The sequence below is a fragment of the Miniopterus natalensis genome, chromosome 20, assembly GCF_054644295.1.
Source record: "Miniopterus natalensis isolate mMinNat1 chromosome 20, mMinNat1.hap1, whole genome shotgun sequence".
NCBI lineage: Eukaryota > Metazoa > Chordata > Mammalia > Chiroptera > Miniopteridae > Miniopterus > Miniopterus natalensis.
In genome coordinates this window covers 21311985-21384073 of record NC_142100.1, presented here as the reverse complement: position 1 = coordinate 21384073, position 72089 = coordinate 21311985, and the positions used below count along the sequence as shown (strand labels likewise).

At 41.0% G+C, this 72089-nt stretch overlaps 1 protein-coding gene across 1 annotated transcript; it reads left to right on the top strand.

Annotated features, from left to right (window-relative positions):
* Positions 1-20340: 20340 nt before the first annotated feature.
* SUDS3 (SIN3A corepressor complex component SDS3) lies at positions 20341-47483 on the top strand. The gene is made up of 12 exons (XM_016201611.2): positions 20341-20624; positions 22502-22571; positions 24717-24772; positions 26418-26489; positions 29161-29180; positions 30420-30576; positions 35413-35508; positions 36450-36511; positions 36673-36694; positions 38131-38236; positions 44141-44225; positions 45836-47483. The coding sequence occupies exons 1-12, from the start codon at positions 20483-20485 to the stop codon at positions 45932-45934; spliced, it is 987 nt and encodes a 328-aa protein (XP_016057097.1). The 5' UTR covers positions 20341-20482; the 3' UTR covers positions 45935-47483.
* The last annotated feature ends 24606 nt before the right edge of the window (positions 47484-72089 follow it).

The window sequence follows — 72089 nt, the reverse complement described above, 5'->3', positions numbered from 1 at the left end:
GATCACAAGGGATTTATTTAAGGTATGCAAGGGTGGTTCAATATTTGAATATAATCTACCTTACCAACAGGCTAAAGAAGAAAAATCAAATATAAGATCAAATTTTCAAATTTCACAGGTAACCTCATAAATTTTTCAAAATTCTATATGAGTCCAAATTAGGTCCAAATATTGTGGCTAGTTATCTGTCCAAATTTTACCTTAATGCAATAAATCAATGTTTAAAAATTAAACTTACAAGTTTTAATGAATTTAAATAACTAAATCTAATATAAAAGAAATGAATAACCAGATTAAGTCACCCTAGCAGGGCAATGTTGATATATGTTCAACAAATGTATGGGTACATATGGTCAAACTTAGGGGGAAAAAGTAGGGGACAAGGGTTGATTTCATTTTTGCCTGTTTTCAAAATACTTCCTTCTTTGCTCACAGTTTTAACTGCAAAACTGCCCATAATAATGGTCCTATAGTAAGACTGTATCAACGAAGTCCTCTAAACCATGCTAACAAAACTTTGGTAATCTCTCACTTGCTTGTTTTAACATTTTCACTGTTTTACTTTGGCCAAATACTTCCTCCTTCATTTGAAATTAGTTTGAAATCATAGGACTTCAGAGTTGGGAGTGATCATGTGGTTCTTGATCCCAGAAAGTAGGCAGCTTTGGCATTATTACAATGTTGGTGTTTCCAGCAAGAAAGCCAGCATGAGGAATCAATCTGCTGATAGTTACAGACTATGCTCTAATATGTTAACAGAGACTATAATGTAAATATGATCAGTAAAAGGTTTTTAGCACGACATAAAATGATTTAAAATTTTATCCTTTATAAAGCTTGGTAAAGTTAATACTTTCTCTGTGTTAAAAAAGATCTTGTTACACAAGTAAGAAAGAAGCACATTTAGTTCAAGATTTGAAATGGTAAAGGTTAGAAACTTATCACCCATAGATGTCTGTAGAAACAAAGTAAATGCCAGACTCCTTACTCAGATATTATAACAGAGAGTTATAAACTTGTGTACTATCAATAAATAAAACATACAATATGAAGTATCTGATGGTACTCTGTTGTGAGACATTATAAGTTAGAAATTATTAGGTCTTCTGAAATTTGCATATTAAGTTCTAATAATATTTCTCAGGCTTAAAAAAATTATTTAGTGGTTTCTTCCACAGTCATTGGTGAAGTCTAGATAGCCCTTAATGCGCAGTACATTCATTAATCAAAAGCACAAATTTGTTATGGAAACTCAGGAGTCTCCGTGCACTCCATATATGTGCACTCCACTTTACATTAAACCTAGGACTTAAACGGCCAGTAAAAGAATTAAAAATACTGAGTGTTTGATATTTTTAGGGAACTGCATTAGCAAAGAGTAGAATAAAGTGTCAGAATGATACCAAATGAAACCATGAATACATTTAGTTTAAGAGAAGTACTTAGAAACAACAATTTGAAGATGGGAATTTTTAAGATTTAATGTTTTCTTTTAAACTCAGAGCATCTTATAAAAATGTGCTAGAATTTAACTGTTCCAAGTTCTACAACATAAGAAATGCTGTATGGGCTTTTTAAATTCAGAGCATTGACAATGGACTGACTTCTAATCCTGTTTATTTTTATTATTTATATTGACTTCACTCATTTCCCCCAGAGTAATGTACCAATTGCCCTTTATCCTGTGTACATTCCAAAAAATTTTTTTCTCATTTAACAAAATACAAAAATTCAAGCCCTTGATTCTTTTAAAGCACAGTAAAAGCAAGTGTCATAGAAAATATAACCCACTAGATTCAGAGGAAATTATAGAGTTGATTTGTTCTGCTACACAGAAGTGCAGGTGTAAATCTCCATTAATGTACAGGACAGAAGGAATACCTCATTCTAACACAACTGCCCATCTTACCTGGCCCACAAGGGAGAAGCAGTGTTCACATCAACAAGACCTAGTCATACTTTGACAATGATGGAAATCCCATCTAAGATGTGTTGCACTTTGAACTTTTTGATCTCACAGTATCCTATTTTTTAAAATCATCTCTCTCTTCTCCTTTCTCAGTACACATTAGAAACTAATGGAAAGAATTCAGCTAAATAAATAAGTAAGTAAGTAAGTAAATAAATAAATAAATACGGCTCCTTTCTGAGAAATAAGCCATGATTAATTAATACTACTACTATTAATACTATTAATAGTATTATAGCTTTTAAAATAGTAATTTCCTTTCCCATACTTAATACTACTTATTTCTCTGTCATGCTTTTTTAAAGTCTGAAGCCCTGTTATATTTACATTTTATTTTTTCAGTCCTTTATTGAATCATTCCGTATACATACCCTAGTCAACTTCCTCTTGTTAGTACTCATCCACCCCTTCACCTTGTAAAGGATAATTAGAATTTTAATTTGTTTTTTAAAGATACTAGTCAGTTAAGGGTCAATTAGCAAATTTTATAAGCTTAGCCTACTCAATCACCTAGTCACTAAATAAAATGATTCAAGTCTACTGAATCATATCTGCATTTGGAAGCAGCTTCTAAACTTCTATTCATATTTACTGTAGTAATATAAATTTGAAGAAAAATCTTTGGTAAGATGAGAATGAAAATATGTATTTTTTAGGGTGAGATCAGAATTAAAAAATTTAAATAACACAAAACAGAATAAATTAAATTAATAAGGCTGAAATATAGCCTTTATAATAATGGATAAGAAATACTCATTAATTATTGTAGTAATTGATCACTTTGGACAGATCAAAGTCTTTCCCCTCTTTTTTCTTTTTCTTTTATATATCTTTATTGATTTCAGAGAGAGGAAGGAAACATCTATGACGAGAGAGTCATTGATTGGCTGCCTCCTGCATGCCCCCGACTGGGGATGAGCCCATAACTTGGCATGTGCCCTGACTGGGAATCAAGCTGTGATCTCCTGGATCCTAGGCCTATGCTCAGCCGCTGAGCCACACCCGGCAGGGCATCTCTCCTCTTAACGATGATTTTAAAAAGCTTATAACCAATAAGTTAAATGCAAAACTTGAACAAAAAAATCTTGAATAGGCAGGAATATAAGAGGAAAGAAGGCTGATGATAGTCTAAGGGAAGAAGAGGAGCTAGAGTTCCTCTGGAGCAGATGAAGGCCAAGGGAAACAGCCATGTGTTTAGGGAGATAAGTATGCATCCTTTTTAGCCCTTGTTGGTTGACAGAATTGTCAGACACTACTAACTTGTGTTTCTGGTTGATGGGGCAAAAGGGACATATTCTTAAGCAATGGGAGCCTTTGTTGGGACATACAGTATAATAATGCTATTCACCCACCCTATTTGGAAAAAAAAAATTTGAACCAAGTTCTTGGAAACCAAGTTCCTATGGCCTATCTTCTGTAGAATCTCCTGTGACTGGAAAGAAACCTAGAGTTGTACTGGAGATAGAGAGAATAAGGAGCCATTTAGAATAATTTGTAAGAATAAAAACTAAGAAAAAAAATCTACCTTGAATATAACAATGCTGGCTTGAAAATGATGTGGAAACAGTATATTTAGACATAGAAATATGAGCATTTGTTAATATGGTATAATAATACATTGTTAAAGTTAAGGAACACCTTATAAAACAATACTTGCACTATAACCTTCCTAGTTTCTATTTTTAAAAATATTTTTTTAAATGTCTGGGCGATTATATGTCAGAATATATTGAGTATAGAATGGTGATTTTCAACTGGTGTGCTGCAAGAATTTTTAAAACATGCAATACCTGACTATTTAATCAGGGGCACTGACCTCTTTTCCCTTAGATTGTCAAATTAAAAAAATGACAATAGCCAACACAACTATAGCCGTCTGGTATAAATGAATGAAAATTATACCCATTTTTTTTGTCAGATCAGCAAAAAATATATTTTTTGGAATGCCACAGAATTTTACTAGTAAGTTTATTTGTGCCATGAGATGAAAAAGGTTGAAAATCACTGGTATAAAAGATAACTTTTATTTTCTTCTAGTTACTCATATGTATTTTCTGTGTATTAAAACAAAAAGCACATATTACTTAATAGTTGTTAAAAATTATACTGTATAAGAACTATCTTGGGTCAAGTACTTCTTACCATTTTGTGGGGATTAAAATGTCTCCACAGTGCTTGCTACACTACAGAATGGATTACTAACAAATTTCTATCCTATAGAAAATATAATAATACTAGTTTGGGGCATCTTTTAGAGAGAATAAAATATTTACATCAAAAATTCAAACTGAGGATTATAGGCTAACTTTTAAAGAAAATACTGTACTTGAGTTCCTACTATAAGACATTCTGCATTTTTAAAGTTTTGACTTGGGTGTCCTATATGTTCTTTGGCATCAATACAAAGGTAAACATATATAAAAAAGGCGTGCATGTGTGTGCTTGTGTGTGTGTAAACTGGCGCAGCCACTATGGAAAACAGTATGGAGGTTTCTCAAAAAATTAAAACTGGAACTATCATACAATCCAGCAATTCCACTTCTAGGTATATACCCAAAGAAAATGAAATCACTATCTTGAAAAGATATCGGCACCTCCATGTTCACTGTAGCATTACTTACAATAGCCAAGACATGGCAACAATCTAAGTGCCTGTTGGATAAATGAATAAAGAAAATGCCATATATATATATATATATATATACACACACACACATATACATATATATATATGTAATTATCTAGCCATAAAAAGAAAATCCTGCCATTTGTGAAAACGTGGATGGGTCTTGTCAGCATTATGCTAAGTGAAATAAATCAGACAGAGAAAGACAAATACTGTAGGATCTTAACTTATATGTGTAATCTAAAAACCCAAACTCATAGATACAGAGAACAGATTAGTGGTTGCTAGAGACAGCAAGTGGGTCAAAAGTTAAAAACTTAAATAAGTTCTGGGGATGTAGTGTACAGCATGGTGATCATACTTAACATTACTCTACTGCATATTTGAAAGTTGCTAAGAGAGTAAATCTTAAAATTCTCATCACAAGGAAAAAATTTGTAATAATGTGTGGTGATTGGTGTTAACTCTAATGAGAAAATGAATTAAGAAATTAGCACTTTGCCATCTTGCTTTCCTGAGTTGTGCTATCAAATTGGGAGGAGGTTCTCTGAAATGAAAAACAAAGAGAAAAATATTACTAAAGCTAAATTTGGCAGATTAATTTTTTGGACTAATAATTATTTCAATCTATAGTCAATCTGTCCCCTGCTTCCTCCTTCCCTTTAGAATGGGTAGTAAATATGTAGTGTGGTAAGGGGAGTGCTCCCATGGTACTTTCTAAATACTTCTATTATTATAACACCTATTCTATTATTTACACATGAATTGCGTTATGGTTTTATATCTCTTCCCATGGTCATTTTCTGGTAGAGCTGTGAATAAGAACTGAAATGTCCCAAAATAGCAATAATAAACATATAAATCACTGAGCTCTTCCTTTACAATGTGTGACCAAACTTGTGCTTTTCTTACATAATCTCATTTAATTCTCACAATAATCTTGTGAGTTAGGTACTATAATTATGCTCATTTTACAGTTGAAGAAACTGAGGCTTTGGGAATTAAGGGATTTGTACAAGGTCACACGGCTAGTGAGCTAGTAAGTGGCAGACTTGTCCATCTAACATGCTCTTGTTAATCAATGGATTATACTGCCAACCCCAAACATAAGTGACTGAAATGAAAAGAGATATAAGGGACCTGGACATGCTACTCACTGTGTACAAGACTAAGGGGAAACATCAATTCTAAGAACTGTGTCAGTGATACAAAATGGGTAGATTCCTTGACTCACTTCTAACCTTTCCTCATAGTACTGAAAACACTGTGCTCTGTTGTTGAAGGAGAATGGGCCATTGCTATGAAATGAGAGTTAACTATCCCCTCAGACACTTAGATTACATTAACATTTGATGATATTGACAGGATCTCAATTTGGTCACATTTTAAAAAATGCTCCTGCTTAGATCAGCCAGGTCAAGACTAATTAGACTGGCTGTTGACATCAAAATGCTTAAAGAAGTAATTTTCTTAGTAGAATATCCAGTGATCTGAGCAACCTATACAACTCCTACCAGTGACCCTGCAATAGAAACTAACCTCTTAAAGATATTTCTCAGTACATAAAATACATTCAAAAGACATTTCTAAAAATAACTCTCCCCTGTAATTCCCTCCTTATGCATCTGGACAGAGACGTCATATTTCCTCCACAAAGCTTCCTTTTCTGTTGCAACAGTAAGAATTTCAATTTCAAACTGAACCAGAACAATTGAGAATTACAAACTCCTTCACAAGACATGATTATTTTTATTAGTAATTTATATAAACTTTCTAAATATGATGGGACACCTTTACATTTTAACTCTGCAATATTTTAAACTAGAAAATAAAGCAATTATAGTTTAAAGTTCTGTCTCTCCTCCCCCCTCTTTTTTCTGCTAACACATGGTCTTCCACAAAAGGGTCAGTGTGATCTTTGCAGACTACAGAGAAGGAATATGATCACAGGAAACTAAAGAATAGAACATTAAGCACATGTCAAGTAATTCAGAAGTTTATAATTTGTCATCTATGAAACAGTTGGTTATATAATTGGTTCAGTTATAGCTGGTTAAATAAACGTCCTATTAAGTAAATTAATAGGATGCAGTTGGTAACTTCCACTTTCCCTCCAACTAGTGTTTTGGCCAGTGGCCATATAATCTGCAATAATCTGTCACTACTCTGAAGCCCCACCCACTTCCTCTGCCCCACCCCCATTCAAACTATGACTGGAATACATCTGGCGTGCTAATATAACATTGAATCATAAAAGGCCTCCCTATCTATAAAAACTAAAATTTGCATAATTTGTACTTTTACTTATTTAACATTCATAAATTTTAAGGGAAAAAACATGATATGATGTCACATTTCAAAGATCAATATTTGAGCCTTTTAATTTCCTTTTTTATGTATTAGGAAGAATAGAGCCCCCAAATCAGTACTACCCACTGCAATTCTTCTTGAATAAAAATGTATCCTAGCCTAGGTACAATGATAAGACTTTTATTTATACATCTAATGTGTGAAGTATTAGAAGTTTGGAAGTCAGGATTACACACATTTCATTTAAACCTTGTTCCAAGAGCCTAGTGAAGCTGGAAAAGAAAAGATTAAGCTAGCTTTCCTGGTTTATAAAACATTTTTGCTTTAACTTTTTAACATCTAAACTATGAGATGTTAAATTAAAAAAACAACTATCTACTTTCCTACTTCATCTAATTCCATTTTATGGTCTAGAGTATTCCCATAAATTATTACCTTATGGCTAAGATATTTTATTTTTTTATATTTTAATAGGTAACTAACCTTATGTACTAATACAAAAAAATTACAAAACAAAGTAAATGTGGCCAAATCTGACTTTTCTGTCTCTAAATTTGGTATTACATACAAGAAATTACTCTGGTCTCTTTCCTATTTTCCCTTCTGCAAAAGGAGAAAAATAGGAGGTGACTTTGTTATTTTTTAAGATCTCTAGGATGAATAGTATGCCATTTGAGTAGCTTAATTTTGAAACAGTGTTTTACAGTAATAATATATTCATTAGATAGAGTAAAATGCATCCATTTAATAAACATGGCCTTTAGTATATTTAAAATTTAAAAGACTCCTGACAATATTTTGATTTTATTTGCAGCTGACTATTTACTTTACTTATCCAGGAGAAAGAAAGAAGAAAAAAAAATCAAACAACTTCTGAAAAAAATTCCTACTATTATTTATTTGTAGAATATCAAACTACAAATTAAAATAAATAGAGCATATGAATCCAGTGACTTTGAGGTTGATTACTCTCAGCTGGACTTTGAGCTAAGGCCATAAATATTCACATGAAGTTCTACAAAGAGTTTATGAGCAATATTTAGACATAAACTATATTTATAATAAAACACTAAATGTAAAACAAAACACCAGCTTACAGTAGATCTTCTCAAATGCATGTCCTATATTTCCAACCCAACACACAAAAGACTTTAAAAAATTCTTTATTTAGCTACAGCAATAATAAGATTGCCCCAGAGGTAGCTTTCTTTAAAAGGTGCCTCTTAATCACTTAGGAAAGATAAACCTGAACTCAAGTTGTAAGAACAGCACCACGCTATCAGCACCTTCATCCCGAGAAAGGAAGTTATTATAGACAGTTTTATAAATGAGACTTAAAGAGAGTACTTCCTGGTCAGACAGTTAACGGCAACAGTATTTTATACAGCTTTACGTTTCGACATTTTGAAAAGAACTTTCTAAAAACTTTTCCTGAATTTACCCCCCAAGTCCTTTGAAAGGGGAAAACTTGCTCAAGCTAAACAAATCTTATGTAAAAATCTATGAAATTCTACCTATGTTTACCATTCTGGAATCATGTAAGTATCAGAACTGATTGTTGTTATTGATAATAATATCAGCTTAAGTTTTAATTTTACATTTATCTTACATTTATGCACCCTCCACTTCCCCCCACCCTGTGTGCTAGAATGAGGTTTCCCAGGGCCCATTAAAAGGTAAAAGAAAGAACTTAGTTAAAAGAGGACAACTCACCAATTCCTTGATAATGAAGAAAATGCAAATAATTCACATTTTGATTTTCAAACTTAAAGTTAATTCTCTTTTAAACTTATATCTATATAAAAATGAAGAAACCTTGTACAATCCTAGTAAGGAACTGCAGATGAAAACAGCGTGACCTGGGTGCTGCACATTACTATGGGTATTGCAAGCTTAAGTACTTCCTGTTACAACTCCCATTGGTTCCCACAGGCACAAGTGTCTATGGGTGTTGCCAATTTACCCCTCCTTTCGTAAGTGAACCACTAAAGGAGATTTCAGGTTGGCACAATTAATTCTAAGAACTATTAGGGCAGATCTACCTTGGGTTAATACCAAGAGCCTCCCAAACTAGGTTAATTCAAAAGAGCTGTAGAAAATTTATTTCAATAGATTTTCATTATTTTTCTAAGATGCACTGTTATTAAGTATGTATGTGAATTCACTCAGAAAATATGTATTAATTGCTTTCTCTATGCAAAGCACTATTCTTGGCACTAGGAACAAAGTAATGAACAAAACAAAGTCCCTATGGTCATTCATATCCTATCCAGCGGACTTTTGACGATTTCATATTTGTACAATGAGAAAAATTCCATAAAGATAGATACTAAAGAAATTCGTATGGGAATTCGGAAGGTCAATTGTAGTGCTCACTACTAAAAAGCACTGTAATTAAGGCTGCCACCTTAAACCTAAAAGAACTTTTCCAGAACCTAGTGCATAAAAGTAGGAGTCTTTATGTTTTTAATGTTTCAGAAAGGCCATGTTGGAGGAATCGGCATATGTTCCAGCAGGGAAAAGGAAAAACTTCTCACCATGAGTCACCAGTGACTAAGTTCTTTTAATTCAGGCTTAAAACACATTTCAAACCCAATTACTTGTACATGCAGAAAACTGATAACCCCAAATTAACATCAGAAGCTTGATTTGACCAATTTTCAGGGTTAATATTAGCATATAAGAAAAACAAGTGAAAAACAAGTGAAGTGCTTTGAACGGGATAATGCCCCTCTACTGAATTTTATTATAATTTTGAATTTCTTAGTCTTTAATGCCTAAGGGTTAAGTCAGCAAGCTTCCATTTGATTTTGTTACAATGAACAGTTCTCTTGGATTTTAGCCAGAGTGAGGCACAATCATCTTTGGATATATGGTGTGGTAGGAGGAATGGCTTTCATTTGCATTCAATAAAACAAAAGTATAGTAATTTCAAGGATGCTCAAAGAAAAATGTAAAACCCAGAGAGTAAAATAAACAGATAAACTCTACTTTTCCAATTCTTCTATACTTTACCTTCTTAGGATTTTACTTCTTTATGTTTAAAATAAAACCTTTTTAGCCAACAAACTGGAGAAATTCCAAAAGCCAAATCTATCTAGTCATTCTACAAATATTTATTGAGCACCTACTACATGTTAGGCATTGTTCTGAGTTGGGGATATAGCAATGAGTAAAACAAAACAATCTCTGCTTTCGTAGACCCTAAACTCTAGCACAAGGACATAAGACAAACAAATAAATAAAATATAAAATATTTGTTATGTCAGAAGGTAATAAGAACTATGGAAAAGAATACAATATGAAAAGTAGGGACAACAATAAGTTCATTTGTTCACATTGCAAATCGCTTATATCACAAAGGAACTTTGCTTTGAAGACCAGAATGTTGGAGCTTTCCCAGACTCTACCTCTAACTCAAGCGAACAACCACCTTCTGTTGCAAATGACAGAGAATCTTATTTCATTTAATGCTAATACCTAGAGAAGGGAAAACAAACTTCCAAAGACCTGAAGTTAGAACTCATTCCTTATTGATAAAACCATCACATAAGGAAACAAAACTAACTAATCCCAAGCACTCAGAGTCAAAGGTCAGTTTAGGAAATACTATCATTCTGAATATGAACATACAAATGTCCGTATACTTGCTACCACTGGCAATAGAATTTACCAACTGTGAGGTTCGGAAGTGAATTCTTTACTCTAGAATTATCCCTGTATCTGACTAGCAGCAATAATTATACTGAAACATTGTCTTTGAACTTAAAATAAGTGTTTACATCTAACACAATTCAACAAGTATTTTATTGAGCAGATACTAGCTGCAAGATACTTGGTTAGATGCATAAGACATTGCCCTTTAAAACCAAGAAGATGGACATCTAGGAAGGATTAGACAAGTACAAACCCTATAATGTAATATCAGAGAGAATATTAGTGTAATAAGAAAAGGTGCAAAGCAAGTACTTAGGTAATTCAAAGGAGGGAGTGGCAAGGCGGATAATCATCTTAAGAGATGATATTGGAGGGTAGGTCTGAAAAACGAGGAACAGAAGGCATTCTAGGGGGAAAATACAGCAGGAACAAAGAAAGACCTGAAGGTAGCAAATAAGTGCTTGGCCAGTAAGCAGGCCAGTCTGGTTGGGGCACAGGAAATTTTTATATTTATATTTATATTTATATGTTTATATTTATATTTATATTTGACAACAGGAACCTAAAAACAGGTTGATAAATCTGGACTGAGGGAACTAGCAAAGGTTTTGAACATGTGAGTGGCAAATTCAGGGTTGTACTTTAGGAAGAAAAAGAGAGCAATGGCATACATAGGAAAGATGAAAAAGAAAAGGAGACTGAAAAATTGTCACAGTACTTCTTCCCTAGCACCTTATTAAGGCCCTCACTAGCTCTTTCTTGGACCATTGAGAGGTATAAAATAGAAAGTATACTTAGTTGAAAAACCAGATCTAGGTCACAGTGGTCAATGCCATTGTCTTCATGACCTTGCGAAGACACCCTCATTGTCTCAATTTTCCTCTGTGTGAATCTATTAATTACATTTTTTTTGGAGTCAGGAGCCATAAATTTCAGCAAATGATTAGATACTAGGAGTAGAACAAAAACAGCAATAAAAAATTGTTTCAAGTGATTAAAATAATAGGCAGCTACCATTTATTAAACACTTCCTATGTGTTTGTCACTATACTTGGCACTTTACATAAATCGCTTTATTTATTCCTTAGAAGAATCCCATGAGGTATGGTTTCTTATTTTACAGATGAGAGAATTGAGAACTTGAAGACTTAAGTAACTTACCCAGTGCCAGCCAGCTGGCATACAGACAAAGCCAAAATAGGTGCCTAGGTACCTCTGAGGCTAAGGCCCTTTCTCCTTCCAGTATAGCATTGTTTCTTATGTGGCAGATAAGTAAGACTAACATTTGTTCTTGTGTTCCAAACAAATCACTGTCTCTTTTACAACCCTTTTGACATACAAAAAGGTCTCAATGAGGGTAAGAATGTGTGGACATAAATATAACCTACTTATTTGTTGCTCATTAATTCATTCACTCATTCAATTCACATTTATTGAGCATCCTTTATATTTTGCGCCTGGTACTATACCTGGCATGCAAAGATAAATGAGACCCATCTCTGACCTCAAAGTGCTCACAAGCTAGTAAAAGGCAAACACATGTAAACAAGGAACTGATATACAATGACGGAAGAGGATTTTTTTGCGCAAGAGACAATGGAAGCATAAAGGTACATGAAGCAAAATATTATAATTTTGTATTTCAGCGATTAAATCTTGACCTAGATAATTTAAAAATTACATTTATTGTGGTTTTTAGAAATATTTGTGCATTTACACACACACACACCCTTGAAAAAGTAAAGGCTAATGTTCACAACAGGAGGAAAATTAGCCATGAACTATGATTGTTTTGTGTGTCGATTGCCAAGACTAGGTGATTAGTTTATTTAAGAAAGCATTCTGCCTTGATTAGTGTTATCTATTGTAATGGGTAAATAAAATGTATTTGAACTCTCATAGCCTTGATTGCTATGGACATAAGCCAGTGTCATTAGACAGAAAGTGAAACACACTCCATAAAAATAAATATATAGCACATGTTTGATCTGGAAATAAAAAGTTATCCCACTGTCCATCAAAAACAGTGGAAAAAAGTAAAATTGAACTTTTTCAATGAGTACTTTGATAATTGACTAATTAAATATTAGCAAAACAAAATGTACAATGTGGGGTTGACTTTGCTATCCATCACTTCACTGAGGCCAGAGGTGAAGTGAAAGGGCCCAAAACACTAAACTCCAGTTTGCAAATTCCATGCTGTGCGCTAAAGACACGTGGACCACATCTCATTGTTTAATGGGATTAGGTTTTGCTAGGTATAAAATGTTTATTCCAATCATCTTATTTCTCTCTCACTCTGGGGATGAAAAATGTGTATTTGTGACATAGTTGATAATTGTTGGGAGACTGTTCTGGTTAACAAATCAGGAAGCTGACCCTTCAATCTTTCTGTTGTAATACAGAAATAACTTAGAAAGACTTTAAATACATTTCAATGTCTCTAAGAAATCTTGAGTCAGAAAAAATACATCATGTTGATTTATAAAGTATTAGGTAACTTTAACAACATAGTAGAGCTGAAATTATAAAATTTATCAATTCCTACTGGTTATCATAAAAATTCTAAATAGTTGTTGTTTTCAATTTGGGGCCCATAGCTTAGAAATGAGTTAGATGACATTTTGGCCTATAAATAAACATATCTAATCTATAATTATAGTTAGATGGATATCACTTATTATTTTTTACTAAGCTGAGTCTAGGTTTAAGAAACAGTAACAAAATTTTAATATATCCTCATAAATAACAAAGCAACCAATTAAATGGCTAAATATAAGGCTAAATAATTACAAACTAAGCTCCGTATGGTGAAATGCAATTAATTGTACAATACCCCAAGACTCAAAACAACTACTTCAAAACTATTCTCTGACTGACAGGAATCTCTCATTGAAGAATGAAAAGAAATCTGAAAATGTCTTCTCTCAGGAGAGTCACACAACACTTTTAGGTGGAAACTTTCTTTCGGCCTGTTTTCTTTTTGGGGGAGGGAAGAAACAAAGAGTGGAGGAAAAGCTTATAAAGAAAAGCGGCGTTTTAACAAAGACTCTAAAATAAAAGTACCAATAGTTAGTTTTCATTCATTCTCCTGTACTACTTGAAACCAACAAATCTGAACACTGGCAAGCGATGAGAACTTTTATTCAAGTTGGCTTAAACATTAAACCAAATTAGATATCAAGGTAGCCTCTGAGGTTACAATGGTTTGACTGTATAGGACTTACGTGGTAAAGAAAGTGTAAAATGGGTTATTGTATTTACTGGGCAGTACTTGCATCCTGCTAAACTAATAGTTTAAGAACTACAAACCAAAAACAACCTGCATTCTGTGGTTGCTGTAACCATTCATATGGAAGTGTAAGGCTTCTTCTTAATCTCTACTTTTGATTATATATTTTTAATAGAAAAGAGTTTAAATTAGCATAGGTGTAATAACTTCACATATTTATAGTTCTCCTAGTGTTTTATTTTGTGAAACAAATGAAAATAAATACCCACAGAATTCCTACCCTCCTATAACCCTCCTCTCCTCCAGGAATAAACAATTATTGTAGGCCCCTCCTATCACTAAAAATTCTATTACAATGAGTCTCTCTTCAGCGTCTCTGGATCAATATCATAACGTAATGTGGTTGAAATGACTGCTTTGGTAATCACTCAGGGGAGTATCAGAACACTTTCTTTTCTTACAAGGAAATAAATTTAATGTTTTATTTTAAGGAACTACCATTTGTAGGAGTCAGAAATGAGCTAATAAGTATGATGAAAGGGCTTATCTGCTCAAACAGTTTTACTTTGTAGAATTATTGGTACTGAGATTCCCAATCTTTCTACAGACCATTTCATGTTACATGCACTACATAGTGAATATGTGCCCCTTATAAATAAATAACCTCTTGTATTAACTTTGTTTTTACTTGAATTCTACCTAGGGTTCCGGAAAAACAGATTTAATTTAAAAAACTTACACTTAATACATCTTAAATAAGTGACAGTTGCCTCATATTTAAAATTTGTATTTGCTGTTGTTGTTTCTCTTATTTCCATGACTTCTATTTCTCAGAGGAGGACTTTTAGTTGGTGGATTTTTCATAACCACATGAAGTTCCACACTTTCTGAGGCCAGATAAGAAGTGCTCTGTATCAGGTAATATCAGATAAAGTCTCCAAATGGCACATGTCCTCTAATATCACCCTGATGAAGATGACTTCTGAAATTTTTGTCTTGGATTTAAATAAGCAGTTCTACGTAAGCCTTCTACATTACATCTCTGGGAAACAACACAGTCTTTCTTCCTCTTAATTGAGCTGTCCATTACTAAACATGGGAAAAGGCTTCTAATAAGATGTATTCTAAACCTGACACACAAAAAAGATATCTAAATAACTATGAAATGATCTAGTAACTACATTCACCATTATTTCCCCAACACCATCATTTGCTACATCTGCTTCTATAAAAAAAGAAACCAGTTGCAAAGAGAAGGAGTGTGGAGAAGCAACACACAGAAAAAGAGGTGAAAAAAAATTCATCGGCAAAACTGCTGGGTACAACTGTAGCAAAGCATGTGCATTCAAGGGAACCTCTGAGAGGTAGTCAGGACAGTATCATCAACATATGCTAAGTCCTCTGAGCCACTAGTCTGGGCATTAGTTTAATTTTCACATCCCTCAAAGTAGGAATCTGCCCCCTAATTCCCACCCCCTATTGCTTCCCTCTATTTGTTTTAGCATTTTAATAGAAACACACTTGCCTCCCACCGGGGCATACAGTGTCAGGTTTAAATAGGCTTATCTCTCTCCTAGGCTCGTCCTGGAATTATGCCTAAAGCCCAGTCCTGGTAGCTTTTAGGATGAGAAATCTAACTGGAAAGCGCTGTTGGCGTAGCAACTCCGAGAGCTCTTTTCCATAATTTAGCCTGACCTTCCAACTACCTTCAACACGTCAAAGTTAAACAGTCAAACTGAGCACCTATCCCTTTAAATCTGCATTGTCGACATGGATCCTGAGGTGCTGCCAAATGTGAAAAAGTTTCTTAGGTCCTTGTGGAACCTGACATGAAAAATATAGGGTCTATCAAAATAAACATCCCCAACGGGGGGGTCTCCAAAAGGGTCCCGTTCCCTTTTCAACTTGTTTGGGGTGGGTGGAAGGAGCCCTCTCCCACCTGGCACGTCCTCGGGAAGCTATTAAGCGCGGGAAGCCCCTCCACTCTCAAGGCACCGGCGGCAAACTCGAGGAAACGGCGGACGGGAAGGGCAGCGAGCAGCGCCGCCGCCCTCCCAGCGTCTCGAGACCTCCGTGCTCCGGCCGGCCGGACCCTCCAGCCCGTGCGTTCTACTTAGAGGTTTCATTACATAATCCCTGCCTCACGGAGTCACCCACGGAGTCACGGGGGCTCGGGCTGTCCCCACGCCTCACACGCGACCCTCAGGAAGATCGGGTGACTGCAGACAGCAGCACGCCCCCCCCCCCCCCCCCCCCGCGCAGCCGGCTGCCCCAACTCGCCCCGCGCAGCGACCCCGACCCAGGCTCCCCCGCCTCTCCCCCCGCAGGGCCCGGGCGCGCTCAGAGCCCCTCGCGGCCCCCCACCCCTCAGGCCAGCTGGTTCCGTCCCTCTCGAGGACCTCTCCCCCCGCGATCTGCTGTCCCAGGCCCTCTCGAGGTCCCTTTCCCCCCTCAGACCCTCTATCCCAACCCCATCAGACCTGCTGTCCCAGCCGCTCTCGGGGACCCCCTCCCCTCAAACTTGCTCTCGAGGACCCTCCCTCCCACCTGTCCCGGCCCCTCTTGGGAACTCCCCTCAGACCCGCTCCCTCTCGGGGTCCCTTCTCTTCAGACCCGCCGTCCCGCTGCCTCTCGGGGTCCCCTCTCGTCAGACCTGCTGTCCCTGACCCCCTCAGCTCACGTCCCCTGCCCCTCTAGGGTCCCGACCCCTCAGACGCTCTGCCTCAGCTCCTCTTGGGGTCCGCTCTCCACAGTCCGGACTGTCAAACCCGCTCCCGGAACTCCCCTCACTCGGGTCCTCGCCCACCTCATCCCGCCCAGGGTCCCCTCGCCTAGGCTCGCGCTGTCACAGCCCCGCGCCCCGGTGCTCTCACCTCAGACCTGCTGTCACCACCCCGGCCCGGCGTCGCCGCCGCCGCCGCTTCCTCTCCCACACTTGTTCCCGAGTCGCTTTTCAGCCCTGGTCCCCTGGAAGATCCGTGAGTCCCGTCGCCGAGTGCACCGGCCGGCCGCGCGGCGCCTCTGTCCGCGGTCTCTGCGTCGCGTCCCACTCTCTCACGCAGGACCCCGCCGCCGCCGCCGCCGCCGCCGCCGGGCGCCTCACGGACCCTCCGGGGGCCGCCGCCGCTGCTGCTGTCCGAGGTGCGGCTCTTGCCAGGGGTGGCCAATCGCACCCGACTGCGCCGAGCGCGCTCCGCCCCACGGTCTCAGCCCGCCCACCCCGTACCCCCTCGGCCACGCCCCCAGCTCGACTCTGATAGGCTCTCTACTGACCTCCCTTGATCTCGAGGCACAGGCCTGGGGCCGGATATAGGCACTCGATTGAAGGTGCCTGCGAAGCCGAGCGGTCGATGGCGCCTGAGGATTGGCCGAGCTGACTGTGGGCGGGACGGGGCGGGGCGGGGCTTCCTCGGACGCGGAAGACCTGGCCACTTCAGTTACCCACGGGCCCGCCTGGGGTGCGGTCTTTTTTTTGTTTGTGCAGCGCGGCGGTCAAAGTTCATGGCACTCCTCCCCGCGCCTTTACTTTTCTTGGGAGACTCCCAGAGGCCGAGGCCCTCTGGGACTCCCCTGGACCACCATGTTAGAGCCTCCGAGGAGGACCCCATGCTTCCGCTAGACCTTCCACACCTTCTGAGTAATTCTGGCAGAAACTGATGTCGCCCGCCCCCCCCCCCCCCCCGCCACGACTTGTTAATATTTCTTGGATTTAAACTGTTTTTTTCCTATCTTTGTCAAGGGGCTTGCCCTGCCTTGTATGGCGTCCAACAGACGTCAGTTTAATGCTCTTGGGTAAAAGAAATCTACAGACTAGATGCGTGCTCGGCACAGCTAAACGTCCCCCGCGGGTGGGGGCCCCCCTCGATAGGTGCAAGGACAGAGCTTTTAGGAGGAATCAGTTGGTGGGTTTTGGTAATCATTACAGGCGGAACAGGAACTGTCTGGTCGGGGGAAACCCTGATAGCCTCAGCGAGGTCTCAGCAAGCCTGTTCAACACATTCTTTTTCAGGGCCACATGTTTTAAAGGTCCTGTGTGAACGAATGGGCAAAGTATAATAAACTTTGACCCAAGTGCAACCTGTGATAACCGGGGACCCATCTTGACCCCAGGGTGAAAGATGGTGCCTGCCAGGGGTGAAAGTGCATCGTGCTACGCAGAGCCATTCTTTCTATTTTTTGGTGACATTTGGAATATGTTGATGAAACAATACAGGAAACCGAAAACTGCTACTCGCATCCCCTAAGCCCCAAAGTTTATGGACTTTGACAATTCGGTGTTTTAGGAAGAAATGGTTTCATTTTAGAAGCACGATTTGACCCTAAGCCTTGTCAGATTGTGTATATAGTGCCTTTGCGCTCAGAAAACTCTCTACCATTAATTCTTTCTTTTTGGTTAAGTCCCATTGACAACATTTGCGTCCTAAACACTGTACTTCGCCTAGTGTTTTAAAATCACACCCCATTTCAGTTAAGATGGTCCCCTTTAAAGTCTGAGGGTTGGGGGGGGCAAAGAGGGCCTGTGAAAATGGGGCTGGTAAGACTTTACCACTAGTTCTGAAGCAGGGTGGCTGCATGCCATTTGGGGAAGGGACGCCGGGACGTTTCAAGGTGGTAAAACTTCATTTTTGAGAGAAGTTGATTTCTATGGGCCTAGAAAGACTGTCCAAAATTGTTATATTAAAATAGCTAGGCCCTCCTCCTCTAAAGAGTATTAAGAGATCATCTTAGCAATTCTGAAGTTGGGAATATGGATTGGAAGAAATGGGGTGAGTTTTCAGCATCCACGTGTTCAGTTGCGTCTATTCATGTAAAAAAGAAATGCGTGACTATTAACAGATGTTATTTGCAATCGGGAAAACAGAAATAAAACATACGATAAAAACCCAAGTGCCTCGAGAGGAAGCCAATTAGCAATGAAATCAACTCTTTTCTTTTTCGATTCATTGTAACGACGGACTCTAATTTCTAAAATGTTGGTGCTTTTTCTGGTCTACGATTACTGTTACTGATAGGAACTCAAGTTGCTCAATCTAGTTGATTACAAATAATTTAGATGTGACCTAACAGCATAAAGAAAGAAAATGATGTCATCCTTTGGACAAGAGACGGTTCTGAAATCTTAGTTTATATGCAAATGGGGGGCCTTCGGTGAGCCCCGAAAATGACTTTTATTTAGAAGGAGCTTCAGAAGATCTCCTAACTCCTGGAAAGACACTGCAGCATTCCATTCTGGAAATTCTTGAGTTTTGTTGGGAGGAAAAAAAATCCCTCTCAAATACAGCCAACATTTTAATGAAGACAAAACAGAAAATAAGCAAAGTTAAAATAAACAGGATGAGAATAAGGTTTTGCACTTTGAGCAGCTTTGTGGGGGCCAGTTCAGAGATAAATTCGGTCACAAAGGATCTGAGAATCAGAATATCGGATTCCACCCTTTTTACAGGGCGCTCAACTTTACTACTGGTTACTTTTTCTATGGAGGCTTGGTGCAACATAAGAGAGTAGGGTTGCTTTGGATAATCCATGAAACACCTGAGTCTTTTTCCTTATGCCTTTTCTTGCTACACACAACTAGAGCAGGGACATCCTAAATTTGTTCATTAAGCAAAGCTTGTAACACTGCATCCCCTGCTATTCAGAAGGGATCACACAAATCAATTCATGCAGAGATTCCTCTCTCATTTTCTGTTTCCACATAGTATCTTCCTTAAATTAGCCTAATGAACTTCCTGTAGGCAAATGTGCCAGCTGAGAGCTGGTTAGCAAGTTACTAGATTGGGGGGGGGGCACCACCTTTTGAAAAAACGAATATTCTAAGAAGTATGAGGCAGCTGCACAGTAGGAGGCATGGCTCGATGAGAGTCTAGACAAGGCCGACTGGACGTTATTTATTTATTTATTTTTTAGCCAAGTGGCAGCTCTTTTCTCATCTGTAAAATCGGGATAACATCTTATTGAATAAACCTATACCAATAGAAAAGACTCCCAGAGACTGGGAGAATACCGCTTTCCTGTTTCCAGGTTGGAATGCCAGCATCCTTGTCTTTATTTCAGTTCTCAATAAAGCTTCAACTCGTCAGGGGAGGAACTAGGTACCTTTCCTTCGGGATGGTCACGCACACTCTAGATGTCTAGGTTTCATGTCGTCCAGCTGCTGAAGGAGAAGACCACCTCTACCTGCCACCAGCCCTGCAAACCCTCTGCCTCTCACGCCGCTAACAATCCCCGCTTTAGCTCCGACCCCACGCGCCGCCTGGCGGCTGTTTCCGGAAGTCGGGGTCCCCCTGAGCTCCAGGGTCCTCGCCGTGACCAGGCCTGCCCATGGATTTGCCTAACTCTAGAGATTCCGTCTCCGCCCTTACCCGTTATCCGTTGAGGAGTTTAAGGCGGCGATGAAGGGGCTGGGGTTAAGGCGAGGGAGGAGTCCGGCGGCCTCTCCGTTTCCCGAAGGATGGCTGAGTCAGGCGGTCCTCAGGCAGCTCTCGACCCGGAAGTTGCCGCCGGGGCGAGGCCCCCACTGCCCAGCGCGGGCGCGAGGGGGGTTGATTTTCGAAGACGGAGAAGAGGTCGCCGCGGCTCCGGCTTCTCAAGTTGGTCGCTCCCTAGGGCGCTGCTTGGCCGGCGTCGAGTCCGCAGGGCGGGTGGCCGCCGTCCTCGGGTGGCCCGCTCAGCTGTTGTCAGAGGCGACATGAGTGCCGCGGGGCTGTTGGCGCCGGCCCCGGCCCCGACTGGAGCGCCGCCGGCTCCGGAGTATTATCCTGAGGAAGACGAGGAGCTGGAGAGCGCCGAGGACGACGAGCGCAGCTGCCGGGGCCGCGAGTCGGATGAAGGCGCGTCCTTTAGCTCGCTGGGCAGCCCGGGGAGGGCTGGGGCTGCTCGGGAAAGGGGCGGCGCCACCTCCGGGGCTTGGGGCGGGCTGGAGGGGCCGCGGGGAGAGCCGCGGCTCCGGGGAGCCCCCCCCCCCACCTGTTCAGGGGTCGGGGAAGCTCTGGGTGCTTTGTACCCTACAGTTAAGGGAAGGAGGGCCTCAGGGAGCTGTTGTCACAGGTTCTGCTCCTCGTTTCCCCCGCCGTCTCTGGTCTTCCCGGGTTGGAAAGAGAAAGCCATCTATTGAGTGCCTCTCCCCGTTTAGTTCCCGACGGGATTAGAGCAAAGCCGTTGGGCCTCCGGGTTTCCAGGTTGCTTGCTCCCAACCCTCTACCCGCCCCCCTCCTCCTCCCCCCGGGCGGGGGTGGGGGGGGATGCTTTAGTCAGACTTACTATGGGACCTGGCAGCGTTAGATGCAGGTCTAAATTTGGCTCCCTTAACCCACCTTTTGACCGTAGATAACTTGCTTAAGCTTAGCGAGCCTCGATTTCTCCAGCAAATACAACACATTCCGGGCTCCCGAGTGCAGGTGTGAGGATTGAATGAGAGCAAGTATTATTGTACTGGCACCTTAAAGCCTGCTCCTCAGGAAATAACTTAGTTTTTTTTTCACGTGTGGGGAAACGGACACCCGGGGGGTGGGGGGTGGAGAGGGAAGGAAGGGGTTTGAGTTTGCTTAATGGTGCCCAGGGGTTGTGTTTTGAAGTTCCACGCTCTTTGCATGATCGTTACTGCCTCTCAGAGGCTTGCTTTTGGAACTGGGTTTTACACTTCGGCAAGTGTGAGGAACACTGTTTTCCGAGGGATTGAAGGAGCCTGGCTGGAGGGGAGAAAGAGGAGAGAGAGACCAATAGATGGGTGGGGTGTTTTGGCAGAAAATAGGGCTGTGGAGCAAAAGGCCAGACCAGCTACCTGAAAACGAGTATGTTTTATTCATCTCAGTTCCTCAAGTGCCAAGTGCTGTGGCTGGCTCGGGACAGGAACTCGGTGAAGGTCTCTTGACTGAAGGAGGGCAGAAGGGTTTGTAGAGAATTGGACTTGTAACAGCCTTTAAAAAGGCAGCTGCATATGCAGATGTGACGTTGAAGGAGCTAACTGCGTTTGGTTTAGCCATGTTTGTAGACTAGGCTTATCCAGAAATTTTGAATGGGAGTCATTTGTCACTTGTACCGCTTTTAATGCCCACAAGGGGGAGCAGTGAGGCAAAAATTGATTTTTTTCTCCCCCTTAGGTAGGGATGTTGACCAGCCCTTTGCTTATTCTAAGAACAGTGTTTAAAATGTACTGAAAGTTTCCGTGTGAACATCTTGTCTCCCTGTAGTTGTAACTTTGAAAATATTTCAGTTATTAGAGTTCAGTTCATTGATTCGGATTCTCCTTTGTATATATGTGACGAAAAATCTGTTAAGAGTGCAAACTAGGCATATACCAGAAGAGAATGTACATGGTAGGTTGTCTTGGAGTAGTGACCAAGGCTTGTCTGCCTGTAGTTTTCCAGTCTTACACCCACATCTCCTTTTCCTGAACTGCCAATGTCCTGCAGCAGCAGCAGCCTTGACCATGACTGCCTGTGTCTGATGCACCCTGTTCTCTGGCTGCACTTGAGGTGAAGGCAAGCTCTTTGCGTAAATCTGACTGTTTAGGAGTTGGAAATGGCATTTTCTTTTTTGAAGTAACATTTTTTTAAGTGATGGCTTCACTCAGGCCTGCATTGATTGGAATTATTATTCTTTTTTTGTTGTTGTTGTTTTTTATAAATCGAGAAGTTTATTAAGTGTGTCAGGTGATATCAACTCTGTGAATGATTTTAACAAATCCTTCTTTCCTGATTTTACTTAGACACTGAGGATGCTAGCGAAACTGACCTGGCAAAGCATGATGAAGACGACTATGTAGAAATGAAGGAACAGTGAGTATGATTTTTAGATTTCCTTTTTGGAATATAGAATTAACAAGGAAATCTCTAGAGTGATCTTGTGTGTATGGCTTTGACCATAGTGCTTCCAGGGACCATGTATATGTGTGCAATCCTCCCCCCCTTTAAATTTGTTACATTAAACCAGTCTTCCTGTTTTAAGAATCTTTTGAAGATATGCTAGAAAGAACCTTGAAGGAGTGTTCCCCAGGGAATGAGGCCGTATAACAGGAGAGAACCGTTTCTCACTGTTTTTTTTAAGCTGTGAAAACCATCAGAGAGGGTTTCACAGCTACTTGGTTCTCAGATAGGCATGACCCCACCTGGCATTATCTACATGCTAGATGGTGTGCTAGATTCTGGAGAGCTCAGGGTGACCAGGTTTGGAGAGCAGGACTCCTGCTCCAGTGCACTTTCCATTTATCACACGTTCACACCCTAGCCTTCTCATTGTCTTCAACAGAGCCACAGCTAAGTATGCCCAGAGAAACTAAAACCACTCACTTTTATTGTAAACATGGATGCAAGACAGTATAAAAAACCATACCAATAAGTATTTGTTGAGTGTATTTTGAGGTTCTTGATTTGACTTTTTAAAATCTATAAACTAGATCGTCCACATTTCCTTTCCTTATAGATCTTATTTGCAAATGTTTTGTGACCATTCTCTGAATTCTGTCATTCTTTTCAACCTTTGGAACCTGAAGAGGTAATTCAGTTAAAATCTGACCAGTGCTGCTGAATAAAGGAAAGTTAACTTCATGTGATTTTTCCCATAGCTTCATCCTTGACACTGTGCTTGCTTTTTTTTAAAAAAATTATTTTTATTCTCTTTAGGCTTTTTACTGATCTACCTTGACCCATTTGAAATGTATTCTCACATGCCTATTCTTTTTCCAAATCTGAATTTTTTGTTGTTTTTACTTCTTCAGTGTGTTAATATTCCCTTTCAGAGACAGACTGAGAATTCCATGGTGGAAAATTTAGTATGCTGGGTTCCATATACTGACTTCTTGTGTGCAGTTTACATACCCATTCCCTCCTGTACTTGACACGTTTCAAAATTTTTTAGAGACAGTCTTTTAAAGAATGTGCCCCTTAATATTTGACGATAAATAGTTTTGATTAAAATGGAATTCCTTGCATGCTTCAAGGCGAGCACTGAGAGTATATCAAAATTTTCCTAAAAGAATCAGACACGCTGAGTAATTCTCAGATTCTGCCTGCTTCTTCCTTAACCTGTAGATAGTTGGGGGTATTTGCAGGCTTTATTTGACCAAGCAAAATGCTGTTGTGCCTGTTATCTGTAGGATAGTGGGTTTTGGGTTTTTTTCAGGTTGCAAATCTTGTTTTTGAAATTGGGGGTGTTTTTCAGGGAGAAATAAAAATATTGCTGAATTGTGATTTACATGTGAAATCTACCATTCAAACAGACTTGCCAGAGTGTATAATTGCCTATAGCTCAGTCAGTGTGAGAGGAAAAAAAATAACACACCAGGTTCTTTTGCTTTATGTGTGCTATGTGTTCTTATCCAGCTGGGGCTGAAAATCATGCATTTTAACTTTTGGTACTGAATTACTATTATTTCTCTGATCCTAAAAAAGTAGTGCTTTTAAAAATGACATGAAGATTTATTAACTTAGTGCTTACACGGCAATGCTACTATACAGAAAAATGTGCTGAAGGCATAATCTTGCCTCTTTGGAACTTATAATCTAATTGTAGAGTTGAGATATGAGCCATGTTTAATGCCTTTCCTACATTTGTGTGTGTTTTACTTATCTTGTAAATCTATAAGGAAATGGCCTCACACTTTGAAATTTTCTTTATATGTTCTTGCCTAACTCTTTATCATTGCCACTTATTTATCAAAATCTGCATGTCCATTCATGTTTGTAGATTTTAGACTGATTCTCTAAAGGTGGGATAACAGAAGAATCTACAAAATTGGGATAGGATTCAAGCACACAGAATCCTTGTCCCTTTCTGATCCCTTTAGCTGCTGGTACATTTTAAACAGCTAAAGGATACTGATGACATTTCTGTAACAACCCAGGTAATAATTTCTGTGTGTAGATTATTTTGGAATTGAGTACTGAATGTTTTTGTCTTTCAGTGTGGCTTTCCTTTCTTTACAGGATGTATCAGGATAAACTGGCTTCTCTCAAGAGACAGTTGCAACAACTGCAGGAAGGTTGGTGTGCGATTTAATCCTTCATTTCTAAATATACTTCTTAATATTGCAAACCTTTGAAATCTGTGTATTTCACTTCTCTGTTGGAGTGATTACAATTTGGTGGGGCTGATTTTAGTTGTGTCAGTGTACATCTTGCTGTCTTCTGTCAGTAAGTTTGATTTTTAAGCCATTTTGAATGTCACTTAGGGCCTTCTGTAGAGCATGAACTGAATATCACTGTGCCTACAGCTGGACATTTTGTAGGAGTGATGATGTTTCCAAAAAGTAAAGTTGCACTAAACTAAATACTAATGAACTGTGGATTTTCCTTACTTTGTTTTCTCTTTTTTACTTGGTAAATTAAAAATGGATTGTGTCTTGTTGAATACTGCTTTTCTGCTAAAAGCAGTTCAGCATGGGGGTTAAGAGCACAGGCTCTTGAGTCTCACCATGGGTTTGAATCCCAGCGTCACTGCTTTCTAGAGATTTGACCTTGGGCACATCCCTTGGTCTTGCTTAATTTGTTTTCTGATCTACAAAATGAAAAAAAAAAAGACAGTGTGTGAGATTATGTGCAAAGAATGACTAGCACTGTCCAGCACACTGTGAGAGCTCAGGGACAGTTAGCTGCTGCCATTAGCTCTTTGGCTTCATTTTGTGGAGTCCCCTCATCAGTGAAACTGCTTTTCTACTGGGTACTTTCATTGCTTGGACTGTTCCGTCTTGTGTTGATTTCTGCTTAATAGTGAAAATGTTCCCATGAGTTGCAATCACACATCTTTTTAAATTTATTTCTATTTTTTCTTTCCATGATAATGGAACTATCGCCAGAGAAAGAAATACATTCTACTCTGGCAAGTCTGTAAGGAAGGCATGGTTGAGTGGGGGATTTTGAAAAAGATGCTGCTAATACAGGGTGGGGCAAAAGTAGGTTTACAGTTGTTCATATGGAAAATAATATAAGAATAAACTCTGTGTTTTGCATACTCACAACTATAAGCCTACTTTTGGCCAACCCTGTATGTCTGACTAAAGCATTATGATTAGGAAACACTTCCAACACTAATTGGGACCCTCATAATGAGCAGCTTTTGGGAAGAGCAATGAAATGAGTAGGGATTTGGTAGGACTCAAAACCTGAGCTGTCCAGTATTATCACTAGCCACGTGTAGCTATTTATATTAAATAAAATTAATAATTTGATTCTTAGTTGCATTAGCCACATTTCAAGTGCTTCGTAGCCACGTGTGACTAGTGGCTACCATATTGGACAGTGCAACATAGAACATACCCATGATTGCAGAGACAGTTCTAGATGGCAGTGATCTAGACCTTAGCTTATAGAAAGAGAGAGAAGTTTTCCCAGGAAAGGAAAGCTCGTTGACTCAAACTGTAGCGACAGGTGATCAGAATCTCTCGAGTTGCCTGCGCCTTTCTCTGACCCCTCGCTCACTCTGGAGGGTGTCAGCCCACTGCACTGCGGTGACTTCTGCCGTGTCTTGGTTGGGAGCCAGAGTCCACTTAGCTCTGCGTGTGCCTTTTTGCGGTTTGCGTTTCTTTCTGATGTTACTAAGACAGTCGCTGTTGGTGCTGGAAAGTACCTGTAGGGACCAAGACCGAGGGCATGTCTTCAAGGTGACTTTGTTGTAATCCTCACTACTAGGCACGCTGCAGGAGTACCAGAGGAGGATGAAGAAGCTGGACCAGCAGTACAAGGAGAGGCTGCGCAACGCGGGTAAGACGCCCCCAGCAGGCTGTGCCGCCTGCATGCTCCCCCCGAGCCCGTCGGTGCGCTGCGGGCGCGGGAGCTCTTCCCCACATGTCTCAGATATGGCACTGAGGGGGCGTTTCAGGGAAGAGAGACTTCAAAGGTGCAGTTATGTGAAATGCTTCATCTTTTTCCCAGTGGCCATACTCAAGGCTGATAGTAGAGGCTCCTTGCAGTCAGGGTATCCCCCCTGGTGCCCCAAGAATTGCGCATTCTTTCTTGGGCCTGCATGGCTGGCTTAAGGGACGATCAGAGGAGCTGACATGGAAAAGGATTGTAGGTTGTTTTACTCCTGTTTTGAGTTTTCTGCTTCTGGTATTCTGTGCTCTGGGAGGACATCTTTTAAATGTATTATAAACATTTAGAGAAAAAGAATACGCTTTTGGTCTGTAGTACACAGTAAATGTATTCATTCAACAAAGATTTGTTGAGCATCTGCTACATCTAATTTCTGTTAGCAATATAAAGTAGTGTAAGACATTGTCCTTGACTTAAGGAAATGCGCTGTTTCACTGACAAAAGATATCCAAAAGCATAAATGAAGGAACATTATAAGTTAAATTAAGAATCATAGAAAAAGTAAGATGTGATGACTGTTGAGTGTATGTAAACACAGATTGCTGTGTTTATAGGAAATCTTTTGTGTTAAATTTTGAAGCTTCTCATCAGCCAGCATTTTGAGTGCCAGCATGTTGTTTATTCCTGCAGTGGTAAAAGTAACGTCGGGTTTTAAAATGAGGTCTGGGTGCTGTCCTCTTACTTTCTGATCCAGTGACTTCCCAGCTTTCTGTTGATGGAACCCTTCTTTCTCTCCCTCAGTGAGTAGATGTTCAGTGGACACCAGCAGATAGAAAAGGAGCTGAAGGATGTGAGGGGTGCTGGGACAGTGGAGATATAGCCATTAGCATTCTACCCACCTACATCCCTCCTGCCCCTATGATTACTCCTCCCACACCCCATCTTTAAAGTCCTCAACCCTTTTCCTAGAGTTCTTCTTTAGTAGGGAAAGGAGGTAGTGCCATGGAGAGTGAGGTCCTAGGTCTGGGTCTTCCATCACTTTAGGTCTTATGCCTGTAGCAGGTATTTGCTCTTGGAGCCTCAGTTTCCCCATCATAGAGGGGAACGTACCTCATGGAATTGGTTTAAGATGTAAGGAAAGAAAATTAATGTGAGTCATTTTTCTTAAGCTAGAACTGCAGGGTGAGTATGGAGTTGTTTTTCTTAATTCCACTCTCAGTTCTGTCCTCGTGTGATCTTTCCTAAACATCCCCCACCCCCACAAAAATGCAGAAGAGCTCCTTAATTAGTCATGGCTTGAGCTTTAAAAAGCACATTCCATGCAGAGAAAACCCACCTGCTTTAGTTGTGTCTGTCTGGCTGCTTTAACTAAAACCACCACCACCAACTCTGAGTGCTAATTGTCAGTTTGACTTGTCTGTGCAAGCGTGATTTCTCAGGATGGCACAGACTTCAGATGTTTGACCTGTTCATGAGTGGCCCAATTCCAAAGTGATCACAGGAGTGAGCATGTTGGACTGGGTGTGCCTGTGTTCATGTGCCCAGGGATTCCCAGTGATCAGAGTGTTCAGGGGTTAGAAAAGAATGAGTGGCCTGTCCTTCAGTTAATTTACTCACTCAACAACTGTTATTTGACATCTAGATTCTTAACCTGGAGTATCTGAGACTCTCAAAATCTTAAGATGTATGTGTGAATGTGTGCACATGTGATTTTTTTAATGGGGGGAATGGATTCATAGGATTTATCAGATTTGCAAAGGAGACCATAGTGAAATGTGAACAGCACCCCCTGCAGTTGTTGGTCGACCTTATGCAGCAGCTCCATTGTCACCCAGGAAAGATCAGAAGCCAGGGACCTTTTTGTTCCAAGTCCTGGGTTTTGCAGAGGGTCTTTCAATCTAGTGGTGGAGGAAGCTGCTGGATTAACAGTTGCTAGTTGCCTGGCACACAGAGGGTGCTAAATAAACTCTTGAATACTGTCGGGTAGATACTTTCAGGTGTCTAAGAGTGGATGGTGAGTAAAGGGTCCTCAGGAGAGGCTTGTTGGAGGTGGCTGCATTAGATCTGAAACTTGGAAATGAATCAGACCTGAGGGCATTGCTGATGGAGGCATGTCCATGAACAGAGGCTTGGTGGCCTGAGAGCAAAGCCCAGGAGGGCTCAGAACCTCTGCCCTCTGAGTACTCGGGGACTGTCCTTCCTTACCACACAGAGCCTGACACACAAGGCTTTAAAAACGTCAATATTGACTCTTTCTGGAGTAACTGCATTGCTTCTTCCTGACTCATCCTGCTCTGTAGGACTGTTGGAGGATAGGTATGGAGTGAAAAAAGGGATAACTTTTATTTTTATTTTGTCAAGGTAGTTTGGTTCCTGCTGCTTGTTTTTGCCCTTGGGCAGAACTGCCAAAGCTGATGCTATGCAGGGCCAACTTTTAAGTAGACACAAGTGCTTCCTGCATCCTTCCCCTTCATGTATATCAGCACTTTACTGATGAAAACATTTGCTCTGGGTAATCGTGCTTTCAAAAAGCAATTACTGCTCCTAAATGAATCCTAACACACTCTCTAGAAAGGTGACACAGCCTAGCGAATCTAATTGCACGTTTTGTCTCTTTCAGAACTCTTCCTCCAGCTGGAAGTAAGTATCACGGATCTTCTGGGTTTGCAGGCTCTTTCTCAAACTGGGATCTTGCTCTCCCAATTGGTGGCCCTTCCTTCTATCACCAAATAGACAGTTGGGAAGCCTCCAGCTGGAAGCCTTTGTCACTGTTCTCTTTGATGAAAGGACATTTGGTCTCAATTCAGAAATCCCATCTATTCATTTGTTTGTTGGGTAGCCTCTGTCACAGGGGACTAGGGGACACTCACCCCTCACGGCTTTCTTGTTGACTTTGATCTCACATTAAAGCTACTTGGGAGTATGTCTGAATTATAGTGGCCTCATAATTTATTATGTTGGTCCTCAAAGGCCCCAATTTCTGAATTGGCCCAATAGTTCAGTTTTACAGCTGAGACTCTGTATCAGCAGGAAAGACGGATTAAAACTTTTCTTTCATTCAGCAGACATCCGGTGCTGGTTCTGTGTGAAGCACAGAGCTTTGGTACAGAGGTGAGGGCCTGAATCTTGAATGGTGTACTGCTCCTGGGATGGCATGTGTGTGGGGGTGGGGGGGTGAGTTTATCAGAGCCACACATGAATGTGAGAAGGTCATGGTCTATCAGAACCACATTATTGGAAACCATTTCGTACTCAAGTCAGTGCGGCACACACAGTCACATCCTGAAGGATCACACAATCCATAGCCACTGCCCACCATAAGCCCCCTGGTGAGATTTAGAAAATGAATGTTTATGCAATTTTTATTCAGTATAATTTCAGTGTTCAGCACTTTGGGGTTCAGACACCTAATAAATGATCTACTCTGGTTGATCTTTATCTTCCTGTCAGAGCATACGGTATCAAAACATACAGTAACTCCTGCCATCTTGACTCAGTTAATTTTGAATATAGATATTTCATCTGGAATGTACTGTTCTCCTTTGAAATTGTGTCCTTAAAGGGTTTATTTACTATCTTTGAGGAATTAATGTTCTATTTAAACACACAAGCCATAAAATACAAGCTGTGGAAGAGATGAAATACCTGAGTAGCAAGTGAGGTATACTCACAAAAACAAACAAGTTGTGTGGTTTGAGTTCACGCATTCATTGGAAAGCTGGCTCCCAGAGACCCAGTGACTGCGGGGTTGTGCGAGTGCACCTATTTCTCATATTTCTAGTAAAGGTATTTTCTTTGCTTTTGGGTGCAGGGCCAGACTTCAAGGTAGAGCCCTGGCTGCCGGGGCCATGTACCCTATTCTGTTTTTCTTTTGCTCAGACTGAACAAGTGGAAAGAAATTACATTAAAGAAAAGAAGGCAGCAGTGAAAGAATTTGAAGACAAGAAGGTTGAGCTGAAAGAGAACCTAATTGCTGAGCTAGAAGAAAAGAAGAAAATGATTGAAAATGAAAAGCTAACAATGGAACTGACTGGAGGTAGGAAAGCACCAGAGGGTCCTGGGAGGCCTGAGGCAGGGCCTGGGGGGCGGTGGAAGCCCGGTTAACTCCTGTCTTATGTCTCAGTATCTCATCAGAATGGAGCAAGCTAAAAGAATGAGCTTTGACATGACAGGTCAGATATCTAATTTTGTCTTGTATTGGCTGTGTGACTTTAGTCAGCTACTTAACCTCTCTGAGCCTATTTCCCCCTCTGTAAAATGGGCTGATCATACCCTGTCTCACAATTGTGGCTAGCACAGTGCTCTGAACGTAACAAGTATTCAATGAATTGGATATTCAACCTTTAGTAGTAACTGCAACCTCTGGCTTATGCTTTATTTAATGTAATTCTTGGGTCAGCTGCCATTCGTGTCTTGGTTATGTTCACAGATTACTTAGGTACCTGAGTTCCTCTGCTTCTTTCTTTTTCAGTCTGCCTTAATTACAGAAAAGACCTTGTCTTCTTTTGACCTAGATGTGAGAACAGAGGCTTTTGGCCCTACCACCTATGCTATTATATCCCTTCTCCCAGGCCTTACTGTGAACATTTTAGAAAGACCTGATACGATTTCAGCAAGGGTAGCTAAACTGAACTACTTTCCTGTAAAGGTAGCAAGTTACATCGACTCAGAGCCAGTCCCTCCCTTGTCTTCTAGGATTTAGTAATCTGCATATGGAAACTCAGCAGGTTTGAGGATAGAAGCAATATGGGCTGACTCTTCTGTTGCCATATATAGACTGATGAGTCCTAGATGGATACAGGGCAGGAATTAGCTTGAATTAGCTATTGTGGAACTTGGCAAAATTTTCATCAGCAAATACCACAAGGAAAGTCAGTGGTGAGTTGGTCACTTGGATATGAAGTGGGAGGTCTCAGCACACCCCCAAATTTAATCATATTCTGAAGGTACTGGGGCGCTGGCATGCCTGATTTTAGTAGGGGTCCCTTAGCAAACGCATTGCTTTTATGTAAGTCCTTGGGGTTGACCTTGAAACTAAAAGTAACAGTTAAGAGCTTTGTTTCCCCATCCGTATTTCCGGTGCTGTGAACCAGTGACGGAAATTGGCCTCCCAATTGACATAAACTTCTAGCTCCAACCCCATGATACCCTGATGAGAATGTGGTTGTGTCTAAAGTGGGAGTTTCACCCTTGAAAAATCTCTCCTCTGATAGTTTCCTCATTGAGAGACGTGGCAAAAGGAGTGAATCCCTTGAAGACCTCTGAAAGCAGCTCGGGAACGTTTTTTGAGTGAGGATGGATGCTAAAGTAGCATCTTCAGACAGCACCATCTTGTTCTTGTTGCAATGCTTTTTTAATTAGACTGTGAGCACTGTGGTACCTAGTTTGGTGCCAGCCTTCCTGCCTGTTTTCTGACCTGCACACCATTTTCTCGGATGGTGACTGTGACTGGCATTGACGCCTCATCACTCTCTGCTAGAGCCACCAGATGTTCGGGAGCCTTCATTAGGCTAGTGGGAAATAATTGTCCTTTATAGCTGTTCCCTCTCCATCTGCAGGGAAGGATATCATCACCTTACCTGTGATTTGGCATCCTAATTATTGACAAGCGATAGACATTGTTTGGCCAGGCAGTTTTACAGCCAGAACCTTAACTGGGACAGGAGGCATTCTCAGTGACTTAAGGCGGAACCTGCCAGAGTAGAAAAGATAAACTGGGGGAAATCATTTGTAACGCAGTAAAATAGATGACAGAAGTGCTCGAAGCTAGCCATGGGCATTAAAGGTACCGATGGCCTTCCTCAAGCCATTTGTTGGTACTCTTGGTATGGAGACATTGCCAAGGTAATGATAGAGTGTTGAAAGAAAAGGCACTGGAGCTAGAAGGATAATTAGCATTTCCACAGATGGTGCTGCTATGGTGTTGGATTAAAGGCCTGATTTCCTTCCTCTCACTGAGTGACTTATTTCACCTTTGTGGATTGATGCCCAGCAGCAGTGTTGCCCAGCTCTGCCCAGAAAAGAGATTTCTTAAAATCTCCTGGTTCAGCATGAAGATCTCCTGAAAACCAAAATGAAGTAAGACTGATGAGAAGCTTAGTCCAAATAACCCATTAGAAATGGGTGGATCCAGTGACCTGCTTTGTCTGCACAGGACTTAAAGCGTTTACAGACCTCCATGGGAATTTGGGAGGTTCTCTTCACTTCCCTAACCTCTTGTGGAGAACTTATGAGGACAGCTGGATTGTGCATATGGAAAGGTGTATTGGCAGTAAAGAACCTAGGATAAGTTTAGGTCATGCTCCCCCATCTTGAATGTGTATGATTTACTTGGGGGCCTTGATAAAACACAGATTATGGTTCAGGGGGTCTGGAGTGCCGCCCATGAGCCTGCATTTCTAAGCATCTCCTAGGGGCGGTGGCGGCAGTTGCTGCTGCTGCTGCTGCTGCTGGTCGGAGCACACTTAGAGCAGTGAGGTTATAGGTAGAATTACCTGAGTGTGTGTGTTTTCTCTGTAGTTGAGGCCAAGATAATAAATAACCCAAATAATTAAAGGGAATTTAACGAGCTTGAAAATGTGGGGAGCTTTATCATTTTTAATTCATTTTTCCTCTTCCGGTATTCAGAATAGCTGCCTTTTCTCCATTCTTCCAACAGACCCTTAACTGTCACTTCATTTTCTTTTGTAAATTCTTGGTCCACCAGGGGCATTCTCTAAAACTCAGGCCCCTGTTGAAGCTACTCATGACCTCAGTAAAAAGGCTGTTAGTTTCTTTCAGAAGGTACTGAATTCATAGCTGTAGCCATGAGTAATTATAATACCAAAATAGGAGTTCTTTTTCAAAATATAATATCAAAATAGGCAGCTCTATCATTTTTATATAATATCTGGCTCAATGTATTACCCCCCCCTCCCCACCCCCCAGGTATGGTAGCCATGGGGAAGGGCACACTTGGCCACTCTCTGTAGTGGACAGAACATGCCTTGATGTTCACAAGCTAGATGCTTTTTCTCTGGTGCTCTTTAGGGTTGAGTGAGCTCCCTTTTTACCGTTTTCTAAGTTAGGTCTGAATGTTGCAAAGCCTCACAATTGACTTCAGTTGCCTTCAAGTCTGTAACTTCTTTTTCAGCTGTATGCACCTTGACTTTTTAAAAAAGATCTTTGTATAGTTTTTTCCTGGCTGAAAATACAGTAATAAAAACTAGCATTGATTGAACTCTCGTTATGGCAGGCACTGTACAGAGGGCTTTACACATATCATCTCACATAATCCTCACAACACCCTGTGAAGGCAGTTTTATTGATAGTTCATTTCATACACAAGGAAACGAGACAGAGTATTTATGTAGCCTGCCTTAGGTCACATAGCCACAGCAGGGATTCAGACCCACCGGTCAGTAAGTAACTGGAGAAGGGTGGCATCTTGGCATAGGGTAAGAGATTTCTTTTAGGGAGAACCCCCCCCACATACCTTTTCCCCAAAGGTGCCTGTATGTTTGTCCTTCCTTTTATCCCCACTTCCAAGTACGCTTTTATCAATATTCATTAGGTCTGTGGTTCTTATTACTTTACCTCCATTTCTTCTTGGGAGGAAAAAATCGTTCGCCCATATCTTAAGAGCAGCATGCAGAAGCATCATTTGACTTTGTATGCGTGTGTATTATATACTCATATCCCATGGTTTGCTGTAGTGGGAGGGTTACATGAGAATTCTGCAAGGCTTTCCTGTCTATCCTGTTGACAGTGTGCATAATCTCGAGTTAACTTTATCTCATCATCAGACTGGGGTGGGGGCAGATTCCACGCTGGGGTGGAATTCAAGCATCTGTTGGGGGAAATGTCTCATACTTTATGGCGCTTGGCAGTAGAGGTTTGTACAAATGTTCTGATTACTGTCAATGGAATTGGTCAGAGGGGCATGTTGCGTAGGAGTTTACTGGGCAGAAAACAGGACGCTAGGCAGAGAGGACAGGGTGCAAAGTCTTAAAGGCATAAAAAGTACAGTGCCTTTGGGTAACAAAATAGCTAAAAGCTCACACACAGGGTCTGTGCGAATAAAGAAGTGAGGAGGACCAGAAGTGAGGCTTGGCCTTTATTTTGTAGAGAGCAGTGAGCCATTGAAATATTTGAGTGAGGTGCAAAATGACCTGATTTGTGTCTTAGGAAGATCACTTTGAGGGAGGTGAGGATATGATGAGGGGTTAGAGTTGAGAGATAGTTAAAAAGCAGAACTGCCATTATCTGGTGGATTTGATGCTTGGATGAAGGAAGACAAGTCACAGATAGATTTTGTTCTGGCTTGGTAGGATGGATAGATGTGACGCCCCTGAGACACAGGAAAGGAGGCAGCCTTGGGAGGTGAAACAAGAAGAGATGAATTGGTTTGAAGAATGTATCGTTATGTAGGCTATTGGTGGCCATTCAGAAGGGTAGGTGGACCTGGAGTTGATGATCAGAGATTCATTGGGATACAGGCTGAGACTGACTGGACTCCAGAGATCACCAGTTTCTAAGGGGCAGGTCAGGAGAGAAGGAGAGATTTGTGTGGCAATGGCTGGGTAGGAGAGATTTTAAGGTGAGGGGAGCTGACAACCAGTGTTAGACTGCAGAGAGGTCAAGAAGAATGAAAAGAAGCCTTTATGATGAGCCTTCATTGTATCATTCTTGATAGTCAAGTAGCTACAAAAGGTTATTAAATAAAGAGTCCGTGTTTGTAAATGAAGATCTCATAAAATTGTTGGCACAGATGCCACTGGCCTCTAAAAGAGTCTTATACCAGTGGGTTACAGGGCAGGTATTCTTACTTTACAGAAATTCTCGCTGACTTCAGTGGGGTTTGGATAGATTCACCCATTCATTCTTGCCACAGATTCTATGGAAGTGAAACCCATCATGACCAGAAAGTTGCGGAGGCGACCAAATGATCCTGTCCCCATTCCAGACAAGAGGAGAAAACCTGCTCCTGATATCCATTTGCATGAAGCCTTGATCACTTTTTTCCCCTTAAGACTATTGAATTGAACCCTTTGCTTAAAGGATTAATCAGTTGATAAAATACACATGGCTATTGTCCTACAGAAAGTAGTCCTCTTTGATTGGAAAGGCGGACTTGGCCATTTTATGATTGGATTCCTCAGTTGCTACTGCTTTTTGTGGGAGGGATTTTGACAGAGCAGTCTTTGGAAGGGTACTTTGTGTTGGCAGTTCAACCTGGTTTTAATACTCACTTGGAGATTCAGGGGCAACTGAAAATTTCATGTACCTTAATTTTTTTTCACCTGCAAAATGAGTACAGTGATATCTGCCTTTTCTACCTCGGTTATGTGTATCCCTGGATTACAAACTTCTTAAAGCAAATGAAATTTCAGTCAGACATAAAGAAGCCTCTTTAATAAAAGAAATGGGAATGGGAAGATGACATATGGGGAAGTATTGAGGATCTAATAGCCATTTTCACAAAATGGTCCAGTTGTTTGTCTGCCACCAGGAAAGGGCATAACTTCAGGTCCCTTTCTCTTCACAACTGAGGATCTAAGTTACTAGGGAAGATTAACCCCATGTATGTATGTGGAAATCTTCAAATCTTTGGAACAAAAGCACTTCATAAGTTCAGGATGAAGTTCTTTCATTGTGTGCTATGCTCACAACTATTATAGTTACCTATTGATGCTCATTCCACCTTTGCATCTTGAAGTTTGTAAGATGGGGGGTGGGGGTGAATTCTTTTATATACCTGGCACCCTGACATTTAGTAGTAGAGTCCAAAACTTCCAAGAGACAAACTGTTGTAAAAATGTCATGTAACATAAGCACACTTTGTAAATTCTAAAATACTGGTACCATTTTGTTGAATTCTGTTTGTCTGGAAACCGTGCTTTTCAGACTCATTTCTTTAACTCTCAACACCCCAGCTAAACTATTTGTTAACGGATGAACAGATCATGGAGGATCTGAGAACGTTAAATAAGGTACAGTTTGATTTTTTTGATTTATTTGAAAGCTTAGGCGTGATATGGTTTTCAGCTTTACTTTGCTCACATGTTACTTGTTAAATCAGTTTTATACCTTTGACACCGTAAGTTGCATCTGAAGTGATTTTCTCTAAGATTTTTTGTTGTTCTTTCTACAGCTTAAGTCACCCAAGAGACCAGGTAAGTGCATGACGTTATTGGTACTTGTGCAATTTTTTATTGTGTTTTTGGAGAAGCATGCGAATTCCTGGCAGGGAATTGTTGCCATTTTCAAAAACAAAGTGTTCATCATTTGTCTAAGATGGGGGTGTGAATTCTTTTATATACCTGGCACCGTGACATTTAGTAGGAGAATCAGGAAAGCTGAAGGGAACCCTAAGTGCACCCTTGCCTGATTTTTTTTTTTTTTAACCCTGCTATGTTAAAGTTATTTTTGTCTTTTCCTGTTTATTGTAAAATAGACATTTGATTGATTGACTGGTAAAGATTTCCTTTCTGTGTGGGCATAAGCCATAAAATTTAAGTTCACATTCTTTTCTGAAAATGAAACCAGAAGGATTTGTCAGTATTACTCGCTTTATGGAGTTAAGTACTAGGTGCTGCTGTTGCAGTGGTCTTTCATGGTGTGGCTCTGGCCAAGGACTTGCAGGCTGCTCCCAGTCCCAGCTTATAGAGGAGGCCAGCCCAGTGTTCATGGTGATTCCTTCTAGAGCCCCACTTGAGAGTCAGTGCTAGGCTGCTAGATGGAATTTGTGTTGGCAAGGCATTTGTGTTTGTTTGTTTGTTTTTTAAATATATCTTTGTTGATTTCAGAGAGAGGAAAGGAGAGGGAGAGAGAGAGACAGAAACATCAATGATGAGAGAGTCATTGATCGAGCCCGCAACCCGGGCATGTGCCCTGACCGGGAATCGAACCCCGATCCCCTGGATCCCAGGTCGACAGTCGACGCTCAACCGCTGAGCCACGCCCAGCCGGGCTTGTGTTGTTTTGTTTTAAGTACTATGATTACTCACACATCCCTCTGCTCACTGTGTCTTGGGGAAGGAAACAAGATTCTTTCTTTCAATCATTTCCTCCTGAGGGCTGCTGTGGTCCACATAGGGTCTGAGTTTCTGAAGGCCTGATGGGGAAGGGGTTATTCGAGTAAGTGTGTGAATTTAGATCCTTTCACCCCACCGTAGTTACTAGCACTGCATTAGCTTGACTCTATACACACCCAATAGCCTGCTCCACCTAGTAATAAATATTTATAGGAATTTTATTTTATATAAATTTTACAGAGATTTACCTAATTTTTGCCCTTTGGGGCTTCTGGTGGGTCACTGGGATTTTAGTTCTATTCTAAGTGACCTTGGGCAAATCCCTTAGCCTGTCTGAGCCTCAGGTTTCTCCCCTCTTCAGTGAGGTTAATCTCCTTGCCTACCTCACAGGTTTGCTTTGAAGATCATTAGATGTACTATACAAGAATTTTATTGGATTCCCATTTATTACAACTGTAAGGATGATTATGATTATTAGCATCTTTCGATAGCATTTCAATTAAAGCATGTTAGATGGTAGACGCACATGTTTCATTACATGCCTAGTCATTCAGATATTTCTTTGCTTCCTCCAGCATCTCCATCCTCTCCTGAACACTTGCCTGCCACACCAGCTGAGTCTCCAGCCCAGAGATTTGAAGCCCGGATAGAAGATGGCAAATTGTACTATGATAAAAGATGGTATGTTGTGGGAAAACACAGATTACTCTTAAGAGTCTCAAAAGAACCACTTGGAAAGAGAGCTGGGCCTGTCTGTAGTTGTTTCAGAGCACAGCTGCTGCTAAACTTACATAGTACTAACCATGCATTAATATTTAAACTTGTATCAAGAGTCATTTGGTTGATGATAGTTGTAAGATCTTTAAAGGCCATTTTTTTCCAAATTGTGTTTTTCTGATGGCGGCCCTCCTTTCTCTCTCCATGCTGCTGCTACTATATTACAATTTACAGGCTTACATCTTTTGTGATGCCCTGTAGACTGGAGCCAGGGTTTGTCTTCCTCTGTCTTCTCTTAACTCTGCCCCTGGGTGCTAAAATTAATAGGTATTCTTCGGAAAAAAGGATTTTGTGGTCAGATGAGTTTGGGGGATGACCATGTTAATTCAGATAAATGGGATTTTCGTTGTAGCTCTTTGGATCCACTGACATGCTCATGTGCACTGTGAAGTTCTAAGATGTTATCAGGTGTTATTTGGTGAGGGACCCTTTCAAGTGGGTCATCCAGTTCATGAATGTTTCCAGGAAACATAGTTGGGGGAATTATGTCGTAAAACATTACCAGTGTAGATTAAAGATGGGTTGAAACCTTCAGACAACCAGTATTTTCATTGGGAAGGAAAAGGCAAAATAGTATGAAAGAACCTTAAAAGCTCATACATTTACTCATTCAGCAAACATTTACTGTCTGTTCTGTAACTAGGCATTCTGCTAGGTCCAGTCACCCCGGATCTTGTTTCCCTTTCACAGCTCTTTTAATTCTGACATATTCCTTTATTCATTGTCCGTATGTCGCACAGTCTTAGTTAATTATGTCACAGTGGACACCTCTTTGCATTCTTCTGCCTTTCTACTTGGTTATAGCAGAATGCTTTTCTGGGTTATTGTTTACTCTATTTATAATGGCTATATAATGACCTTTGAGTTTCAGTATATTTATTTAATGGAAGGTTTGAGTAATGGCATTTTAGAATTTTTTGCACTTAAAGAAAAATCCCCAACATTGTGTGTGTTAGTTACCTTATAACATTGTGCTCCTGAACTTGGCAGAAATGCTTAGTGATCTGGTCATGCCTGAGATAAATCAGTTCCACTTACTAGGTTATACTGGGTATTACCCAGTGGATGATGAAAGCTTGCTCTGTCTGTAAGCCTGATCTTAGTGCCTTTCTGCCCTTCTCATTTGGCTATTCTTTGGCAGTCTTGTATCTTAATATTGTTTATCAGAACATACCACCACTAGGTGGCAGGCCCTAACAGCTCAACACACTGGGGGCAAAATAAGATGAAAAATGTTTCAATAGTGAAAACCAAATAACCTTTAAAGATCTAGCCCACACATAAGAAATGTTTTCAGAAATGATGAGGTTTATCAATAACATTTTTATGGATCTGTGAGTCCTAAAGCCACACGATCTTTCAAATAATGTTCTTTTCGTAATTGTGTTGCTTTAGATATTTCGTTTCTAAGGCTTAATCCTTTGACTTTATGAGATGTCTTGAGGGTGAAAAATGCTGTAAAATGAAATTCTTGTTTTTCTGAAGAAAGGATCCACTGTGACTGGTGTTTCAGGATTTAAGCAGAGTGGTTAGTTTTGCTGCGTTAGACCTCGTAAGCATTTTGAAGGAATTGCACTGTCTTTCTCGCGGTGGCACCAGAAATTTTGAAAATAAGGTCTTTGGGAGCATTTTACTTTTTCAGTGAATTTAAAGCTGCCTTTATTCTACTGTTAAATGTTGAAACTGTTGTTTTCTTCTGTATTCTGTGTGTTTCTCTTCTTTGGCCTTGGCAGTCAAAGTTCATGTCACATTTGTTCTTTCAGCAGGTCCCTCCCTTCCGTATTTGGGAGGTGTTCATGGGAGTCCTGGCTGCCACGTTTACTAGTACAGAACCAGCCTCTCCTGTCTCACCAGGCTCTGGTGTTTGCCGTTTGTGTCCTTGTCAGATAGAGGCTGTCATTTTTCCTTCTCTTTCAGCATTCTTGTCCTGTGGCTGAGAGGTGAACTGAACTGCTTTAATGTTCTTTCCAGTGGTGTGGAGTATTTTGGCGAAACAGTATTTCTGGCAAAACATGTGTCATTGAGTTTTAAATGACTTCAGCAAAATGAGTGTGGTTCAGGCTTCCCATCTTGGCGAGAACACTTATCAAGCTACATTTCGTTTTGAAAGATAAGCATCTTCCCTTTGCCTTGGTCTTAGTACTGCATTTAAGGCAGTTTATATCCTGCTGCAAGTTTTCCTCACATTTCAATTTGGACTAATGACCCTTCTTAGGAAGTACTGTGAAAGTAGCTGATACTTTAAAATAACTAACTGATGGCGCTGGCAGACTTTAGTCTCTCCTCACATTAAATCTGGGGCTGCTAATGTGAATCAGAAATGAAGTCACCCACTTGCTTCAGTGGATTTAACCCTCCAGCCTTCAACTGACACAAAAGACTTAACTCAAAACAGTGAATATTTACAACTAGAATTGGGACTCTTTGAGGTACTATAGCTGTGACATGGTTTTTTCTTTTGAAGTGAAACAATATTAAGATTCCCAGTAGGGTACAAAATTAAATTAATTCTACCCCTCCCTGCCCCACTTTTTGACCCACCTTCTAAAGAAATTGCTTTCTTCCATAAGAGTAGTGGTGATGCTAGTTCACTGGGTTTAATAGTAGAGGCAAAGCTCTAAGAGCTTAATTGTAGGGATTCCCAGGTCAGAATTTCCATTAGTAATAAAGTGATAAAGTTAGCTTGACATTTGGGGCTTGTCCTCTGAGGCTGTTTAAAATATTTTTTCAGCAGAGATGAGTTGTAGCTTGTAAAATGGGTTAATTGGCAGAAAAGTAATAATGTACATTTTTACTAATTTAGCTCAATTGATGTTGCTTTTTAACATTTTTATGTCTATTTTGAATTTCTTCCTGCATTTTTTTATTAGTCTTTAGAAATTGGAAAGTAAATTGTATTTTAAGGATATAATGTACTTTTTGGTTTCATCTTAAAAACACTTCGTATGTGAGCACTGAGGCGCCCCCCCCCCCCCCCCCAAGAATTCAGACAATTTAATAGATTAGATATCCAGGGATAATGGTTCCTGGACCATTGTGTGGCACATGAGTATCCCCTGGAGGTCCCAGAGACTCGGCTTCAGGAAGAGATGGGAATTAGTTAGGCTGGAAGTGGGCTGCTTTGGGAAACATGCTGGCCAGCTCTCCAGTGGAACAAATGGTGACCAATGGTGGACATTCAAGCCACTACCATTCATTTGGTGATCCCAGAACAGGCACATTGAGGAGGTGGCCAGGTGCTTAATTCCCAGACCATGGCACAGGGGCAATGGACTGGCTTGCAGTGTTTACTGCTGGTGTTCACTTTCAAGCTAGTCAGGTGGTTAGGGCTTGGCCTCTGAGCACATCTGAAGGAAAATGCAGCACATCTCACGAGAATTGTTTGAATAGTTTCCCAGAGTTAACTATTGTCTTTAACAGGCACTGGGATGAAATTTGTGACATTAAGTTTTTACCTCATCTTTCTTACTTAGGTATTGTCTCGTACCATGATTTAAGAAAATATTATTTACTTTTTAATGTAAGTAATACTTGTTTATTCTGGAAAAAAGAAAGCTGTGCAATAAAAGGAATACCATTCTTAATTTACATTTTATATTTTTATAAAATTTTAATATTTTAACATATAAATTTACCCAGTTTTTTCTGTGTATGATGCACATGTAACGTGCATGTGTTTTGTTACAAACACAGAAACATATGGACATGTGTTTTTTTTTTTCTCTGTTTAGCAGTATATTGAGCATGTTTCCACACTAGCCATATATTTCTGCACCACATCCATGACCTCCCGTATTAAACTATTTAGAAAGTAGTATCAGAGTGACTTGAGGCTAGTTGCCTGTTGTTTTGTGTTTTTTATCTCTGATAAATCACAGTCTCTATAGAATAACTGTAAATGTTCTTCCCTCTATATTTGTATTCTGACCATTTACACGAGACAGTTGGGTTAGATGTGGGAGGGAAACTCGAGTTTGAGTTTTGCTGTGAACTAATTCATCCTTTCCTCGTGCGCTGTGCAAGTCAAACCTGACAGTATTACAGATTCGGCATAATGAAGGTCCCCTAACTCAGTTTACCAACTAATCTCTGGCCAAAAGCCGCATTGAAACTGGATCTAAACCAGTCTCACTGTTCTAATTGCATTTATGATTTGATTTCTTCTAATAGTGTTTTCGGAAAGTCAGTTGACTTGGAAACCTGAGTTTTCAGCTCCTAAGTAGCAGATTAAAGAGTGCTTAGAGCCTAGAATGGGAAAAGCTGACCGTAGGAGTGAGGCGCATCCTTTACTGTAGGTAATGTCTTGGCAGTAGGTTATTCATTATACCGGCAGAGCAGCCTGCTTCCTTCTCTCACGGAAATGATAAGGTGCGTTGCTTTGCTGGGAGATGCATTTTGGTTTTGGTGGAGTTTACATGAGTTAAGCCAGATCTGTGCAGCCATAATGAACCAAAGGTTATGTTGTTGACTGAACAGAGGCTGGCCCAAGCCAAGGCTGCCAGCAGCAGCTTAGCTGCCCTTGTAACAACCCAGCAGCTGCTCCTTCATCCTGTGGCAGCTATTATTGTCCCATTTGGGCTTTTTCCCTGGCTTCCTCACTTTCATGCTCAGTCTTATTCCTGAACTTGTAGAAGTTGAAGGTGGTCCTGCACTATAGGTCAAGAGAATAGACATAGGAGCTGAAAGGAGAGTGTCTGTTGTGTCTACTCCATTCATAGCAGCTCTTCTGACTGACCAGGCTACATTAGATATTCTGTTGCACCTTAGGATACTCAGAACTTCACCTAGTTACTGCTTACCAGGTGTGATTATTTCATCTCCTTCGCTGTCGCTGTATTTGAAGTTTTGTGACAGCAGGGACCATGTGGCCTTATTCACTCTTCTGCCTCCAACCTCCAGCACAGTCAATGGCACACAATAAGTGATTAATGAGTATTTGTTGAATGAGTGACCAAAGTAAGGGCTGAATTTGGCCTTCCTTCTTGTTGATGACTTATTTGGACAAGTAGAAAATAAATAACAGAGCAATTGTTCAAGTCCATCTATTTGTTTTGTCTACCTAGCCTTCTTCGGTATTTTGGGGTATAAACAAGTTTTGCTTGAAAAATTATAATTTACTTTTTGATATGGGTCATATAGTACAAATAAAAAAGTAAATATAGAGTTAATTTCCTAGCCCTTTTCTTGGCATCCCCTTCCCCCCTCTGCAGAGGAATATAAATTAGATTTAGAAGATTAGGAGATGATCATCTAATCCAAGGATAGACGCCTTTAAATTAAACCTGAAATCCAGACTCTTCCTCAAATATCAATTAAGACTCTTTTAATTTACATTTTGTGTTGTGGTGATCTTTTCTTTTTTCCTTCCCTTCTTTCCTTCCTTTTTTCCTAAAAAAATCTGTGCCTTTAACAATACTGTATTGTATACATAACATTTTTTTAAGTGAGTAGATCTTATGTTGAGTGTTCTTCTTAAAAACCCACAAAAAAACAATAATCATAATAAAGAGGACAGGAGGAAACTTTGGGAAGTGATATATACAGGGGTGGACAAAAGCAAATTAATAATAAATAATAGAATAATGAATAAGTAATAATACAAGAGTAAACTGTTTCATGTACTCACAATTGTAAACCTACTTTTGCCCACCCCTGTGTTTCTGTAGCCTTGATGGTGGTATGGTTTCACAGGTGTATACTTATCCCCAAATTCATAGAGTCATATACATTAAACATGCAGCTTTTTACATTTCAATCATACTTCAGTAAAGTGGTTCAAATAATAAACTTGTGTCCTGTTTTTGGCAGGTACCACAAGAGCCAAGCCATCTATCTGGAGTCCAAGGACAACCAGAAACTGAGCTGTGTAATCAGCTCTGTCGGAGCTAATGAGGTAGGTTCCAAACTCCCTCACCCTTTAGGAAGGCAGAAGGTGACAACCTGCATTGTGAGGGCCACTAAAAAAGTACAGAGGAATTGTGTGTTCTTTGTGGGTTAGAGCCTAAAGTCAGTGTTTTCAGGCAGAAATTGCACATAGGCAAAATCACCCTGGAAAATCCCTTACTTTGCTTAACTGCAATATAGATGGATTTGTGTAGTCCTTGTAGTATCTGTGAACTCTGTACAGTAACTGAGTTGAGAACCACTAGCTATACAACAGGAAAGAAGGAAGGCAAGTCTGTGTGATTTCTATGCTTTCAAATCCTGCTGCTTTTTTAAGGAAACCATTTACTGAGAATGGAGCCTTCCTGTAGATCATACTGCATCTTCGTTCTGTTCTTTCTCTAGAACTTTCACGTGTACTAATAGATTTGTTTCATGCTGTGAGGTTGTATTGAGGCACCTGGCACAGGGTCTGGCACACAGTAAGTGCTAAATAAATGAGTGCTGGCCTGATCTGACCCATAAATACTACTTGCCTGCTGCCATTTCCAATCTGACATGTCCTGTTGTGCCTCTGAACAATGAGCTACGAGGCTCGTGCCACTAGGTGTTGGTCTCCTCTAGTCACCACTGTAGGATGATATGACTGGCTTGTGAGTTCTCCTACGGGCCCTTCGTTAGAAGGGTGTCGGCAACGTGTAACCTGTATTGTTAGTAGTTTTAAAAGTTTAAAACTTTAATAGCTGGATTGGATCAATCTTTTATCAGTCCACAAATGTTTGCAGCAAAATTGATTTTTATGTGTCTACCTTCTGTAACTTATTTGTGCCAGTGCACAGCAATCTAATGAAACTGGATTATGAAATAACTTAAGCCTCTTCTATTCTACCAGCTTCCTGAATTGAAAATGCCCTTAAATGTGACTAGTTTGCAAAATGATTGTTTACTTGGAAGTTAGGGAGAGCTTTCCAGATAAATGAATGTCATTTTACTCTGGATTCAGGATCTGTATGTCATCTCAAGCCAGTCAAAACCAGAACAGGGGATCTAATAGAGACACCTGCTGCTCCTCAGCAAGAGGGGTTGTGATTTCACAATGGAGTTTTGCTCCTGGCCATATGGGCTATTGTACAGAGCATGTATGGCCTCCTAGTACATAAACCTAACTTCAGATCTAGTGCTTTATTGTCTCTGACACTTCAGGATTTTTCAGGAAAATAGAAATGCAAGTTAGATTTTTCTATTTCTCTGTTGAAGATTATCACCCTTTGACATAATAGTGTCAACGAGGTCACTACACTGAGACATGTTTCCTGGAGGGGAGACGCCTTAGTGTGTCAGAGGAACACAGTATCATTGTGCTTTCTATTTTCTTAATCAAAGGTGTAAGAGAGATGGCTGGGAGAAATGAGTTCACGGGCTGGTGCCTTCTGTCTACACTGAGGCTTGCCTGTAGGAGGGCCAGAGCAAGGAGGTGCTTTTAGAGGCCCTGCAAGTGGACAGGAAGAGGTTGCCGGTTTTCTGCCCACACCTAATTTATGCAGCTATTTTGACTCTCTGGAAGATTGACTCCTCAGTCTCAGCCTCTCTCATCTTGTTCCCTTTCCTTGTCCCCTGCAGATCTGGGTGAGAAAGACCAGCGACAGCACCAAGATGAGGATTTACTTGGGCCAGCTTCAGCGTGGGCTCTTTGTGATCCGCCGGAGGTCAGCGGCTTGACTTTCTACAGTGCTCTACTTCCCTTGACCCTTTTTCTGGAGTGGTTTTTGGTTTTTGGTTTTGTTTTGTTTTCTTCTTAATAGAAAGTTTTTAACTTGGGAATTGCTCCTTGGCCTTGGACAATGGAGAACACTCTTGTGGATTCTGCAAGGCACTTTCGTGGCCAGTCGCTTCCATCTTTGTTTCATTCTTTACTGCCTCGACTTCTTCCAACCAGTCACCATGAGACGATTTTACTTTCAGGAGTATTGGGAGTTTAATTTACTTATTTGTTTATTTTTTTTTGTTTTGTGTGTGTTTTTTTTCCAAGCTTCCTTTGAGTTTGAAGGGACATTTCTTTTTATTAATTGTCTTCAGGTCTTTTTACCATGAAGAGGAGCAGGAAGGGGGGATACACTCTCCAGTGGATTTTCATGTTTTGAATCTGATTAGTGGATCATGTAGCTACTCCCCTTGTCAAGCCCAATTCGGTATTTCCCCAGAAGCTTGGGGCAGAGGTCCTAGCAGAAGGAGATTAATTCTCCTGGCTCTCAGCCTTCTCAGAGAAATAAATGCCTTGTGTAACATCTGGCGGAGTATGCCATCCACTCCACTGGTTGAACGACAGAAAAATTTGCCTGGGGGACTACGTGCACTGAAGTAATTGGGGCTGCGGGGAGGAAGTGGCTCATATTCACAATGTGTTGAAGGTACCATATTTTAAATGTTATTTAATGCAAGTGGTTTATTCACACACAGTTGTTTTATTTTAGCTCGAACTGGAAACAAGAAGTGGTCATTTCAGATGGTTTCGTTTGCAATTCATTTTCCCAGCTCCCGAGTGGGTGAAGTGGTACCTGCCATGAGCTCATTATCTGGGTTATCTATTGAGGGTGGGGAGGTGAGATTGATAGTGCAATAACCAGTTATCTACAGACTCTCACTCATGATTCAAATTGCACTCTTCACTGATGCTGTTATTGCACATTGGCCATTCCAAACCCATGGAACCTTGTCGGCTCTCGCAGCCTCCAGGAGATCTCCCAGGAGGTCTGGCCCAGGCCAAAGACAGAGAAGGCTCTGCCGTGGCTGCCACTAAACCTACACTCTTCCTGATGAATCCTGATGAAACAGCCTCCCCTGCACTCCCTGCTCCCTTTCCCTCACTCCTAAACTAGAGATACAACTTATTGGGTGATGGGGTTTTTAATATTCTAGTTGCCACCTTACAATGTTTATGAAGTTTTGGGGGTTAGAGCACGTGTAAGCATTTCTATGGGCAATCAGTAGACTTTGACACGTCCTAGGAAACTTTTGCAAGTAACTCCTTTGGTCTCAAGCGATTCTCTTTGTGTTGTCTCTTGATTTACACACCCCAATGCAAGTTGGGGCTGTGATGACAAGTAAATCACCTTCTGCAAAGTCCTGGCTTCAACAGAGACCAAACCTTACTGACTTGGAGACTTGTACAGATATATTTTTGTTTCAATTTGTAATCTATTTTTTCTTTTTCTTTTTTTTCTGGTTGAGGCTCATTTAAAGACAGGATAAATAATGCTGTTCATCAAAAGTTGCCTGGGCTTTTTGTGTTTTTTCTCTGTCCCCAGACCTTCATTGTTAAGATGTTTTTGCTGCTGCTTGGCGGCCTTTTTCTGTTCGGGAGATCTCTCTTGCTTGAACTGTCATTGTGGTGTGTGTAACATCCTGTAATAGCAGGTAGCTTTTGGTTATCTAGTGCCCTGTGGTGGAATTACTTAGATACATTTAGTGTGTGTTGCCATTGAAGGTTTTTTTATTTATTTAAATGATTGTGTTAACTTGTCTTCCTAACAGTACACCAGCATTTGTTTTCTGGGGAAAGGATTGTATTGATAACTGTTGGGGGCTCAGCACTGAGCAGCAAGTGGCCTTTTTTTCCTTGCCTTGGCTACTGGCACCTTTGTGCTTTGGTGAAGTAACTTTATTTGAAGACCAGGGTCTGGGCACTTTGGCCTTTTCTCTTCTGTGAATTTGAGGGCGTTCGAGGCCACCATTAGGCATGGTCTCCGCCCCATCACTGCCTTCTGTGCCTCAGTGTCCTCACAACTCTCAAAATCATGATCTAGTGAAAACGGAAGATAGTGCCCTAGACATGAGACAGCACAGTAAAATGTGTTCCTGATCCCAGAAGATTTATTAATTTTTAATTTAGTTACTCCAAGAATGAAAAGTCAGCATTTCAACCACTCAGGCCCCCCTGTAGTGACCGGTGGGTGGGAAAGGCCCGTTGTTAGGAGATGGAGGAGCTTTTGTGATGGGCAGAGTGAATGAGAGGGTAACAGACTTTGTGACTGCTAGAATAAGAGGGGGCTGGCGGCTGGCTTTTAGCCCGGGGGGGCCATTCTTATTTTAAAGGTCTGTCTCTCACTAGATCCAGGGCAGCAGATGAATTCCCAAATTCAAACTACTTTCTGCAAGTGATACTTTGATAAAGGTTGGTTCAGACAATTCTGATCAAGAACCTATGCGTGTGTTCGGCTCCAGGCATCTGCCTCAAGTACACAGTATTTGCTACCTACGTGTCCCAATATTTATTTTACCTCCTCTTGGCGGTTTTGTGTATTTCTCCAACTCCTCTCCCTAGGCCAGTGTCCTCTTGAACAGTTTCCATATTTCTGTAGCCATACCAAAGCCAGGATATTTTTATTTGTTCAGATACCAGTATTTATGGATGTTTAACTACCTAATGTAACTTAGTTTTTTTTAAAAAAACTTCTAATTAGGGCCAGTGTAAAATCCCAGAGGCTGATCTGAAAATCAGGCTACTTGTATTTGGGTGGGAGACCCTGTGTTCAGTATTGAGTGACTTTTTCTAAGGAATATGGGGGAGGGTTGGTTGTAATTTTTTTTTTTTTATATCTAACTTGGGAAAATCCTATTTTTTACAATATTATTGTTTTGTTTTTCTATTAACATTTCCCTTTAGCCTTGAATTTTACTAAGTTTCCTCCAGATTTAAAAATCTTGTTTCTAATTTGGGAATTTGAAATATCGGTACTTACTTAATGTTACACCAATTTTTCCAAAGAGTTCAAACCACTTTAATACCAGAACATGGTAAAAATAATTTGCAGCCATTTCAAGCAGCTGGTGGGCTTTTTATACAATAATATCATTAACTGGTACCATTAAATGTTCTGAGAGGTGAATGTAAAATGTAAAAAGTATAGGCTTTTTTTTTTTTTTTTTTTTAATAACAATAAACTTTCAAAGAGAAAACCAGCATGTAGTTTGTGTTATATCCATTGACTTGATAAATGATTGAAATTTATTTTTGGTTTTTCCTCCATTGACTATGGGGAGGGAAGCTGGGGAGGAGGGAGGGATGTATTAGACATTTTCTCATTATAAAGAGTAAGAATAGGAATGATGTCAAAGACTAACTCTCTGGTTCATTGTAAAGGGTAGTCAAGGGGTGTTGACCCTTAAATTAAGTGTACTCTCTCCTTGTTGGAGAGGGTAAAAGAATCTGATGAAAAATTGAGTAAGTAAAATTAACCTTAGATAGGAAGCCTTGTATTCCCTATTACTACATGCGGATGTGAAAGCTGGGCGGTGAAGAAAGAAGGCTGATAGGGAAAAAATGGATTCATTTGAAATATGGTGTTGGCGGAGAGCTCGATGAGTACCTGGACTGCCAGAAAGATGAGCGAGTGGGGTGTAGCGCTAATTAAGCCTGAGACATCACTGGAGGCAAAAGTGACAAAACTGAAGCTGTCCGACTTTGGGCACATCGTGAGAAGGCAGAGTTCTTTCGAAAAGACAGTAGTGCTGGGCAAAATAGAAAGCAGCAGGAGAAGAGGAAGACCAAATATGAGATGGACTGACTCCATAAAGGAAGCCATTGTTACGAGTCTGCAGGAGCTGAGCAGGGCTGTTGGGGACAGGACACTGTGAACATCACTCATTCATTGGGTCACCTGAAGTCTGGCCGACTCAACGACACATAACAGGAGGAACCTTGAGGTAAACTTGTGTGATTGAGGAGGGTGTTGTTCGAATGGTACTCTAGAGCAGTGTCTCCCACTCTTACCAAAAACCATCGTATTTCTATAGCTCCCTTGGGGTAAACTGATGAGGCTGCTTGCTGCCCCAGGTGACTGACTTGTACTTGTACCCCAGTTGTGGCACACCCATTGGAAAGGGCTGGTTATTTTGCTTTGAACAATGGAGAGGGGTTCACTATTTTAAAAAAAATTTATTGTAATAACATTCTTACAGCAAAGTGCACAGTTCTTAATTGTGGAAGTTGTTGAGTTTTCTCAAAGTGAACGCATCCGTGTAACCAGCACCTAGGTCAAGAAATAGCATCATCAGCTATCATCAGCTTCCTTTGGGTTACTTCTCCTCGCTAGGGTAACTGCTAGTCTGACTGCCTTTCTCTTGTTTTAATCACCTTAACCTTCAAGCTCTTGAGGTCTTGGGTCCTTCCTCCTTCCGTAGTTGTTCCAGAAGAGCCAAGTCCCTGGTGTCGGCTAGGGGATGAGAGAGCTGGCAGCCAAGGATGTGGCCAAATGGGGGAGGGCAAAACAGGCTCAGGTCAATCCCCTCACCCTCCTGTTGGTCATCAAGGCAAGTGGGGCTTGCCCTTGACTTTAGTATCTGCCTTTTGTTGAGTACTTTGTATAAGTTGGGCGCTACTAAACCCTTCTATCCTCTCAATTTTTCACAAAAATCTGAAAAGAGTTCTAATACTCCCAAATTCAAGGCTGACTTAATAATATAATCAACCCAAGACTTAATTCTATGAAACCTAGAGCTCAGCACTGTGCCTAGTCATAGTAAGTGCTCTGTAAGTGTTAGTTGTCAAATAGTGTTAGTGCAAAATGACATTTATTGAGCACTCATTGCATGTTAGTGTTCTCGGCTCTTTTCGGAGATTCAGAGATAAATAAAAGCATGGTTCTTTCCCTCCAGGACAGTGGGGATAGGCAGTAATTCTAGTTCAGTGTAATAAGGAGCTACACTCAAGGCATGGAGAAAGTGGGACTGGAATGTGGGCGATGGAGAAAATAGCAACGGATGTTTATTGAGCGGATGGTTAAGCACTGCACGTGCACGACCTCTATTATTTATTGTAAACCTGAAGGTTGTGATTTCATATTTGCATGTTACAGCCTGGGAAACTGAGGTTTAGAGAGGTTAAGGAACTTCCCTCAAGTTTGCCCAGGCAGGTCTTGCTGACCCAAAGTCTATGTTTTTATTAACCACGAATGCTTTACAATTTCTTCTCAAAGAAAATAAAATTCCAACTTGGCCTGAAAGCCACCTGGGCCGTGAGCAGTGTCCCTAGCTAGGAATGGCAGTTTCGCACAGAGGACATGCATTGAGTGAAAGCACAGAGGCGGGAGAATGGAGGGCATGTTTACAAAGTCAAATAAGAGCATGTGTTCAACCATAAATGTGGATGAATGAGCTTTGAACGTTAAAATCAGTTTGTTCCCCAGCCCGGTGTCTTTTGTCCTTGCACACCTTGGGCTCACCTTCCTTTCCTTTCTGCCGTTCTCCTTTCTTTCCCTTTTCCTTTTATATCACCAGTGTGGTGGCTCGTGGCAGTCCTGCAGTGACGCTTTCCAATTTCACACTTACATGCTCCTGAAAGTATTCGTAAACTAACTCGTATGTAAAACCAATAAAGGGCAACGGCACACATTCCTGTTAGTAATTTTGTTTGACTCTCTTTCTTCTGCATTGAGCCACCTTCTTTCCACAAACGTAGTACTTTGACCTTCCCAGAAGCCTTCAGGAACCCATGTATAGTCGGGCTCTGGAAGCATATTAATAATAAGAATGAATGAGGGCTGATGTTTATTAAGCACCTACTATGTGTCTGGGTGAGTGCTAAGTACTTTTCATTTGTATATTATCTTAACACACTCAACAACCTTATGTGGTTTTTAATGATTCCCATTTCACAGATGAGGACATTGAGGCTCAGAGGAGGAAAGAGCGTTCATCACTGCACCACATTAACATTTCCTTTTCCCATTGGCTTCTCCCACCCTAACATAGACTACCAGAGTATAAAAGATGCTTAGTTATCAGCTAAGCCAACCCTCTTCATTTTTTCAGATATGAAACACACTGAAAAGGGAAGGGACTTGCCCTTAATCACAACTGGTTAATGGTGAAGCAAGAGCTAGCATCCAGGTTTTGCAACTGTTAATCCAATGGTTGAGAATTCCGGTCTTGAGGCTGAATGGCATGGATTAATGACTTGGGTTTGAATTCAAATTCTGCAGCTTCCAAGCTGTGTGGTCTTAAGCAAGTCTTGTAACCTCTCTGGGCTCCAGTTTTCTCATCCTGAAAGTGGAGTTAATAATAGTAGCCACCAAGAGGTTTATTGTGAGGATTAAATAAGGTCATGTAAGCAAAGCAGCCAGAACAATGAATCTCATGCTTGAAACAAGCCTTAGGGCTGCCCATGTTAGAGGCTAGTGTTACTTCAGGAGTTGTTTGCCCCACCTGCTGAGGTCTCATCATGCCTTGAGGCTAAGCCCATGGCAACGTTTCAACACTACCCCTGCCCAGGGCAAACCAACAGAAGCCACCAGCTACAGACCTTGAAATTCAAGACCAGCAGATGTCCAGGCATCTGTCTTTATTAATACCTCACTAGAGAAGGGTTTGAATTGCTGCCCTGCTGGCTGTGTTGAGAAACCCACTGAACTTAGCCTGGGAGGAGCGGCAGTAGATCTGCCCCACCCCCCAATCCCCAGGGACTGGTATATTGTAACACATTAAATGCTTAATGAATGAATGAATGGTTGGCTATTGTCTCATCATTTCTCATTGCAGCATATTAATCTCCTAAGGTCAAAGTCATGTATAATTTAGAAAGTCAAAGGATTCTACAAAGCTGGCCACAAAGTATAGTCATCCCTTGCTTTCCCATTTCCCCTTCCAGAAGCAACCATTTCACCTCTTTTAGCTGATTATTTTGGTATTGAACTTCTATCTATAACTACTTATTGCTAATGCTAGATAGTCCAGTTCTTGCCATTTCTATGAATTCCCACTGGAAGTCATTCTCTACTCCCCCAACACCCTTATTTCATTTTGATTAGGTCAGTGTTGAATGTTTACATTGTTATGATTATGTAAACACTAGTGACAGCTGAGCCACGCTATAAACTATGATTGCCTTTTCTTTCCTTGACAGCATTTCCCCCAGGAGTTAATAATTATCTTGTGTTTTTTCTCATTTTTGTTGTTTGCTTGGATTTCTGTGTACTTATTAGGAATTCGAGCTCAAACTCTCCACCACATGTCTAAATCCCCCCCTAAGACATTCAGCCGCACCAGGCATTCCATTGACTTCAGCACTCTGTGAAAGTCTCCTCCCTGGGACCTCTGACCTGGTCCACTCTGGACTGGTTGCTGCCCCCATTGATAGTTTGGCTGCTTGAACTACATCTTTAATTCTCAGAATTTTTTGAAGAGCTATTTTCTTTTCTTTTTTTTATCCCCCTCCCCCCACCCCTTAATCCAGAGACCCTTTGCTTTACCTTCTCTGGAGGGGAAATCTCCAGTCTCTTGCCAGGTTGGGATCTGGGCAGTCTTGCTGCATGAAGTAGGGAAGCAGATCTAGGGAACTGGCAGCTTCTTAAACTGAATTTCAACCAGTCCCACTGCCTTCACCTTCATTTCCTGACATACCTTTATTTCTGATTATGCTGCTAATTAGTGATTCACAGCTTGGCTTAAGATTGTGTTGTGTTTTTTTCCCCTCTACATTCAGCTTCTACAACTTGGTTTTTCCTTACATACCTTCTACATTCTGGTGGGTTTAAGTCCTAAAACAAAAACCAAACTAAAACAAATACATTTATAGTTGTTTCAGTGGGATTTCATGGAAAACAGAAAAGCAGATATGTGTATTTTACCAGCCCTCTGTACTTTAACCCCTTGTGCTTTGCCTGCCTCTGCCTCTCTCTAGGACTTTTTGTGACTCCATCAACCTCTTGCTCAACGAGACAATGGGGTGTGTGTGTGTGTGGGGGGGGTATTGGTATCTCACAGTCACTGTGGTTCTAAGGTCACAGTCTATGAATAACTGCAGTGGGAACATCAGTAGATCATTTCCAAATAATTAGTACATCCTTACTTATTGCAAAGCTGCTTGTTTGTGCCTGAAGATGTCAGTGGCCTTTAGCTGCAGGCTTTGGCTTCAGAGCTGAGTGTCAGCATTTAAGAGGAGGAATTTATATACACGCACCTTGAAGGTCTGAGTGTGCATCTATAACACAATGCCTAAGGGTTTATATGCATATATGCTCACACACCCATATCCCAAAAATGAGCCTTCTTGCCAAACAAAACCCACCTTTGGACTGTGGGTGAACTGAGAAGCATGAAAAATGTTTAGCCTAAAGTATGTTTAAATATTCATGATGCCTTCAAAGCAAAGCTGTTGGGAAGACTAAGCCACCTGGAACGCAGCTGTGACAGTACAATGAGGCATCTTGGGGAATCAGAGTCTCATGCCAGGCTGGGAAGAATATTCAGGAGTGTTTTAGCCCAACCCCCTGCTGCCCACTGTAATAAGAACTAGTTTGGCTATGTCGTGTCCATTAGCAAGATCAGATTAATATTTAGTATTATCTTGCCATCTTGAAGAGAATTATATTTTGGGTTATACAACTTAGGAGAAGGTAACAAATTCCATCTGTGTACTACCCATCTATCCTCGTGTGGTATGGTTTTAGAGGTGGCGATTGCTCCGCACAGTCATCACTATTTCCCCGGCTTGTACCCATGGCAGACATTACTAATCAATCATGGCCCTCATTCTGTAGACCCAGATGTGAGGTCTCAGAATCCTTTTCCACATGGTGCTCCTTGCAGCCACTTGCAATTGATTTGGGGGGGGGGGGGCGGGGTGGACACACCACATGAGACATAGGAGCCATTTCTGCTTGTGTGTTTTATCACAATTCTCAGATGAACATGCTTTAATTCACATTACCCAAAATTGACCTAGGCATGGTCCATGCAGAACAGACTACAGTAGAATTTTGGCTTTTGTGGCCTAAAATCACTTTAGCAATTTTGTTTTTATCTCATCTGCTATGATTGTCCTGAGTTTTGGTTTAAATTCATAGGGTTTCAGAGCTTGTGTAGTTGATTTCTCGAACTTAATAGCACACTAACCTGGATTCTTGTTTTTTAAATAGATGTCATTCCTTTCTATAAAGGAACGGTTAACTCTACCAGAATGTCGTCTTCAGGACATTTTTAATTATTTCCTTCGTGTACTTTTTGAGCTTATTTACTGCTATTTTAAAGGACTGAGTGGTGGCAGGTGGTGTTTCTTCCTGAAAGCTGCAAAACATTTGCTCTTTGCTTTCTGCACTGCTGTTTCAATACTGCCTGGTACCTAGTGAGTGGTCAGTAACACTCATAGAATAGATGCTTGCCCTCCTGTGGTGACATTTACAATTGTTCATCTCAGTCACAAAAAGCGCTTTGCTAATGGGAAAAGGGTAGAGCGGTTGATCCCTTTCTGGAAAGTGCGCTTTGTTTGGGCTTTCTGAAATAGGCTGCCTTACCTCCCCCTGTCTGCTTTGTTCACCAGGGGAATGAGTGAAATAAGAGAACCAGATGTAGCATCCTCCCCCAGCTCCCAATACACATACACACAATGCAATTCAAAATGTACTTCCACAGCCCTGGCCGGGTGGCTTCATGGGTTGGAGCATCTTCCCGTGCACTAAAAAGTTGCGAGTTTGATTGCCGGTCAGGACACATACCTAGGTTGCAGGCTCGATCCCCAGCCCCAGTCGGAAGCGCATGGGAGGCAACCAATTGATGTGTCTCACATCAATGGTTTCTCTCTCTCTCTCCTCCCCCCGCTTCCACTCTCTCTGGAAAGCAATGGAAAAAATATCTTTGAGTGAGGAATAAAAAAGTAAAAAAAAAAAGGTAGAGAAATAGATGAAATGAATAGTATATTTCATTTTACCTAATATATCCAAAATAGCACTTCAGTATATAGTCATTATAAAAATCACATGTTAGTTGAAAAACGCTGGATTGCTGTGATGACAGCCTTTTCTCCTTAGTCTCGGTTGCATAGGTTGGTCACTACATACTCTAGAGGGTGCCACTTACCTAGGCTTCCATTGACTGTAACATGCATGGTGCCCCTCAAGTTGTGCAGTGCCCAGCCTGCATGACTCCTCATGTGAGGGCTGTCAGCTCGTCACTTTGGGCAAAGAATAAAGGGTTGTTAGAGTAGACATATTCATTTGGGCTTAGCTACAATAATCTGTCCTTTAAGGGTCACTAAACATTTTGAGCACCAGCAAGCCAGCATCATGAGTAATCAGCAGAAGCCAGCACCTCCAGGGCCCTGCAATCACTCTGAACAAGGCAGCTTCGCACCCACTGCTAATTTTAGCTTGCAATCTGCAGAAGGCACCAATGAGTTTTTGCCGAGCACCCTTGTAGTCTTGGGTTGGAAGTAGCTCGTCCAGGCTGGAGCTGGGAGCTGGGGAAGAGCAATGTCTGTGATCCAGAGCTTCCTCCCCAGTGGTAGGCTTCCCTTCTCCACTGTATCTAGACCCCTCTTTCTCCACTGGTCTTCCTCAGCTCGGTTACCCACAAGGTGTCTGGCTGCAAGAGTCAGTGAACTCTGGATGCCTAAGTTCTGTTGCTCAGTCACAGAGGGTCTCTGAGTTAATTTCATTACTTTTTCATTTGGTCCTCTGTGGTGAGCAACCAACCATGCAAGTAGAATCAAGTGGATCTGATTGGTAGCATCTAGAAAAAATAATATTCAAAGCAGTTTGCAGGAAGGAAGTCAAGGAATGAATTGAATACAGAATTGGAAAGGAACTCACAAATTGAACACTCTAACACTTTCCTGTTATAGATAATAAGTAGGAGAATCTGAGAGGTTGAGGAGCCCATTCAGGGTCGCACAGTGGGTTAGTGGCAGAGGATTAGCTTCCTTTGTAGAAGAGACTATCTTACTTTGCCAGTGCATTGTGTTTAATACATGGTTTGTATTCAACAAATGTTTGTGGAATGAATGGATGCATTTTTTTAATATCCAGTTTACCTAGAGACAAAAAATACGTACTTTTTTCCCATGTATCTATGTAGAGTGCATTTGCTGATTTTGTAGATCCAGCCTCCATTACCCTTCCTGCTTATATTGCATCCTTCCATGATGGGGGGGACTCCTCACCCGAGGATATGTTTTGATTTGAGAGAGAGAGAGAGAGATTGATCTGTTGCCTCCCATACACACCCCAGCTGGGAATCAAACCCACAACCTAGGTATGTGCCCTGACCAGGAATCGAACATACTCCTTTGGTGTATGTATGGGATGATGCTCCAACTAACTGAGCCACCCAGCCAGGGCTGATGCGCCTAAATTTAACATAGTGATTTTATTCTCATTGCCAGTGACAAAGAGAATGTGCAGGTGACACAACCCTGATGAATGAAACCCAGAGGGAAGTTTGCTACCTGGATTCTGGGATAGATTTTCCTCTTGGGTACAAAGAAGTAAACTACCCTTTCCTGATTTTGTACATGGCCATTTGAGGATGTGATGGCTGGATCTGCAGCAATCGGCTTGAGGCCATGAGGAGACAAGTCTGAGGATAGGAGCCAGCATGCCAAGGGTGGTAAAGCAGAGAGATGGGAAAAAAAGCCTGTGTCCTTGATGGCATCATTGAACTACTAAGCCTCATTATTTGTAGACTTCAAAAAAATTTGAGATGTCATTATTTTTTAAGCTTCTTTTCACTTGGCATTCCGTTACACGTGGAGATGCCCCATATTTTCCCTTACGACAGCCCCAAATTTCCTCTGGAATGCTGTGACTACAGAACCTAGTTTGAAGACTGGCCTATGGGCTAACTTTTAAACTAGAACATGGTTTCCCAACCTTGGCATTATTGATATTTTAGGACGTAATTCTTGGTCCCATGCGTGTAGGATGCTGAGCAGCATCCCTGGCCTCTACCCACTAGATGCCAGTAGCACCCTGTCCCCAGTCATCACCCCAGTCATTGTTCCTTAGGGGTGTAACATAGTCTCTAGAGAACCACTAAATCAGAACTACGTACTTCTCAACTATTTTAGAACACTAAGTTTGCTAAATTGTTGAGACAGTGTTGAGATATCATTAAAAAACTGAGTTAAAGAAAACATGAAATAGAGAAGATGTGGAGAAATTGGCACTCTGGCCCTGGCCGGTGTGGCTCAGTTGGTTGAGCGTCATCCTGTGCACTGAAAGGTCGCAGGTTTGATTTCTGGGGAGGGTGCATGCCCAGGTTGTGGGCTCTATCCTTGGTCAGGGTGCATGCGGGAGGCAGCCAATTGATGTTTCTGTCTCTCCCTCACTCTTCCTCTCTAAAAAAAAAAAAAAATCAATAAAAACATATTTTAAAAAAAGGAATTGGAACTCTGTACATTGCTGCTGGGAATGTAAAATTGTATGGCCTCTGCGGAAAGCAGTTTGATGTTTCTTTAAAACGTCAAACAATTCCCATATGATCCTGTAATTTCATTCCTAATCCTATACAGCAAAGAACTGAAAGCAGGGACTCAGACAGGTATTTGTATATTAATGTTCACACCAGCAGCAGCATTTACAGTAACCAAAAGGTGGGAGCAACCCATGTGGCCATTGACAGATGAACGGATAAGTAAAAAGTGGTCTCTACATGCAACGGAATACTATTCAGCTATAAAAAGGAATGACGTTCTGATACATGCTACAGTATGGATGAACCTTGAAAACATGCTAAGTGAAATAAGCCAGACACAAAAGGACAAGTATTACATGTTTCCACTTACATAAATATCTAAAATAGGAAAATTCATAGAAACAGAAAGTAGAGTAGAGGTTACTAGGAGCCAGGAGAAGGGAAAAGGGCAAGTAACTGTTGAACGGGTACAGAGTTTCAATTTGGGGTGATGACAAATTTTGGAACTAGGTTGTGATGGTTGCATGACGTGAATGTAATTAATGCCATCAAACTATGCTTAAATCTCATTTAAACAGCACATTTTATCTTTATTTTTTTTCCACATTAAAAAAAAACAAAACAGAAAACGCCAGATGAGTTAAGCTCATAAACATTTGCCACGTCTGGCAGCGTTTGGTGCCATGCATTACTCAGATGCTGCGGCATATGATAGAACGTCTGAGGGGAAGGAGTAGGTGGGATCCGGGCACTCTGTGTTCTGGCTGTTACGGTTCGAGTCTGCAGAGTTCTAAGACATCCACGTTAGAGGTGTAGGTTCCTTGGAGTACTCACCACGTACCAGGCACTGTGCTGAGATCTTTACAGAAATCATCTCATTTCACCCTCACAACCACCGTACAAAGTAGGTGCTCATATTGCCCTATTATATATGCAAATATCCTGAGGCTCAGAGGAGCCAGTATCCAACCAAACCCAGGTAGTCAGATTCCACATGGGTCCCATGCTTTTAACCGCTGGACTCTGTTTTTTTGCTGAGGTTTAAAGCCAAAATGCTTAATTTGGGGGTAAAAATCCCATTTCGAGTATTTACTTAAAGAGTAATAAAGGAGAAATGAAGTTGTTCTTGGCTCCCAGACAACTTTGGTCTCTCTGACTACACAGTTAAAAACAACAACAAAAAAAGCTATCACTTTCTGCAGAAGATGTGTTTTCCTCTGAACAATGTCAATCAGATCAGAGGAGTGCTTTTCCCAGGAGGACAGCTGAAGCACGTGGGCTTTTCAGTGGGCCAGGGTGCTCCTGAGATGTGAATTTATAGCTTCCTGCTGGGCTTAGACAGCTATATTCAAATTTTCTTGTCGATCTTTCGGCCTTATGGGGAGGTGGATTATGGCACTTGATGATTTAATCTGTGTAATCTCTAGACAAAACATGTCTCCACTTTGCTGCCAGGAAAATGTTAATTTATTCTGCTCTGGATCTAGAGAGAATAAATGATGGATGATGCTCTGTGTGTGTGTGTGTGTTCGTGCGCGTGCACATGCGTGTTGGTACACAAGGATCTGTGTGAAGAGAATCCTTAAACCTAGGGATTTTAATGGAAGGTTCTTGCATCTTTTTTAAAGGGATTGCAACCCCCACCTTACTGACATTGTATGCAAAGCTTTGTGTCTATGGCGTGAATATTATTTTTTTTTGGAGAGGACACAATATAATGTTTATCAGAATCTCAAAGGGGTTTTAGAGAATGTCAGTCTGTAATTTTGTGTTGCCTGTTACCTGGCATGTCTTCCTCTGAAGAGCCACAATCATCTTAGTGATGAGAGGTCCTCGATATTGTAGAAGCACCTTTATTTAGGTAAAGGGGCTGAGCACAGAGAGCAGCCATGGGAATTGTTATGATTTCGAGCTTGTTCAGTTTGAAGCTTGAAGAAACGCAGCCAGATTGAAATAAACGTTGGCAAAATGAGTCTGAACATGCCAATCTGCTCCTTCAACCATCTCCCTCTCCTTCCAGCCCCTTCCCCTCCTCCTGTCCTGCTGTTCCAGCCCCTGCCCATCTTAGGTGCTATTGGCCTGGAATTGACATGGGGTCTATAAAGACCAGACATCTTCAGTTTATTTAACTTACGCCTGGCACATAGTAGGAACCAACAAATGGTAGCTTAAAAGCATAGACGTGTTGGCAGATTGGTTTCCTTTGAGGCCTTCCTCCTTGGCTTCCAGATGGCCACCTTCTCCCTGTGTCCTCACATGGTCTTCCCTCTGTGTGTGTGTGTCTAAATTTCCTCTTATAACGACACCAGTTATACTGGATTAGGATTCACCGAGGTGACTTCATTTTGACCTAACTACTTCTTTAAAGACCCTTTCTCCAAATATAGTCACATTCTGAGGTCCTGGGGGTTAGGTCTTTAACATATGGATTTCAGGGGGCAGACATAACTAAGCCCAAAAACTATTCAATGTGTAGGTTGCAGCCTAAATGTCATTTCCCCAGGAAAGCATTCTCTTACTCTATTCAATGCAATCCAAATTAGATACACTATTATTCTTACATGTAGCACCCTGTCCCCCCTATACCTTTCCCATTTTGTAATTGCTTATGCATTTATGGGTTTCCACCTAGAATTTCAGTGCCAGAAATTCAAGGACCAAATCTTTTCTGGTCACTCTTGTATCCCCAGCATCCCGCACGGTTCCTGGCCTATAATAAGCAGCCTATGCAAATTTGTTGAGTGAATGAATGAATCCAAAGTCCAGAGACTGCACAGAATCTTAGCAAGTCTGCATCTAGTTAAACTGAGACCAGAACCATTGAAAGGAAAGATGATTCTTAGCTATGTTTAAAGATCTGCAGAAAAAGTGATTTCACACTAACCCTTAGTATCCCCTCTGCAGCCTTTTGGCATGAAATGTGCAAAGTTTGACTGGAAATCGATTCAAGCTCTGAGGTAGGCAGCTGGGGAGAACACATTTATAAAATTATTGCCGATGTGTGCTGTGACATAGCCCAGCATGGCACCACAGGCCAGTGTATGGCCAAAACTAATGACACTGGGCTTTTTGTTTAAAAGATAAGAAAATTCAACCTTAAGCGGGGACTCAGAACAAATTCCATTCTTGTCCATTTGTTTTAGATGTTTGGATGTAGACTTGATTTGAACTGGTTTTCTAGGCGGATCCATTTTCAAAATTAAATTCTGGGTTTGGGGAAGGCTTAGCGCTAATGTACTGGCGGACAGTTTTATTCTAGCTTCTGGTTCATGGACAATCTCTCTGGCAGATCACTATGAGGCTCAGCCATTCTGAGGCGAGATCATAAATTCCAAGAATCCTCTTGCCAGAAGGTTCTGGAGAGTTATTTTGTCGAGGTCCCTGCCCGCAAAAGGGTTGTTGGATTTGTCCAGGGCAGATGATTTATTTTTATTTATTTAGCAAATATTTAATGAGTGTTTCCTCCCTGCCAAGGACAAGGAGGTAACAAAAAAGAATAAGTTGCTCCTTGAGGGCAAAACTTTGGTCCTGTTTTCTCTTATACTGTGCTTGTGGCAAGCCTGACTGGTATGGCTCAGTGGATTGAGCGTCAGTCCATGCACCGAGAGGTCATCGGTTCAATTCCCGGTCGGGGCACATGCCCAGGTTGCGGGCTCGATCACCAATGGGGGGCATGCAGGAGGCAGCCAAGCGATGTTTCTCTCTCATTGATGTTTCTCTCTCTCCCTCTCCCTCCTTCTGTCTCTAAAAAAATCAATAAAAACATATTTTTAAAAAATTGTTGTGGCAAGAACAGCTGTGTGGTGACATCATTTTTTGGTTCCCCAATGTTAGAACCTCCATCCTGTCTTTGGGAAATTTCCCATTATATGAGTCTTGTGGGGGGGAGGGAGGGACTCTCCTCCCACTAGGGGAACTCCAAAGATGAGTTAATTGCCTTCTCAGTATCCTTTGCAGTTCAGGTGTGAGCATGTGACCTAGACTTGGCCCATCAGATGCATGAGTGAGATAGTATTCTGGAAATAGTATTCTGAAATAGTATTTGAAATAGTATTCTGGAAATGGCAGGGGCCCCAGTGGGTTTCCAGAGGCCACCAATGGTGCCAGTGGCTGCACTCTGCCAGGGCCAGCAGGGGCTGAGGTCTGGGCTGTAGCACCCCTCCATCCAGTGGCTGTTGCAGTCCTGACCTCTTTGAAATGCTTTCTTACTTTTCTATAACTTAGTTTAATTTTTCTATAACTTAGTTTAGTTTAACCCATCTTTTTTTAAAGGTAATATCTAAAAGTACTTTTTAATATTATAAAAGCACAGAAGGATGAAACATAGAGGAAAATGCCACAGATAATCCCACCATTCTAATTCAACAATGATGACTTGTACTTCCTTCATCTTTCTCATATGAGTTTTTACAGATTTATGAATATACTTAAGGCAAACCATTCTTTATGCTGCTTAAAGCGTTTTAAATTAACATTATAGGACCAATATTTTTCCTTGGGATTTTATGCATTTTATTATTAAAACTTTATTTAAAAGTTTATATATTATTTAAAAATTAAGACCTATGAAGAGTTGAAACAGTAGTACAGTGAACACCCATATATTCCCCTCTAGATCAGTCATTAACATTTTGATAAATTTGCTTTCTCTCTGTCTTATGTACCCATATGTTTCCCCCGCTGAATTATTTGAAAGTAAGTTGCAGAAATCATGGTATTTTAGCTCTTAATAGTTCAGGCTGCATTTTCCTCAAGAAAAGGACTTTCTCCTACATAATTGCAATACCATTATCATAGTTAAGAACAATAATTTCATAACATTATCTAAAATCTATCTAGTCCATATTCAAAATTCCCGAATCGTCCCAAGAATTGTCTCTTACAGCTGGGTTCTGAGAGCCGGGCTCTTTCTTTTTTCAGTCCTCGGAGGTTTAAATAACGTGTGTTGGGGATGTGTGTAGGGGGAGGCAGGCAGTCCTCTTTAAGACTGTTTCATGTGTCCGGGTCCTAGCCAGTTCCCTTTTCCCAGGTTCTTAGCGCCTTCTTGGTTGAAGCACTGAGCAAAGACCCCTGGCACTCAGATTTCCAACTGAGGGTTGTGTTGATAGCGCCCTCTTGTGGCTGGGGGCAGGTACTCCCCAGTGCCCAAGCTCTCCCCTCCTCCCCTCCTCTTTTATCTCGTCTTGAAAGCAGAGAACCTGAATCTGCCTCTTTGTGTTTATTTTCCTCTGCCTTAAGTCCCTTCAAGGTTCAGGCTTTTGAAACTTAAAAGCCTTTTTTCTGCTTTCATGGTCTGACCATGGCCTGACCCCTTAAATAGAGAATGGTCATGGGAGAACAGGACACACTGGTGATGGGAGAAAAGAACACCGGTTACTCTTTCATAATAGTATCCTGGCTTATTGTTCTGTGCAGACATTAGCACATATATTTAACTGTTAGGCCCCGGGATGGCCATACTGATTGTTAAAACATTAAAATTCTTCCGAACTAAACCACTAATCCTGTCATCTAAAAGGACAACTTTTGCTGGTGTATATTTCTGTCATCTTTCTCATGTATCTATTTTTAGATATTTATGAATATAATTAATGCAGTGGCAAATTAATACTATATAGTGATAAAAAGCCACTGTCCCAAGCCTCCTGTCCCCTAGTCAGCACCAGCCTCTTCCCCGGGGCACTTCAGACCTCCAGCAGTCAATGGGTAAACTCCTAGAAGAGCAGGTGGCTCCAGGACTCTGGGAATCCATTCTGATGGGTCAGTGCCAAGACTTCCAGCCTGCTAAGTGTTTTGAATATCCCCATGGAGCAAATGTAAATTGGATCTTATCACCCTCCTGCTTAAAACCTTTCATTGGCTCCCTCTTTCACTCAGAGTTAAGTTCCAGCTGCGTTAGAGGTACTGAAGTTTGGCTCAGCATATGACCGGAGGTAGCGGCAAGGGAGAGAGGAGGGAAAGGAATGTAAGATCCAGGATGGGGATTTGGTAGTAGGTGACTGTTGGGAAGAGATCAGCAAATGGGACAAAATTTTTAAAAAGTTTTTTTAGAAGTAAAAGCAATACAACATGATTTTTGAACATGGTAGATGTAGTAAAATCCTCTAACCCCGATCACAAGAAGTAACCCACTTTTATCTATGGTATAAAAATATGTTTTTATAAAAGCGTTTGTGTGTGTATTAGTCATGGATTATATTGTTCTGCAATTGTTCTCCATAACATATTATATACTTTTTTCTGAACCAATTCATTTATATTTACATCATTCTTAATAGCTACATAGTATTATTCTGTATGGATGTATAAAGATTCATTTAGCCAGCTAACTATTGATGGGAATTTGGGTAGTTTCTAGTTTTTGTTATTCTTATCAACAACATTTTTTTTTTTTACATCTTTGGATTTTTATGCCAATGAATTTATAGGGTAAAATTTTCAGGGTGGAATTGCTGGTGAAAGGTTAAGCACATTTTAAATTTTAATAAATTCTCCTAAATTGCCAGATAGCTAGGTTTTTAGGAGAGGTTAATAACTTATGCTTTGGTCAAATTAAGGTCAAGGTGCCAAAGGCCAAAGGTCACTGTGAATGTGTCCCCCCCCCCCAATCAGTAACACAGGTTGGGACTGGGAAGAAAAGAAACAACCGGAGATGTGCCAAGAGCAGAGCTGTGAGAATTCTAAGCCTTCATAATGATTTAGCATAATCAACTATGTCTCTAATGGAAATAAAGATATATAAGACACATTAATTATAAAAGGTTCTCAATGTACTGTGAAAGTGTATATACAGCACATAAAAACACAATTCCATCTTAAATTTACCATAAAACTAATACATTAGCTGTGATAAATATTAATTAAACATCCAAATAATAATCTGTCTTGCCTCTTTGAATGTGGAAGTGTTTTTGGAGGATGGTTTGGGTTCCTCAGTTCTCTTCAAAGCATTTACCAAATGTCAGGGCCCTTCAGCTAAAGACCCCCAGGAACACACTTGCAGTTGAACAATTTTGGATTATTATTCATTGCAGTGAGAGGGGACATGCAGAAGGGAACCATGGAGCATCTTAATAAGAAGAGGGTGCTAGAAAGGACTTAGTATAGGATTTGGGCTTAGGTTTGGTGACTTGGGGGAGGGTTTAAGGAACTGGGGCTTTGCTTGGGATTGGATACTGGCAGGAAGTGGGAGGACTTCTATGATTGGGCATCTTAATAAATCTCACCTGAGAGGAGAAAAGATTAGAGTGATGCTTAGTTGGACAGGGTAGAGGAATTTGGGTCATTGGGTGGTTTGAACAGTTTTCATAATTTATCTGCATCCAGATATGCTCGTTACTATCTTGCCCCATTGTGGTCTCAGAGTGGCCTGGTCTGATGTTGCAATTGTTTTTTTCCAGTGAACATCAAGCCCTAGCTGTGAGTACCAGCAGGTCAGCTTCTAGCAACATCAAGGCCAAGCTGATAGTAAGTACCAGGCCAGCTCATGGATGTCAGGGTGGGGCTTTTCTCTTTCTCAGAAGGAAGCATCCACTGTCTTTGCCTGGCTAATCCCTACTGATCCTTCAGATCTTACCTTAAACCTCATTTCCTAAAGATAGTCTTTCTAATCCTGTCCCCCAAAATAAATAGATAGGTCTTTTTGTTACACAGTTCTTAACAACTTGCGCTTTTCCTTTGCAGCGCTCATTACAGTTGTGATTGCTTAATTTTGCCATGAGTTATCCAATACCTGTCTCCCTGGCTCACCTGTAAACTCTACCAGGCAGGGTCCGCGTCTGTCTTGTTCGCCGCAGGGTCCTCAGTGACTCGCACAGCAATGAACACTCAGTAAGTGCTCAAAATTAATATTTTGTGAGTGAATACTGAATGAACATGAGATAATGAGCTTCTTGTGTGTGTGGGTGGTGCCTCACATCTGCATTCCAGGGCCTATAGGCATGTGCTTGGCGCATAGTATGTACTCAATAAATATTTGTGTAATGTGTTGTGATGGTTAATTGTATGTTTCAACTTGACTGGGCCATGGGATGCCCAGATAGCTGGTTAAGTACTATTTCTGGGGGTGGGGCTCGTTTCTGGAAGACAATAGCATTTGAATGGGCGAACTGAATAAAGCAGTTGGCCCTCACCAGTGTGGGTGGACATTATCCAATCTGTTGAGGGCCTACGTGGGATAAAAGTGGAGAAAGGTTGAATTAACTCTGTCTGTCCATTTGAGTTGGGGCATTGATCTCACTCCTGGTTTTGAGACCTTTGGACCTGGGCTGGAATCTGTACCATCAGCTCTCTGGCTCTGGGGCCTTTCATTACACCACTGGCTTTCCTGGGTCTCCAGCTTCTAAATGACAGATCATGGGACTTCTCAGCTTCCATAATCATGTGATCCAACACCTATAACAGATCTCTTTATCTATCTATCATCTATCTATCTATCTATCTATCTATCTATCTATCTATCTCTATCTATCTATCTATCTATCTATCTATCTATCTATCTATCTATCTATCTATCTCTATCATCTATCTATCATCATCTATTGGTTTTATTTTTTTTTAAATTTTTTTAAATATAGATTTTTTTAAAATATATATCTTTATTGATTTCAGAGAGAGGAAAGGAGAGGGAGAGAGAGAGAGATAGAAACATCAATGATGAGAGAGTCATTGATCGAGCCCACACCCCGGGCATGTGCCCTGACCGGGAATTGAACCCCGATCACCTGGATCCTAGGTCGACGCTCAACCGCTGAGCCACGCCTGGCCGGGCATCTATTGGTTTTATTTGTCTGGAGAACCTTGACTAGTATATGAGTCAATGAACTAATTCTTTTCCATTCACTTTAATTCTGTCCAAGAAATCATTTTAGTGGCTTCAGAGTTATCCTAAATAATTATGTTCAATGCAAATGTAATTGGTGGCTCAAATGTGTAGAGTGGTTAGCTGAAAACCATTTTGAAAGTATTGGACCTGAATTTTCTCCTCTTTGCCTCACACACCTTTTTTTTTCTTTTTCTTTTTTAAATCTATCCAAAGCTCTGCACAGTCTCAGATCAAATAAAGGCCCTCAAGAAACCAGTCCCAGCTATCAGAGCTCTGCACACTTCATTGGGAAGCCATAAACACAATTACTAGATCATTAAGGACTGTAAAACAGAGGCTTGGAAGCAACACGCACAGCCTTGCCTAGTTGGGCATGAACAGTGTCTTGCATGTACCAATGCCTCCCTGTTGGAAACCACCTAGGAAAAGACAAAGGATTGTGAACCGAACTGTCTTAGGGGCAGGTATGAGGAAATCTGATAAAAGACACCCGCATGCCACTCCCAGCTCTGATGCCTCTTGAGTGATACATTGACTGGACTCTTGGAGGCTCAGTTTCTCCATTGTCAAATAGGGTATTGACAATTGATCGCATTACTGCTTAATTCTTTACGCCTTGTGTTAGTTTGCTATGGCTGCCTTAACAGTGTCACAAACTGGGTAGCTTAAACAACAACAATTGGTTGTCTTACAGTTCTGGAGGCTAAAAGTTCTAGATGAAGGTGTTTACACAGTGGATTCTTTTCAAGGGCTGTAAGGGAGAATCTGTTCTGTGCACCGCTCTCCTTGGCTTGTAGGTGGCAGTCTTCTCCCTATGTCTTCACATCATCCTCCCTGTGTGCACTTCTCTGTCCAAATTTCTCCTTCATGTAAGAATGCTAGTCCTGTTGGGTTAGTGCCCACCCTGATGACCTCATTTTAACTTGTTACCTCTATAAGAACCTATCTCCAAATAATGTCATATTCTGAGATATTGAGGGTTAAAACTTCAACATATGGGTTTTGGGGAGACACAGTTCAACTCATAACACCCTTCCTGTACCCGTTCCCTTTGCAGATTCTATCATAAAAGACATGGGGTGTTTTTACCCATCCTTTGAATCTATGATGGCCTTGTGACTTGCTTTGGCCAATGTGATGCAAGCAGAAGTGTGCAAATGTGTGTATTTCTACTTTCACTCTAGTTTCTCTGGCAGTTGCCATGGGAAAAGTCCCAGGCTGGCCTGCTAGAAGATGAGAAGCCAGTATTGAGGAGCCAAGTCATCTCAGGAGTCCCAGCTAAGGCCATCCTAGATTAGCCAACTGCCAGCCAAACCCCAGGCATGAGAGTGAGTCTAGCCAAGATCAGTAGAACTATCTAGATAGCTCGCAGTTAACCACAGACACGTGAGCAAGGTGACAAAGTCACACAAGCCTAGTCCAAGTCAGCTGAACCCCACATAAATGTTTATTGCTACATGTCCTGGGGTTTTTGTGGTTGGTTGTTACACAGCATTATTGGGGGTAATATGTGACTGATACAGGTTAGTAATATCTACTCATTGAATTGTAAGGATCTATGAGAGAGTGCATAAGTGATACATGAATTGTAGCCCTGGTATTACAACGTTTTACAAACTCTTGAGTACTATATAGAAGTAAAAGAGTCACCAATATACAATATTATGCTATGTAATAATAATGACAAAGTTGGAATGAACAGAACTAACAAATTGGGCACTGGCTATATTGTATAAATATGAGCCTACTCTCATGCATATAAACCATTCATAATATTATATATCTACTCTGTGTGGATTCTTAGGGACCACCTAGGAGAAAAATGAGGCTCAGAGAATCTAAGTAAGCAGCAGAGCACCAGAATTTGAGATATTTATGATTTGTCTAACATGGGAAAATGTGGTATTTTCAAAACTCCTCCTAAGGAAGCTGTTGGCTTCAGAAATGAACAGAGATAATAACTTCATCTCTGGAAATTATCTGACTTGAATTGAAGTTTGAAATGGGGGCAGAAAAGGCGATTAGGCACATTCATTCATTCATTCAGACATTCATTCATTCAGTTACCCACTTATTGAGCAAATAATGATCGAGGGTCCACTAGCATCATACACTGTACTAGGTAGGCATTCTGCTTCTCTCTGCTTTTCTTTCTCCTGTTACCTCATTCTTATTTTTTAAATCTTTGACTTTATTTTTATTTTTAGAGAGAGAGGAAAGGAGAAGGAGAGAGAGAAAGAGAAACATTGATGTGAGAGGGAAACATTGATTGGCTGCCTCCTGCACACCCACCACTGGGGATTGAGCCTGCAACCCAAGCATGTGCCCTGACCAGGAATCAAACCAGCAGCCTTTCAGTGCACGGGATGACACCCAACCAACTTAGCCACACTGGCCAGGGCGTCCCATTCTTTTTCTCATCAGTGCCTGCTCTTTCATTTTGCTCTGTAAATGTTGACACGAATGGATAAAAAAAACCCCTTGCTTGTCAGGGCAAGTCTGTGTAAGATTGATGCTGATGGCTGTAGTCCGTTTAGAATGTTAACTGCTGTGAGCACACCTTAGTTTTGTTTTGTGTTTTTGAAAGACTATACAGTATAGTGGTTGAGAGCATGCTGATAAGCATAAATACTCCATTGCAGCTTTTCATATGCCCAAACTGGAAGCTGGAAATTATGTTCCCAAACTTCACAGTTATTTCCAACTCTTGTCCATCCATTCATCCCTTCCTTTGGTGACTTTTTACCATCCACTGTGGGTCAGGCTCTGTGTGACTGCACTGAACCTTTGGGCATGGCCATGGGACTTGCTTTGGCCAATGAAATGTCAACAGAAGTGGGAATGTGTCAGTTCTGAACCTGGTCCTCAAAAGGCCTGTCTTCTCACTAGTCATCTTGTGCTTCTGCCATTTGCTATGAGAGAAACATACCTCCAGTGGCTGTTGGTCTGAGGAGAATGGGGAGACTCTTGGAACAGAGCTGAACTTGGCCTGAAACCTGGCGTCAAGCTAACGGAGTCCCAAATGAGCTCAGCAGAACCACAGCCATCTGTGGACTCATAAGTTAAAAAATAAGTAGTTTTGTTCTTATAGATCGTTGAGATTTTTTTGAGATTGTTTGTTACACACAGTAACTGACTGATACAAGGAGGCATTGAGTTTGATAAGATTAATAACACTGGCTTCTACTATTCCTCCTGTAAACAAAGCAGTTAGCTCAGGTCTTGGCACACACAGAGTGAGTGCTTTTTAAAAAGGAGATCTATTAACATTAAAGAATGGCTAAATGATATTCTGATACCATGTTAAAGGGGATTATAAACGGACACCATTCTATTCCTTAGGTGTAGGAGCTCTGCAATTACTATTAAACTTCCTGACCACCAGGGTAAGTGCTAGTACTCTGGGAGGGTGTGAATTTACAGTGAGCAGGTCAGAGATAATTGATGAGTTTTCCTTTTTAGAAGGGGATCTGGCACCATGGAAACGACAAGCATGATCAGCTTTGCGACTGTGGATTATAATTACCAAGTTAATAACTGGAGCGTTATGTGAAAGATTGATGGTTCTTGCTCAATGTAATGTGTCCTTTAAATGCTAAATAATAAGTTAAATGCAAGCAATACGTGAGTTCGATGGCTTATTTATGGAGTAATTATGGGATGTTTTCAGCCCATAAACTAGGGCATCTGTAGAAACCCAATGCTATGGAGAAGAGAGAGCCCTGATTTAGAAACCCGGAGACCTGGATTCTCTGTTACCTGCCAGCTAGTGACTTTGAACAGGCTATGTCATTGCTCTGCACCCCAGTTACTTCATTTGGAAAATTGGGGAAGGGCATAAAAATACCCATCTCATAGGGTGGTTGTGATGAGACAGTGTCAATGACATGATGATATAAAGTGCTGAGCACAGTGCCTGACACATAATAAGTGGTTACAAATGTTAACTATCATTATATCATCATTTTTCAAATAAGAGAGTTGGCCCTTCTAGTAAGAGATTTCCTACTTTATGTTTTTTAGTCAATAAGTAACTGGTATAATTTGCAGTAGACTTTCAATGAATTCTTATGATAAAAACACACTTTAATTTCCTTCATTGCTTAAAAAATAATTAGAAACTTGGGAAAATACAGGCAAGAATGAGGGAGAAAATAAAAACCAACCATCTAACCCGCCACCTAAATGTAACTGCTGTTAACATTTTAACGTAGACTCTCGGTCTTTTTTTTTAACCTGTGTATAGAATTTCCTTTTTAAAATCTGAAATTGGAGTCATGCTGTACATGCTGATTTGCCACCTGCCTTTGAGACGTTTCCAATGTCTTTAAATATTCTTCTAAAACACCCTTTTTAATGGCTGTAGAGTAGGGTGTTCCTGAGGAACACTGTCCAAGTGGAAGAGTTATTCACAGGAGCTGACTTAGCCCATTCACTGAAATTATACTTTCAGACTTTCTGAAATCTTCATTTCGAATTGGCCTTTAATGGGCCAGGGCTTGGCTTTAAGATTCCTCGTTTCCTGCTCCTCTCTTTCCCAGAGGCCCCAGGTTCGCTGTCAGGTAGTTAACGATTGTATTAGGCACTTATTCAGTAGGAGGGCTCTCGGTTTAAAGGGTCTCCATGGTGAGCCATTTTGTAAAGGGAAGACTGTCATTCAAATACCCTCTAATTTCTCTGCTGGCTGAGGAGTGTGTTGTGTGTTTTTTTTTGTTTTAATTAGGTTCTTTCTTAAAACTTGCCCGCTAGCCTTCCTAAACTCCCTTACTTGGTACCAGGTCACACTCACACTCTGAATCACAAGAAATACTTCTTTCTATTTCTGTCTCCCTGAGGTGTGGATGTTGGACAAGATTCTTCTTTGAA

Bases quoted from the DNA above. Each gene is read 5' to 3' on its own strand.
- SUDS3 (XM_016201611.2), top strand. From the start codon at position 20,483: ATGAGTGCCGCGGGGCTGTTGGCGCCGGCCCCGGCCCCGACTGGAGCG. The intron at 36,512-36,672 runs GTACAGTTTGAT...TTCTTTCTACAG, and splicing joins ATCTGAGAACGTTAAATAAG to CTTAAGTCACCCAAGAGACC. The intron at 36,695-38,130 runs GTAAGTGCATGA...TGCTTCCTCCAG, and splicing joins TAAGTCACCCAAGAGACCAG to CATCTCCATCCTCTCCTGAA.